We start from the raw sequence: 59,073 nt of genomic DNA, 5'->3' as shown, positions 1-59,073 counted from the left end.
AGAGTCTCCCCTATCGCTGGTTGCTAGTGAAAATTATGAGGATAGTGTGGGATCAACGTATTTTGCCACAGGTGGATGCCTCTAGAGAGTGATGCTGTTCTAAACCTCCATCAGGTCTCTCCTCAGCCTTTTACGCTCCAGAGAAAACAATCCGTTTGCCCAATCTCTCCCGGTTACTCACTCCCTCGAAAGAAGGCAACAAGTAAACCTAAATAAAACGCGAAAGTTTGCAGGCACCTTGGTTGAAGTAAAAACACAATGCTGGAGAAATTCAGAAAGGTCAAACGGTGTACTTTATATAGCAAAGATAAATATACAAAACCAATGTTTCAGGCTTGAGCCCTTCATCGAGGTATGATATCCAATGTTTTGGATTTGTGCCCTTTATCGAGGTATGATATCCAATGTTTTGGATTTGTGTCCTTCAATGAGGTATGATATCCAATGTTTTGGATTTGTGCCCTTCATCGAGGTATGATATCCAATGTTTTGGATTTGTGCCCTTCATCGAGGTATGATACCCAATGTTTTGGATTTGTGCCCTTCATCGAGGTATGATATCCAATGTTTTGGATTTGTGCCCTTCAATGAGGTATGATACCCAATGTTTTGGATTTGTGCCCTTCAATGAGGTATGATATCCAATGTTTTGGATTTGTGCCCTTCATCGAGGTATGATATCCAATGTTTTGGATTTGTGCCCTTCAATGAGGTATGATATCCAATGTTTTGGATTTGTGCCCTTCATCGAGGTATGATACCCAATGTTTTGGATTTGTGCCCTTCAATGAGGTATGACATCCAATGTTTTGGATTTGTGCCCTTCATCGAGGTATGATATCCAATGTTTTGGATTTGTGCCCTTCAATGAGGTATGATACCCAATGTTTTGGATTTGTGCCCTTCAATGAGGTATGATATCCAATGTTTTGGATTTGTGCCCTTCATCGAGGTATGATATCCAATGTTTTGGATTTGTGCCCTTCAATGAGGTATGATATCCAATGTTTTGGATTTGTGCCCTTCATCGAGGTATGATATCCAATGTTTTGGATTTGTGCCCTTCAATGAGGTATGATATCCAATGTTTTGGATTTGTGCCCTTCATCGAGGTATGATATCCAATGTTTTGGATTTGTGCCCTTCAATGAGGTATGCATAACCTGTGTTTTGGACTGAAGCCCAAAACATTGCTTATGTATCTTTACCTTTGCTATATAAGGTTCACTGTTTGACCAGTCGAGTTTCTCTCGCATTGAATTTTTATTTTAATCCAAATGAACCTCTCCTGTTCCAAAGCCTCCACATCCTTTCTCAAAAGCTGCAATGTTTAACCTCTTAAGAACACAAATAACTGTTCTCTCCCACAATGAAAAAAGTATGGTGAATCTTCTCTGCACCCCTTCCTAATATGGCAAGGATATCACTTCATCAGGAGACCAAAACTTGCCCCAGGATTTGTCCCTCCAGCACCCTAAACAATTTTAATATGACTTCCTTACTCTGTAATCAAACTCATAATCAAGGCTAGTAAAATATTTGCCTTCCTAATGACTTGCTGCTCTTGCATGTTGGCCTTCAGTGATACATATACAAGCACACCTTGGATACTGTTAACATCTGTACTACCCATTTAACAAATACTCTACTTATCTGTGATATGCAACAGGGTTTGAGGGGTTGGTAGTTGTAATGACAAGTGAGTCTAAGAGGATGGACAGAAAAGGATGGGTAAATTAATGTGGTGGGACAGATGGGCTAAAGAATGATATTGTGGTGGGTCAACACTGTAGCGGGTGGTGAATCAACAATGAACACAAGAGACACGATGATCTGACTAGTTTAATGGCATTCTTCCAGTCGTTTTAAATAGCCAAGATTTGTGCGCTCCCCATGTCATGTGACTCCAGGAAATGATGTGGCTCCCAGAAGCCTTTGTGTCATTAGTCCCTGGGAAACTCCCAGTGACTCCCGAACGCAGGGAGGCCTGTGATTCCGAAGCTCAGGTGAAGTAAGTAGTGGCGCAGGGAGGAGCAATCTAGTTGTCGACATGTTACCCCACACTGCCATTGCTTCTGTCCACTTGCCTGCTCCTGGAATACACTACACGGCTTTGGCAGCAGCTCAGCAGGAAGATGAGGAGATGTCCGCACAACACACTGCCATCTGAGGACTGAAATTGGAGGACAGGCACTTTGGTCCAGAAAATGCCTCCCTACTTTGTGATGTATCCACCAGCCAACTGAGGCCCATTGGACCTGCTGTGTGGTGACATCAGATGTTTGACGCCATACACAGTTTGGCTCACCCTTCAATTAGGATGACGTGGCAGGCAAATTCATGTGGACTTGCGCAAACAAGTCAGTGCTTGGGGAAGGATATGCATGCCGTGCCAGACCTTAAAAGTTCAGTGTCACACCAAAGCCCCACTACAGGTTTTTGCACCCTCGCAGCTCAGGTTTGATCACATCCACGTGGATATTGTCAGCCCATTGCCCCCATCCAAGGGCACTACTCACCTCTTCACAATAGTAGACAGGTTCACAAGATGGCCAGAGGTTGTTCCACTCTTTGACACCTTCACCTCAGTTTGTGCGAGAGCCCTTATCGCAAATTGGATAGTGCATTTTGGACTACCCATGCATATCTCCTCTGACAAAGGAGCTCAGTTTATGTGCGGGTTATGGTCCATAATCACACAGATGCTGGGCACACAACTACATCAGTCAATGGCCTATCATCCCCAGTTCAATGGCTTCGTGGAACATTTTCACTGTCACATGAAAATGGCTGTCATGGCACATCTTAAGGGACCAGATTGGATAGATGAACTGCTTTGGGTACTTTTAGGTATCCGTACCACACTGAAAGAGGATCTGGCTACATCCTCCACAGAATTGATTTACAAAACCCCACCTAAGAGTCCCAGGAGATTTCATTCCAGCAGCACTTGGACAGCAGGCATCTCCCACTTCGGTTCTCACATGCTTGAGAGAGAAGGAGGGTGCACTGAGTGTATGACTTCATACATTACACCCGAACTCAAAGACTGCCTTTATGTATTCCTGCACAGGGATGCACACAGGACGCCATTGCAACGGCCATATGAAGGTCCTTTCAAGGTGCTACGGAATGACAGCTCCACATTTGTTATAGACATTGGCAGTAGGCAAGAAACGGTTTTGGTAGATCGCCTTAAGCTGGCACATGCAGACCTAGATCAGCCGGTACAGGTGGCATGCCCCCAGCACAGGCGGTGCCCACTGGCCAATGCTACTCATGATAACAGGATTGGGGCATCAACTCCTCACTCTGGTTCGGGGGGGAGGTGGTTTTGTGGTGGACTGCACCACTATTTTCCTCACTGGAGCTTCAGAGTTGTGGGTCTCTGGAGGCCAGGAGTATAACAGGGAACCATGATGCTAAGGGAACTGTGTCATTTCCGGAGAACACGTGAACCTTGGATATTTAAAACAACTGTAAGAACCCCATTAAACTAGTGTCTCTTGTGTTCTTTGTTTCTTCACCATCTGCCACAGTGGTGACCTGTCACAATATTTTCAATACAAGGAGTGTTATTCTAGAGCCTGGATTAGCACAAAGAATTATGCTATGGTGGTCATTATGGAGACTCAGTCATGAGAGATACAGGGCTAGCAGCTCAATGTTCCTGGAATTCAGTATTTTAGGTGGGAAAAGAAGGGGATAAAAGAGATGGAGGAGTTGCATTACTAATCGCAGAAAATGTTACTGAGAGATTATGTACTGGAGGGCTCATCCACTGAGGCAATATGAATAGAGCTCAGAAGTAAGAAAGTGTAATCACTCTGTTGGGTTATATCATAGGCTTCCGAGTAGCCACCAAGAGATAGAGGAACAGATATGTAGACAGATTATGGAAAAATGTAAAAGAAACATGTCATAGTGGGTGTCTGGACTTACTTTGTACAAGAGGCTTGGAAATGGGCCAGAATTTCTTTGGTACATCCAAGAGGGCTTCTTGAAACAGTGCATGGATATTCCAACTCGAGAAGGGATTATTCTGGACTCTAGTTTGGCAAATGAGCCTAGACTGGTGGTCACCTTTCAATGGAACAGTGTTTTGATAACACACCTTCTTAACTTTTAAGATATTTTGAATAAAGATAAGTTTAGACCTTGCAGGAAAGTACATACTTGCAGCAGGGCAAATTATGACATTTTTAGAAAGAGCTAAGGGAGTAAATTGGGAGAGCTGTTATCAGGCAAGTCCACATCTGACATATGGGTGTTATTTAATGACCAACAGATCAATGTTTAGAGCCAGCGTGTAGCAGAAAGGAGGATAGATAATGGATGACAAGAAAGCTCTGTGTTTAATAAGAAAGAAAAATAAGGTGAATTTAAGGTTTAGAGAGTGGTCAATGCTGTTCCATTATTCATAGACACAGTGCAAGAAATCATAGGATGTTGTTTCTTATCAGTGGTTGAAAAGCTGTTGGAGAGGGAACTTTGGGATAGGATTTATGTTCATTTGGAAAAAACAAAACCTATTTTGCAACAGTCATTATGGCTTTGTGTGGGGCAGTTCATGTCTTCAAATATGATTGAGTGCTTTGAGGAGGTGACAAAGGTGGTTATGAGAGTGGGCAATGGATGTTGTTTCTGTGGATTTTTGTCAGCAATTTGACAGGACAGCCATGGTGCGCTGATCCAGAAGTAGAAGTGCACAGGATTCACGGTGAATGTCTGGAGTCACACAGGAATCAGCAGTATACACTCCAACCAACAGATAATTAGAACATAGAACACCATAGCACAGTACAGTCCATTCAGCCCTCAATGTTGTTCTAACCTACATATTCCTACCAACAAAAAAAAACTAAACTCTCTCTTCCTCATAATCTTTTTTTTTAACCAGATTTCAGGGGTATTGGAGTTTCCATACAGACCACGATGCAACCGGTCAGCACACTTTCATTATGCCTGTCTTGGAGTTTCTTATAAGTCCAGTCTCCTGGTAAGATATTTCAGGCACCCACATCTCTCTGTGTAAAAAACTCACCCCTAAACTTTCCTCTCTTCACGTTGTACAGATTGTTGGGTAATCTTGATTCTAGATTCTAATCTAGATTATAAAACTACACCCATGAAAATACCTGTTGACGCTCATGCTGCCAAACATAAAATGAGGTCTTGCACAATTTGTTTCAGGTGTGCAAAAATCTCACAATGCTTATAGAATATCATCATATTACCTTTGTTGTGCTTGGCCTTCAAAGCATTGATCACTGAGTTCCATTTGAAGAGATTTTGTTGCTAAATAAATACCGATAGAAAACAGCTTGTCAAAGAATCGCATGTCAGCGTTGGTGGAAGTAAAACGTGAAAGTCTGCAGACACCGTGGTTGCAGTAAACAGACAATGCTGGAGAAACCCACCTGGTTAAACAGCGTACTTCATATTAGCAAAGATAAAGATACATAACCAAAGTTTTGAGCTTGATTTGTTCATCAAGGTATGGAAAAAATGTAGACAGGTGCCTAAACAGAATGGAGCATGATCCCAAAGGCAGGAGCTTATAGGAGGATAAGGGAGAGAGGGCACACCAGCAAGCAAGGGAAGGAAGGATGGCTCTGTGAATGGAGAGGAAAGCAGGTGGAGAGCTGGAGGAAAGAAGATGAAGGAAAAGGGAAGGGAGTGAGAATGAAGAATAGGCTAGCAGAAGCCATCTGGTTGGAGAATCAAGTGTTGTTCCTCCAATTTATGGGTGGTCTTGGTGGTATAGTACATGAGGCCATGGACAGACGTGAGCATGGGAGTGAGGCATGGAATTGAAGTGGTTGACCACTAATGTGGACAGAGTGAAGGTGGTCAGCAAAACAATCTCACAATCTGTGCCCAGTTTCTCCAATGTAGAGAAGGCCCTGTGAGGGATATTGGAATGTTAGGAGTCCAGAGATACTGGAAGCAAGTGTCAATTAAGAATAAAGTATTATGGGTTAACTTAAGGTGAAGGGATACTGGAATGTGAGGAGTCAAGCAAATGCTCATTAGAGATGAAGTATTATGGGTGAAATCAGGGTGAAGGGATGCTGGAACAAGAGGAAGGGTTGTAAAAGTGTAATAAACTAAGGATCTTCAAAACAAGATAACAAGTAGATAGCTTTAGCAAGTCTTGGGGATTGATTAATGAGTGAAGAACAAAGACATGATACTTCCTGGCTAACAAGTTTGCAGGAAGGCACATAAACTGATAAGAAGTTAGAATCCACGTGGGCAGAATTACCTAATGCTAAACCAATCCAGGAGGCAGAAGAATGTTGGGGGGAAGGTATCTCTGTACTGAAATGAAATGTATAAAAGTTGGGTCAGCCCCAGTATGTGTGTGTATTCCCAGGGTAAGGGGAAGCACCCAATTTTGCATTGTTGTATAATAAATGTTCTTTGTTCTCAATTTTTGTCTCGAGCAAATTCTGTGAAGGTACTTCTGTTTCTCACAGCCACAAAGGGAGCACTGGATGCAATAGATAACTCCTGCAGATATGCATGAAGTGTTACTTCACTTTAAAGATGTTAAGTGAGGAGGTGTGGGTGTAGGTGTGGCACATCCTGCAGCCACGGGGGAAGATGTGGGGGGGGGGGTGGATGAGTTGACAAGGGAATCACGGAGGAAGGCGGAGAGGGGAGAAGGGTCAAGATGTGTCTGGTAGTGGGATCATGTTGTACATGGTGGAAATTACAGAGGATAATATTTTGGCTGCAGAGGCTAGTGGGATGGGAGATAAGGACAAGGGGAATCCTGAGTTTGTTAAGTCTGGGGCAGAAGGGGCCAAGGGAAATGGAGGAGATGCAGGTTAGTGCTGAGTTGATGGTAATGGAAGGGAAGCCACGTGTGTGGAAGAAGGCGGACTTTCAGCGTTGGTGGAAGCAGCGCTCTTGTAGATCTCACAACTACAATGCCTAGAGTTCCAATTCTGATATCCGGTGCTATCTGTATGGAGTTTTCTCCCTCTGACCGTGTGGGTTTCTTCCGGGGCTTCATTTTACTCCCACATCCCAGCGATGTGATGGTTGTTGAGTAAATTTGCTTATGTAAATGATCCTTACCATGAGTGACTGGTGGGAGAATCATTGAGTTAAGACACGTGTGAGACAATAGATTACAAGAAAATAATTGGGAGAATGGGATTGCTCTGAGATACGTCTTGACCAAATGACTTCCTTCCCTATCGTAAGAATATATAAAAATTGCTCTTGTGCCAATGCAGTCTTTTGCAACGCCATGTCCCTTGAAAATTCCATTCCCGAGTTTTCTTCTGAGACTTGTAGACTGTTGGAAAATGACGGTGTCTGCCCTAAAACGCTGCGGCTTGATCTCGAACCTTTTCATAATGCTTTATGGATCGCAGAATAGTATCACTCTGCTCAGCAATCTAATGTTGAAGTTATTTAAAAGCTGAATTAAAATGCTGGTTAGAAAAGGCACTTCCCTGGCTACTGGCTATCCAATCATTCTTTCTCGGGCAGCCTTTGGTGCGTAATTTCAGAATTCGTTATTATTGTCAGAGAGTACATACATGACATAACATACAACACCAAGATTTCTTTTTCCTGTGGACACAACAGAATTACCACTAATTGCTAGTGCAAAAAATATCTGTACACAGTGTAAAACATATAAACAAACAATTGTAAACATGAGTACATAGTGAACAAAAAGAAAATCAATTAATTACACAAGTAAGAGTCCTGAAATGATTGTCCTGGGCTGTATCTACTTTTTGGAGGGCTTTACAATAATGTTATTATTGGCACATCGCAGCACCGAACATCATTTTCTTCCAAGTAACGTCGGAACACTCTGTGGTTGAGTTCATGAACTCGAATGAAATAATCAAAATCTAGAGTTTTTTCACAAAGCGCCTGTATAATGCAATTGATTTAGCTATGCCCATGAATTTTTCGATGGCTATTAATTATTCCTATCATTAATATTTTATCCATCGCTGTCTGTGGTAAAACGCTTAGAGTTTCTCGTTTTAAATCCAGGCGCTGAAATATATTGTCGGCGTTTATTGAAATGTCTGTCTTTGTAACAGAGTCGTTAATAGGCTACAGCCCCGCCAGTTTCTTGGTATATTCTGCCCCGTCAACAAAAGAAAAGAATGGACTCTGTAGAATTTCTGGTGTATTTTTGTTGAATGACAACATTGTCTGACTGAATTAATGCAACCTAGATGATGGTATACCTAAAATGGATGAGGGGGGGGGGGTGGGGGGTGGCTTGGGAGGAGGGAGGGGGGGGGAGAAAAAAATCACTGTAAATGTGTGAAAAAGAAAAAGTGTATATCATGGCTATTGTGATTTATGGTGTGAAAAATAAAAAATTAAAAAAAAACAATGTTTTACAACAAAAAGAGATATAAAAACTTGGGTGTACGCTTGCAATTGTGTCAACTGATCGCCTAAAGTTTCCTTCCACTGCACTTTCTCTTCTCGCTACTCCCGTGAGGGAAAAGCAGTATTGGTGCCACAAATCTCGCACCACCAAGTTCAGGAACAGCTCCACCAACAACAAACTCAACCAGGGACTTACTTTTGCATTTTTTTAAAAAATCTGTCAGGCAATTTGTTTATATTTCTTTCTATGTGTCCAGTTTTTTTTTAACTGCTAAAGTGCAAATGGCAATTCTGCCTCTCCCGCAGGAAGGAGCCTGATGTTATGTATGCACTCTAAAATCTAACTGCCAGCTGATGGACACCACTTTCAAAAGACTTCTTTTTCTCAATTTCCTTGATTTTTTTTCCAATATGCACCGCTGAATAAACTCTCCTCCCTGTAAAAGGCTGACCGCTGGGCGTTGAGACACTCAATAGCTGGCTCTCGCCGAGGCAACGTTTTCCCCTTAATATCCTTTTTTTGAAGTGACTGGCCTGACGCAAGGGATTTCTTCAAGCCCCGGCCTCAGATTTTATTTCCTACTGGCATTCGCTGGTTTATTTAGATAAATGGTTGATTGGCATCTCAACCAAATAATCTGTGGGCCAGAAGATAGCTCTCCGATGACTTTCGCAAAGCGTCGCTTCGCCCTTTGATACATGGAGGTGATATTTGGAAAGGAGATGCAGTGAAGTCTGCAATTAAATAGAGATCATAAAAGTGCAACCCATTCAATGGGTTTCTTGCTTTTTATCAGCTGTCATAGCCAACGTGGCCATTCCTTTTAATGCTTTGAGAGCATCTCTATTGGTTACGGATTTATGGTGTACGAGGAGAGAAAGGGGAAATGATAAAGCATGGAAGAAAACAGAATCTTTCTCATGGCGGAGCAGAGCTGAAGGAACTGAATGTCCCACTCCTCTTTCCATTTTTCACATTCTATAGCTGGTTAAGTCGATAAAGAGGCGTCATTTCAAAATAGTTGCCCTGACTGGTATTATACTCGAGGAAGCAAGAGAAGCTGCGCTCTTTAACAATATACATATAAAATTCTGCAGATGTTACAGCTTTCGCAGACATGTCTCGTCTAATGCGTCTCTTCTGGCGCTCGGAAGCCAGGCTGCCACGTTGCAATGGCAGCAAAAAAGGAATCCGAACAAAATCCGTGTTCGTGGTCCCGAGGAGAAAGCCTTATTGGTTCCTTTCCAGACAATGGGCCGTAACCGTTATTTAATCTTTCGGATTGGGCATGTTCGGATTCGGGGAATCATCGCTATCAATTGTATGGTCGTGGTTTAACTGCCGCCCGATTGACCTCGTTTGAAGCAAGTGATCCAAGTGGGGCGGAGGTAGCGCACAGAAAGGTTCAAAGCCCAAGTGAACGAGAAATTTTGGAGCCCCAAGGAGGTCATTGAAGTGAGGTGCACACCCCAAAAGAGCTGGTTCTCCTCCCAGAATACGTGGCAGCCACAATCCCCAACTTCAGCAAATCACTGCGGTCTGTCAGCGATTCCAGAGAACTTGGAAGGTATCGGATTTAAGCGGCTCCTGCTCCTCCTCCGAGAGGCTCCGAAAGTCGCCTTTTGTGCAGGCCACTTTTTATTGGTCCTAAATCGCTCGACTCGACCCTTTCTTTGATTTGTAGTAGCAGTATGACATCCATGAAGCAGAAACATAAAAATCATTCTGATCGCAGTTCCCCCAGACTGCAAGATGACGTGGCAAAGAGGAGCTCGAAGGGAAGCAAGGGGGGGACAGAGTCGGCTTCGACCATTGGGAAGGTGATGAATGTTGCGCTCTTTTTAATCCTGGCTGCATCGGCTGCAGCTTTCGGCTGGTATATCCACAGTCTTTCGGAGCAGATCCAACATTTCCACCAAAGGAACGAAGAGACGTCCCTGCAAAGCAATGAACTGGCGAAGAAGATGGAAACAGTTCTTCACCAAGTAAGAGCATAATTTGTCTCCGTTTCACTCGGGCTCAACCACATTCTCTGTTGTGATCCTATGGTTGAACTTCCTCCATTAACAATTCTTTTTAATGATTTGCTTCCACCACACTCTTGAGGTGTTTAGCACGGCTCTAGTCTCCTTTGTGGCTTTTGTACGGATGTTCATTGACAAATATTTCCTATTAATTTCTTTATAACTTTGGTTCTGGTGTCATTATAACTATGGTGTCAAATTTCTGCACTTCACATCCAGTCACCTTAATGCATGAGATACGTTGGTTTTAAATCAATCTGCAGTCTCTGTGAGGTGTTTATATCAAACAGGGCAGATAGATAAAAAGCTATCCAGCTACTACCATGTCAAAGAAGGCAAATAGGTAAAAATGAAAAACTCCCCATTATGTTAAGTTTAATCTGTATTAAACCTTTGTTATTCCACACTAGAGTACAATTTTGATTGCCATATTACAAAAAGACATGAGAGAAAGTGAGATGGAAAGAATACAAGGGTGTACACATCAGGAAAGGATGGATGGAGTGGGTTCCTTGAGAAAAAGAACCTGAGAGGAAACCAAATAGAAGTCATTAACATTTTATAAAGGATCTTGATTGAAGTTGATATCAAGAGACTGGGAAAACATAACTGGAGATCATCGCTTTATTGATTCACTTGCACTTATAACAATTTAGCCAAGTGCATTCAGTGTTCAACATGTGGTGTCTTTTACATTGGGAAAATCAAACGCAGATTGGGTGAGCAGGGCCCCTATATTCAGTCCAGGGTCTCTCAGAGCAGATGGTCCACAGTAATGACCATGGGCTTCCCGTTCTTTCTAATTCTCCATCCAACTCCCCCTCTGACCTGTGGACTTCAATATTGTCACAGAGAGGCTTATCTCAATCTTGAGGAACAGTACTTAGTCTTCCATTTTGGCCATGTAACAGGCTTCTGAACATAATTTTAAATTAAACAGTGGAGGTAACTTGATTTCAGTCATCCATCCATAATATTGTCTTGGCTTGTTTGGTGTTACTTTACCCTTCTTTTTCTGTTATGTTTCTTCTTCTGGGAGTGGAGGGTATGTGCAGCCTGGCATGCTGATCATGTGCTCCTTATCTGAATTTTGCAACTCCTGTATTCTCTCCTCTCCATTCTTTTACATATGCCCTCATTCTCTTACTGCTCTCATTCATTCTTTGACCAGATAACCTTTTTTTTTACAGCTACTTGGTCACCCTAGGTTTAGCCCATGCAGCTTTACAAGCTTCTTTTGTTTCTTTCCCATTTCTGATGGTCTTCAACCTGAAACTTTATTTTTTTTCCACAGATGTGGCCTGACCTGCTGAACATGCTCAGTATTTTCTGTTTTTTTTAATTATATCTCATCATGGTAAGATTGTCTCCAAGAAATCCAATAGCGAATTCAAAATAAACCAAATAAACTGGTGAGAACATGGAGCTTGCTGTTAGGAGGTAGTTTCATTAAAAAGTATAGAAAATATGAAGGAGAGACTGGACAAACACGAAGGAGAGAATAATTCTGATTGACGTAGGTGATGAAAGAAGGTAGAGTATAAACATGGACTGGTCGAACTGCTTGTGAGTCCATATACCTTATGTGAACAAGAAAATGAATGTGAGATAAAAATATAATCGATATGTTAAGCAAGAAAATAAAGATAAGAGAACTTTGCAGATAATATCTGAAATGCTTGAATCATGGAAATTACAGATAATGGCACCTTGTCCATTCACTTGAGTTCACTCTAATTTTTATTTCACGGTCCTTTCACTGTGTACCTTGCTTCACCAAATTCCCTTCAAAATTATTTTATCATCTGTGCTGTTAAAGAACTGGATGGCTCTATTCTTCCTCATTATTAATTTGTAAAGGAAGGGAAAATCCAATTTATACTCTCAAAAAGTTAATAATTTTGAAATTTTCTGTGATCACTCTTTTATTCTGTCACTAGTGGATATATAATTCTTCTCTATCTGTTCACGAGATTCAGTACATGGAACATCTTAAAAACTTCAGTCATGAAATTCCAAATTTCTGGCAGTACCATCCTAGTTTGTGTAATGCCTCTTTATTAATTTAATTTCAAACAAATCAGATTAGTCAGCTCAAGAGTGCATTCCATCCTCATGGCAAAAAGGTCAAGAAGTTATCTCCCTTATCCAAGTCATTATTTCTTAACCAAGGAATCACACAAAACAGATGTTTTGTCAATTAACAATGTATTGTTTGTGGGATCCCACTGCATGGGTTGCTGCAAGACAACAGCAATTACAGCAGATAAAATAGAAATAATACATTGGTGATCATGTCCTTTCACATTTCCTGAAACTGTGACCCTGTAGTTCCATCTCTCTTGGAGTGTGTAATAGTACAGATTCTATCACCAATGTGTATATGTACAGATGGTAGTGTAGGATGACTGTGATTGGCTGAGAGTGTAGCCACACCTACTGGCAGGTCTTAAAGGATTGCTCCGAGCCAGACCAGGTCATTCTGGACTGGTCGACCTACTTGTGATATGCTCCAGTCTTTTAGTTAATAAAAGCCTTGGTTTGGATCAACAAGTCTTTGGTTCTTTTGACGCGCTCTACAGAGTAAGTAAGATTTTCCTGTGCCTTTTCTGATGAATGCCAGTCTTTTCAAACACCTATATTTAGCTGTTTTAATTTCTCAATTTCCTTCCTTTCTACAATGCTTTTCCAGGATTATTCCACCACATTTATCTTATTTTTCATTTTGTATATTGCTCTCTTTTTATCAACAAAATACCCTTGTTACACCGAGTAAGCAATCTTATGCTGTGCCCTTTCCAGGATTTCCACTGGACTCTCATTGTTGTTTTAATGATCAAGGAAATTCCATGTAGAAACTCTGAACTCTCTTATTATGCTCAAGTTCTTCCCAGTGTAATTTCATTGTTTCGTCTGATATTTTTCCTTACCCCACTAATGTAGTCTGAGTGTCTTATCACCCTAAAGTTTTCTAATTTTTGAATACAAAACATTTATTTTCAACTTTTGATTTCATTATGATCCTAATACCAACTATCTTCTTAGCTTCAAAATACTTACTGGTCCTGTTACATTACCTCAAATCAGGGCTGGCAGTGCACCTTACCTTGCTGAATATACAAAGCATTGATTAAAGAAACAGTCTAATATGCTAAGTATGTTTCCATGATAAATGGAGTTTAGAAATGGTGCACCAATTATAAACTAATTTAAACATTTATTAATTTGTAAATAAAGTCATTGGTCTATGTGGAATACGTCCACTGTGCACTTCCCAAATTGCACTTTTCACTTGGGTGTTTCCAGCTGTTTCATTAAAATGGAAGACCTGGGTTAAGAATTGAATTGACACTGCATGATTTAGTAGAATAAAAGAGATAGCATAAGTCAGGAGACAGATTAAAAGTCTGAAGATCACAGGAGTGGAGGAATTCTGAAGGGTGCAGTATAGATATTAGGTATAGATTAGTATTTTCAATTTTATCTAATAGTTTATACATTATCCTTTTATTTCCATAGGAATGCTGTCAGCTTTGTCGACTTCTATTCCATCCTCCAAAGATACTAGAAATCATATTCATTTTTAATAACCATTCACCTGTCCATTTTCTCAGTTCTGACTAGGGACATTGAACCTGAAAGGTTCATTTTCTTTTTCCTCATTAAAATACAGAATAAAACTGCACCAGATATATACACAGTTTAGCCTCGAACCAAGACAGCATTTTAAAAATTGATATAAACTGGTGGGTGAGCTTTTTCTGAATGATGGAAGAACAGCTAAAATCCAAGTTTATACTATTTCACATTGCTGTTACCACAGCAGATTGAGAGAGGCACAGAAGTGTTAAATGCTTGGAATGTTTTAGCACTGTTGAGGGCACCATATAAATATTGACATCCCCTTTTCCGAGATCTGTTAGATTTTATAAAGGGAGTCTGCACATTTGGTGCCAGCACACCTGTACCATGAGGCAACAAAAGCTTTAAAACATATGTCAGCAATAAAAGAAATTTAATAGAGAAGCATTTATTTTACATTTCCGTTTGTTTGTGGAATTTTATTTATTTGATGTCAGAAGGCTTTCATAAAGTGAACAAAGGCATCCAAAGTATTAACTGTTGAAGTAATTTCTATCTGCAGTTATTTGAGGTACTTGGCAGTTTGACTCAGTAGAGAGCACAGACTCCAGAGTTGAAAGGTGGTGGGTTTGCAAGCTCTGCCAAGATCTCTGTAGGCTTACAAATGGAAGTAGCATAAAGGGAAGGCAATGTTTCCAGGGATGATCTTGCATGAAATGTGCATCTTCAGTTGGGTACAAATGGTCATTTACCTCTGTTGAAAGTAGGTGTTTCTCAACAACATGCCAAAGAGCATTGACGTTTTTGGTTTGCTCCCCTGTTTGTGAGACTGTTTGTGCAACTAGTTTGATCTTTGCTTACAGAGATTCTTATTTAAAGTCCACCTTATAAAAGTTTTTTTCATCATTAAATATACAGTAATTTAATTGCCTTTTTAATGATAAAACAAAAAATGTTTTAAAAATCAAACTTTTAACCCTGAAAGTTTAGCATAAATAGTAACTTCCAGAATTCTATCATCAACAACTTGTGTTAAATTATTCTATATTTTTTATCTTTTATTGTTTTATGTGACAGAACTCAAAATTCAATTCCCATGAGCTTTCTGAAGAATTGACAGGATCCAATATATTTTGCTCTCTTGCAACAGGCACTGCATGTAATTAGCTCACTTAATCTGGTAATGAACTACTAAAACCTTAATAAGTTTTAGTACTGTACAGTGTCTTCACCTCATTCATATAAATAAACAGCCAGAATGTTTGGGACTAAGACACTTTTTTTTGCCTCTATTTTCCCCTGTGCTCCACAGTTTTAAATTCAAATGTGATTGAAGTTCGCATTCCAAATTTTATTCAAGGTTATTTGTAAAAATGTAGAAATCACAATACTTTGTAGACATAGTTCCCCTATTTCGGAGTATCATAATGTTTGGGACAATTGATTTCACAAGTCTTTATGATTACTCAGGTATGTTGGTGCAGGTATCACCTTTGGGGTCTCGAGTTGCCATATTTCAACATGAAGACTAGAGTTGTGCCCAATGAAAGTCAAATAAGCCGTTATGAGGCTGAAAACAAGAATAAAACTGGAAGAGATGTCAACCAAAACTTTGGATTTACCAAAATCAACCGTTTGGAACATCATTAAGAAGAAAACGTACTGGGGAGCGAAGTAATTGCAAAGGGAAGATCTCCACTAATGATGACAGAAGAATTCTCATCATCATGAAGAAAAATCCCTAAACACTTGTCTGACAGGATCAGAAACACTTCAGGAGGCAGGAGAAGATGTGTCAATGACTACTCTATGGTGAATGAATAGAAATACAGAAATTACACTGCAAGGTGTAAACCACAGAAACAGGATGACCAGATTAGTTTACTATTTAAAAGAGCCTGCAGAATTCTGTAAAATGGTCTTGTGGACTGATAAGTCCAAGATTAACTTGTATCAGAGTGGTGGCAAGAACAAAGTGTGGAGGCACAAAGGAACTGCCCAAGATCCAAAGCAGACTAACTTATCTGTGAAACATGATGTTAGGGCTGTCATCTTTCTTCTTTGGCTTGGCTTCACGGATGAAGATTTATGGAGGGGTAATGTCCACGTCTGCTGCAGGCTCGTTGATGACTGATGACTGACGAGTCCGATGAGGGACAGGCAGGCACGGTTGCAGCGGTTGCAAGGGAAAATTGGTGGGTTGGGGTTGGGTGTTGGGTTTTTCCTCCTTTGTCTTTTGTCAGTGAGGTGGGCTCTGTGGTCTTCTTCAAAGGAGGTTGCTGCCCACCGAACTGTGAGGCGCCAAGATGCACGGTTGGAGGCGAGATCAACCCACTGGCGGTGGTCAATGTGGCAGGCACCAAGAGATTTCTTTAAGCAGTCCTCGTACCTCTTCTTTGGTGCACCTCTGTCTCGGTGGCCAGTGGAGAGCTCGCCATAGAACACGATCTTGGGAAGGCGATGGTCCTCCATTCTGGAGACGTGACCCACCTAGCACAGTTGGATCTTCAGCAGCATGGATTCGATGCTTGCGGACTCTGCCAGCTCGATGTTGATGTTGGTGATGAAGTCATTCCAATGAATGTTGAGGATGGAGCGGAGACAGCGCTGATGGAAGCGTTCTAGGAGCCGTAGGTGATGCCAGTAGAGGACCCATGATTCGGAGCCGAACAGGAGCGTGGTTATGACAACGACTTTGTACATGCTGTGTTTCTTCAGGTGGTTGTTTTTCCAGACTCTTTTGTGTAGTCTTCCAAAGGCGCTATTTGCCTTGGCGAGTCTGTTGTCTATCTCTTTGTCGATCCTTGCATCAGATGAAATGGTGCAGCCGAGGTAGGTAAACTGGTTGACCGTTTTGAGTTCTGTGTGCCCGATGGAGATATGGGGGGGGCTGGTAGTCATGGTGGGGAGCTGGCTGATGGAGGATCTCAGTTTTCTTCAGGCTGACTTCCAGGCCAAACATTTTGGCAGTTTCCACAAAACAGGACGTCATGCGCTGGAGAGCTGGCTCTGAATGGGCAACTGGGCATATATGGCTCCCACAGGCACTGGTACACTTCATTTATGACGTAACTGCAAATGGCAGTTGTAAAATATATTCCGAGGTGTATAGAAACACGAGCAAATGCCTCCAAACTCATTGGACAACACTTCATCCTACAATAGACAATAGGAGCTGGAGTAGGCCCTTTGGCCCGTCGAGCCAGCACCGCCATTTTACAGATCATGGCTGATCACTACTATCAGTACCCCTTTCCAGCCTTATCCCCATAACCCTTAACTCCTTTGTCCACTAGAGTCTTATCTAACTCTCTTTTGAACATAATCAGCGAATCTGCCTCTACCACCCTCTGTGGCAGAGCATTCCACAGATTCACACTTCTCTGGGTAAAAAATGTTTTCTCATTTCCGTCCTAAAGGGCCTACCCTGTATTCTTAAACTATGCCCTCTAGTCCTCGTCTCCCCCATCATTGGGAACAAGTAATCCGACTTCACCTTGTCTATCCCCCTGATGATTTTGTATACCTCAATCATGTCCCCCCTCATCCTTCTAAATTCCATCGGATACAAGTCCAGTTTTTCTAGCCTTTCAGCATATGTCAACCCCGCCATCCCTGGAACTAAACTTGTAAATCTGCGCTGCACATCCTCTATAGCTAGTATGTCCTTCCTCAAAATTGGAGACCAAAACTGGACGCAATACTCCAGGTGGGGTCTCACCAGGGCCCTGTACAACTGCAGAAGGGCGTCTCTGTTCCTATACTCCAATCCTCTCTTTATGAAAGCCAACATGCCATTTGCCTTCTTCACAGCTTTCTGAACTTGCATGTTAGCCTTCAGTGACCGGTGAACAAGTACACCCAGATCCATTTCCACCTCCCCACTCCCTAGCTTGTCTCCATTTAAATAATACTCAGCTTTCCTATTATTGCCCCCAAAATGGATAACCTCACATTTGCTCACATTGAACGTCATCTTCCATTCAGCAGCCCACTCCCCCAACCTGTCCAAGTCCCTCTGCATTTTCCTGACATCCTCCTCACACCCCACACCGCCACCCAGTTTAGTGTCATCTGCAAATTTGCTCATGTTATTAATAATCCCCTCATCCAAATCATTTACATAAATTACAAACAACTGAGGACCCAATACCGATCCCTGCGGAACTCCACTCGTCACATCCTGCCATCCTGAAAAAGACCCGCTTACTCCAACCCTTTGTTTCCTATTTCTTAACCAATTTCCTATCCATGTCAGCACCTTACCTCCAATACCATGCTCCCTGATCTTGCCCACTAGTCTCCCGTGCGGTACCTTATCAAAGGCCTTCTGGAAATCCAAATACACCACATCCACTGGCTCTCCCAAGTCCACCCTCTTTGTCACATCCTCGAAAAATTCCAGGTTAGTCAAGCATGACTTACCCTTAAGGAATCCATGCTGACTAGCCCTTATACTATTATTTCTGCCTAAGTGTTCTGCTATTTCTCCTTTTATGATGGACTCCAATATCTTCCCCACCACTGACGTCAGGCTGACTGGTCTATAATTTCCCGTTTTCTCCCTCCCTTCTTAAAAATCGGCACCACATCAGCCACTCTCCAATCCTCAGGGACTTCCCCCGAATCTATGGAACTTTGGAAAATGTCGACCAGTGCCTCCACAATTTCCATAGCAACTTCTTTAAGCACCCTGGGATGCAGCCCATCAGGCCCTGGGATTTATCAGCCCTCAGTCCCAACAATTTACTCACAACCTCTTGCTTCTGGATCTGGATATCCATTAGATCCCCTACTTCCCCAGGAAAGTTCCCCAAGTCTCTTGATACCGCATGACCACTACCCCCTAACTGACCGTAACCTATATCCTCCTTGGTGAAGACAGTTGCAAAGTATTTGTTAAATTCCTCAGCCATCTCCTTGTTTCCGGTAATAATTCCACCCTTTTCCATTCTTAATGGACCAATTTTGGACCGAACCAATTTCTTCCTCTTCACATATTTAAAACAACTTTTGCTATCCTCCATTATATTATTTGCTAATTTCCTCTCATACTTCATTTTCCCCTCTCTTATGACTTTCTTAGTTACCCTCTGATGCTCTTTGAATGTTTCCCAATCCTCTAACTTCCCACTCCGCTTCGCTATCTTATACTTACTCCCTTTGGATTTGATATTGCACTTGATTTCATTAATTAGCCACGGCTGCCATTTGCATCTCCTAGAGCCTTTCCTCCACTTTGGAATAAATTTGTCCTGAATCCTGTGAAAAATGTCCAAAAATACCTGCCATTTTTCCCCAGTTGTCCTCCCAGCTAGTGTATCTTTCCATTTTATTTTGGCTAGCTCCTCCCTCATAGCTGCATAATCCCCTTTATTTAACTGCAGTACAGATGCTTCCGACTTCCTTTCTTTTTCCCTTTCTAATTGCAGCTCAAAAGTAACCATACCATGGTCACTATTGCCTAATGGCTCCCCTACATCGAGGTCACTTATTAACTCTGCGTCGCTGCACAGCACCAAGTCCAGAATCGACTTCCCCCTGGTAGGTTCCTCCACTAGCTGCTCAAAGAAAGTATCTCGTAGACATTCAATAAACTCATTCTCTTGTGTTCCTGCCCCCGTCTGATTATCCCAGTCCACCTTCATGTTGAAGTCCCCCATAACTACCGTATTGGTACCACTTTGACATGCCACTCTTAATTCCTGATTTATACTTCTACCGATATCTGAGCTACTTTTCGGAGGCCTGTAAATGACCCCCATTATGGTCCTCATGCCTTTGCAATTTCTTAATTCTATCCAAACAGACTCTACCCCACCTGTTTCAATGTCTTTCCTTTCAAACGCCTGAATTTCATTTCTTACCAACAGAGCTACCCCACCTCCTCTTCCTAACTTTCTGTCTTTTCTATAGGACGTGTACCCGGGAACATTTATTTCCCAATCCTGCCCTTCCCGCAGCCATGTCTCCGTTACTCCGACAATGTCATAATCTCCCATTGCCATTTGCGCCTCAAGCTCATCCATTTTATTCCTTACACTCCGTGCGTTCATAATAACAACCAATGACACAGCTGAAGCAACAAAGGCGTTTTTAAAAGCTAAAAACTGGAAAATTCTTGAATGGTCAAGCCCCCAAAATGAGCAGGAGCTGAAGATGGTTGCAGTAGAGGCCTGGCAGAGCATCACCTAAGGTATTCAGCTCCTAATGATGTCTATGAATCACAAATTTCAAGCAGTCATTACATGCAAGGGAAATACAACAAAGTACTAAACATGATTATTTTAATGGGCCAAATATTACAGTGCCCTGAAATGAGGGGTCTATGTGCTGTGATTTCTACATGGTCAAACCAAAATGTATGCAAATGACCTTGAATAAAATCTGGAATGTGCACTTTAATTACGTGAATTGTTTGATTATAAATTTAAAACTGTGGAGCACAGGGGCAAATAAAGGGAAAAGTTGCGTGCATGTGTGTAAGCTTCTAGTCGTATTTGTCAGGATTGGAAACTGAGTTGGGGGCAGAACAGGTGAACCTCCCCACTAAATTTAAAGAATAAAGGTTAGAAGCCATGCGGAGAAAAATGATAGTTTAGTTGAAAATTTTAATGCAAATTGAATTTCTCTTGGTGCAGTATTAACATTGAATTACTTGATGTTATGAGTTCAACTACAAATGTTTGGGTAACAAGTTGCACATCAAATCCAGTAGGTAACAAAATAAAATGTAAGATGGCTGGTGGTTATATCTACTCCAGTTCCTTCTGACGATTTTGCATTGGATAATTGCGCTGTGAGGACCAGCAAATCTATATAGAACAGCACTGCAGCATTTATTAAAGATAGATGCAGAACATTTTGCAGTATTAATAGTACTATGCTTGTTACAGTTGTGTTTTTGAAGCTTTTTTGTCAGGCTGATGTTAGCCGGTGGAAGCAATTAATCATTGGTGCGTAAGCACATGGACACTGACGACAGTGAGTGAAAAGTGTTAGGACTTTGGCAGCTTTCTTTTATTCTCGATCATTCACCAAGATGTGAGCATCGTTGTTGACGCCGACATTTATTGGTCACCCTTAATTGTTTTTCGAGGAGGTGGTAGTGGTCTGCCACCTTCTTGAACCATGTAATCCTTGTTGTGGAGGTGAATGCAGTTAGTAGTATTTCCATGTGCTTGGTGGCCTCACCCTCCTTGGTGGTAGAGATTGTAGGTGCTTTCAGAATAGTCTAAGTGTATTTTGTAGATGACAAACTGCAGCTACAGGTGGTAGAGGGAAAATAATGTATGGAATCGTAACTTGGATTTGCTTCACGGTGTGGAATACTCATTTGGGCAAGTGGAACATATTCCATCATACTTCTGACTTGTGCTTTCTACTTTTATGGATGTAACTTGCCATTTATGAGGCCATGCTTCAATGTTGCCTTGATCTTACCGCTAAAAGACCTGGATTGCTTCATTTTCTGTATTGCAATGAGAACTACTCTTCTTCCTTCACTTAGAAATGGAATGATTATGAAATACACAACTCATAATTTCCAATCATCCACATTAGCTTCATTTCAGTGTTGGTTATCTTCAAAATTATGCAACCTTTGTTTAAAGGTTTTTAAGTAAATACTGCAAGAACTTGTTGCCCTTGTATCTCTCACACAAATTACAGCAGGTAAGTTTTAGATAAGAAAGTAATAACATGTAATAGTAATAAGTTAAAATGGCAATTATTCTTAGTCTACTTTGTTCTTTTGTAATTATTTTCTTATCTCCAAACTTGCTAACTCATGTACAGAATTTATTTTATCTGTGTATTTATTTGAAGTTTTTTCAAGAGTATATTCATTAAAACATCATCCATAAACAAGAGGACATTGAATTAATATTTTGTTTTGTAGACATGGTTCATGAAGAAAAGCCATTCTGTAAATTATACGAAAGTGACATTTATTGCAGTTTGAATTAACTAAATTATCTTCAATCTCTATCCTGTTATTTCCCCATTCACCAGCATCTGTGCAACATTTTATGTATTTCAGATGGAATCTATGAAAGACACAATTAACAAACTGGCATCAGAGTTTCATGGCCATCAGCAGGAGCTGGAACAGACCAACAGTGCAGTCATAAAGGGTGAAAGCAAGGCAAATCAAATTGGTGAAACTCTACAAAAACTGCAGAATGAAATACTGCGAGATCTTTCTGATGGCATTCAAGACGTGAGAGAAGCAAGGGAAAGAGATTTTACATCTCTTGAAAAAACAGTGGAAGAAAGATTAACAGAATTAACCAAATCAATTCACGATAACATAGCTGTTTTTACAGAACTACAGAAGAAGAGTCAGAATGACATTGACGAGATTAAATCAAAGATTGATTCATTAGAAATGACTGTTGAGACAAAGAGTCAGGAAAGTACCCCTTTAGTCACCAAGTATGATCAGTTGGAAAGAACATTACATTCACAGCAGTCTGCATTTGATGCTCTCAAAGAGTCGGTCTTTAAAGCTGAAAATGTTCTCAATGGCATATCTAAAGAGATTGATCAAAGTAGGCATAATATGCAGGAAACCAAGAAGAGCTTGAATGAACAAATAAAAAACATTATTTCAGAAGCAATCGATGCTTCTGAGAATGTAGAAAAGAACCATGAAAAATTTGAATCCAGGATAATCACCACAGAGGAAAACATTATGGCATTGAATACAGCTGCAACACACTTATCTGAAAAACTAGAGTTCTACAATTTTGATTCAATGCAGGGCACAATGAGAAGTGTTGTTGAGTCTCAGGAGTCACTCAGCAAAGACATCCAAACACTGAAAGCAGATCTGGACGATCTTGGAAGACTGGAAACTGAGAAAGTGCTTAACAATCTTCAAAATGGTCTGCAAGGTCTTGAATCACGTCAAGAGCAACAGATTGAAGAAATTCAATCTGGATACAATGAAAGGCTGAAGCAATTGGAAAAAAATGTGGGTGAAATTGATAAAGAAAGTAAAAAAATTGGAGCTATGTTAAATTCAATCGAAGAAACTCTACAATCTGAGTTTCGTGAGAAATTGTCATCCTTGGAAACAACCATGGATGAATTGAGGTCTTCAATCAATGATGCTAAGAGTGAACTTGAAGTTTTAGGGACATCTGTGGATGGTCTACTGTCAGAATCTGAAAAGACTGATACTGCTGAGGATGAACTGTCGTCCCTAAAACTGTCACTGAATGAGTTGCAATCTGACGTTGATAAACTCTCAGTTTCATTAAGCAGAATACAATAACCTACATTAAAAACAATTTTAATAAAGCTCATTTCCTGGGAACATGGAAAATAATTAAAAATTGTTTTAGAAGGGTTTTATAAATGCAAAAAAAATATGAATTGCAACATCTTGACGTTAAAAGTAATATTTTTTGAAAATAACCCATTAGTACATGTTTAATTCTATACTGATAACCAGTAAAATCAAACTTTGAACAGTAATACAAACCAGAACATGTTGTCTTTTATTTCCTTTACAATCAAGGATTACAGATGCAGATTCTGAAATCGTGTATTCTGATCCTATGAAGGAAAATTATCTTCTACGTATCAATTTTTAGAAGATGCTAATATCAGAAATTCAAAGGTTGTGATATATTTGTTGATGCATTTAAGACCATAATCAATTAAGTCGCACAAGCAGCACGGCTCAAGCGGGCAGCAAGGATGGCGTTGTGGAATAGTGCAATGCCATTACAGCGGCAGCAATCAGGACCAGGGTTTGAAGCCAGCACTATCTGTAAGGAGTTGGTACATTCTCCTGTGTCTGCATGAGTTTTCTTCAGGGTTTCCTTCCACTGTTTGAAACGTACCAGGGGTTGTAGGTTAATTGGGTGCACTTGGGCATCACGGGCTCATGGGCTGAAAGAGCCTGTTACTATGCTGTATGTCTAAATTTTAAAAAAAAATAAGGTCAGGTCTTATTGAAGATGTTACATTTGCATAGACTGATGATTGCTATAGGGTCAAATTATCAAGATTGGAAATAGACGGATGTCATTTTCAGGGTAGCAAGTTGAAAATAGATGTCGCACTGGACGGTGCTCATGTATCAGCCATTTATAATCTATAGGAATGTCATAGATAAGTCAATAAAAATTATCGGCTGGATTGTGGTCATCTAACCTTCCTTCAGTCCCTAGTGATTGGCAGTGACAGTGTGAGAGGAGTGGGGTCAGGTGCTCTGACATCTGAACTCTTGTGAGAGCTCTAATGGCAAGAAATTGACAGTAAAATGTCTTTGAAAGAAGTGTGTAATTATCTACTTTAGACAATTTAGGTGAAAATCAGAATGACTTCTAAATGATGAGGGGATAATAAATCTGGGTATTTGCACTTGTCCAAAAATCACTGAACGATAAGCAGGAGATCTATCATGGAGTAAAGGAAGTAACGTTACATTGGGTTTTATTGGTAGGAAGCTGGATTATTATGCGGAGAGAAATCATTATATATTTATATAAGACTTTTGCTGGGGTTAAACCTGCAGCAAAATTATTCACTGAAAAGGGCTGATGATGGTGAGGGTTTGAATATAAAGTCTTTGTAGTTCAAGGAAATGAATTACAAGAAAAATTAATAGCATCAACAATGTTAATAAGAATTTTAAGGTATAAAGACGGCCTAAGGCACTTCACAGCAGCTTTATCATTCAGACATTAATTGTCACAATCGGAAAATATCTGAAGTACAGTGACCGCAATGTTAGGTGATTAATTTTTAAAGAAACATTAAATTATTTGTTTTAACAAGATATTTTTCAGGGCTATTCATTTAAAACAACTAAATATTAGATTAAATAGAGCAATTTTAGATGTAACACATAAACAATATATATACTATATATTGGATTTATGTTTCAAATTATTAGATAGGCAAATATCATGCCTCTATTTGACAAAGTCTGAAAACAAAGCAGTACAGATCAATATTAACTAGGAGTGCATAACTGGGTATGCATCTGCATTTACATCTGTAGTTTTTCACCTTTGGGACCCAGATTATGCTGGAGAAATTTTAAAAAAATTGGGCTTGCATACCTCCTGCTGTTTGGCTGACTTGAATGAATGAACAATGGTTAAAAAAAAATCCAAATAATGTAGAAGTTAAGGCTCAATCTTCAGCAACACTGGCCAGAGAAACTACTCCAGAAAGTACCAACCTCAGTCATCAAATTCATTTGTTCAAATTTTCTCATCAGAGTTTTAGTTAACATATTGTATGCAACAACTTAAGCTGGAAGAGCAGAAGGAGGAAGTTTTAGGTTGGTGTAGTTATAGGGAAGTGATTATCAAATTGCCTCCCAAAACTCACATTCCACCTTAAATAATCCCTTTGCCATAAATGCTCTGTGATTAATAAGAAATTACTTCAGGTGGTATGTGAGTGGAAAGAAAAAGTTTGAAAACCACTGTTTTAATCGTATCTAATTGACTCGTTATGTGCACGGCTTCATAACTCCAAAGGAAATGGGCCAATGACAGTTTTTCTCAAGCAAAATATTTCAGTAACAATTGGGTCTAGAGCAGTGGTTCTCAACCTTCCCACTCACATACCACCACAAGCAATCCCTTACCTATCACAGAGCAGTTATGGCATAGAGATTGCTTAAGGTGGAATTTGAGTTTGGGAGGCAATTTCAAAACCATTGTTTTAGGGCAATTCATTATTCTTACAGGATAATAGATGTATTACATCCAAAACTAATGTTAAAATATACCTGTGAAGTTAAGTAAATAACATAAATTAACTGATTATATAATGAAGAACATTTTAAAGAAACATCATTTATTCAGAAAAATTTATTCAAATGAATTCCAAATGTCTTCAGCCTCATGAAGGAATGTCACATTCTTCTTGCTTTCTTGAGATTTGTACATTAACATAGAGCAAAAAGCAACCAAAGCTATGCCAGACATCAGGACTACAAATAGAATAACAAAAAGCTTTGACAAAAATACAAATTACTGATAAATTCAGACAATTCTGTAACTTAGCCCATTGTTAAAAAAAAATCATCACTGACCCATAGCTGTAACCTGTTGATCTTTTGCTCCCTGATTTTCATTTAAGTTTACAGTGCAGTTAGCTATTTCTTTTCTCAAATTGCCAATTTCTTCATTTCTTTTCTGTAAGTCAGAAGAAATATGTCCAATCCTTCCAATGAGATCATTCACTTGTGGTTCAAGGGTAGAGAAATCCTTCTTTAAGTTGTAAACTTTAGGTTTAAGGTCATTGGCAAACACGACTGCTTTAAGAAGTTTAGCTCGACTGTTTTCCAAACTAAAAAGCCTGTCTGAAAGTTTATTATCTTCAGCTTTTAGTTCTATCAACTTCTTCTGCAGAAAGTCAATTTTTTCAGTATTTCCGGACACCAAATTCTTCAGTTGTGTCACTCTTTCAACACTGGTTGCAATTAAGTCTCCTATTTTGTGGATAGCGGTTTTCTCTACACTACCTACTTTGCTTTCCAGTTCATACAAAGAATCATTCAGAGAATTAATATCTGAATCCAGACCAGATATCCGGCGTATATCAGTTCTGACACCTGCAAGTTTTGTAGTGACATCATTTGATATTTGAACTGTACTCTTTTCTATCCGTTCAATAGCATTGGAAAGAGAAACAAGTTTTTCATCCAACTCGTTTCTTTTCTCGGTGATGGTGGCTGACCAAATCTTCACTTTTGTAATTTCTGTCTGGAGATTTTCAACTTGCTTTAGCAGTGAATGGTCTTTAAGTTTGTCCAGAATTTCTTGTGCACTTTCACACTATAGGTAGATAAGCAAGATGTTTCAGTGGTTGGTAATTACATTTTTAAAAAATCACTCTCATATAAACAATAATTAGACAGCATCATCTCAGAGTCATTCTAGTGTGTTAAGATAAATGGTATTAGTTATTCTGCCAATAATAGCATCTATTCTTGCCACACAAGTTCCTGTAGACAGTAATCAAATAAAATGACCAATTAATGAGTTTATTGCTGGTTAATCATGAATGTATTAGGAGAGCAAATTGCTTTCTCAAATAATAGGTCTTTAAACGTTATGAATCATAAGTACTTATAGATGGCACCCCATCTCATGACATTTTTGATAATCAGTATCTCTATTGCATTAGTTTGCAAACTAAGGTGCGAGAGCAAGCAGACTGATAAATTTAACTCAAATACTAACTGATTCAACTCAAACAGTGTGCAAATAATTAGATAACAGTACACATTTTCATCCATAGTTACCTTCGTAGATTCAGCCATATTAATTATGGCATTACCAATTCAAGAATAGTTTTGAACAGTAGGCAGAACAAGATTTAAAAGATACAATATAAATTATACATTTGTTCAATGTATGTAAATATACATTGCAGTACATAATAAGTTTTTCACAAAATTCTAAACAAACCATTTTGTATGCTTCTCCATATTTTACGTACAGTAGTTTTAAGTCACAATTAAAGCATGTTTCAGGTCATAATAACCTTGGTTACAGAATGTCAACAAATGTCATATGAAGTACCATATTTTTTCCTCTCGAACCAGGTGTGTATTCTTGGCTTTTTTCTCTATTTACGTTATAACTGGGATGGCTAATTATTTCAACACTTTCCCTGTGACTCCTACATAATGATATTGCCTCCATAACCATGCACCTGCTGCTCACGGGAGTGAAGGGCTAAACGAGCAAACATTCTGAGCATGTGTGCATGAGGATTGAGAACAGTTGGGAAGGTGGGCCAAGTAGTAGCAAATGGGACTTCATTTTGCCAAGTGTGAGGTTCTGCATTCCAGCAAGTCAAATCAAGACAGGATGTACACAGTAAACGTTAGCATCCTGGAGAGTGTTGTAGAAGAGAGGCCTAAAAGTACAGAGAAAGTGCCTTCACTGGGACATCATGATACAATTTTACAAAATGTTTGTGAGACCAATACTCTAGGCACTTTTGGATGGAAGGACATCATTAAGAGGAAAGAGGTCTACTAGGATTTTACCACGACATGAATGCTTGAGTTCTAGGGAGAGAGACTGGAGAGGATAAGTCTTTATTCCCTGGAGTGTAGGAAGCTGAGTAGAGATCTTGCATAAAATCATGAGGGACATGGATAAAATGAATGCTCACTTTTTTCCTGGATGATTCAGGAACTAGAGGGCAGAGGGTTAAGGTGAGAAAAGAAATTGTAGAGAGAACGGAAGGAAAATGTTTTCACTCTGAGGGTGGTCAGTATCTAGAATGAACAGCCAGAGGAAGCTATAGGAGTGGATACAATTTTGACATTTGAAAGACATTTTGCAGGAAAGGTTTCAAGCAGTGGTTGTCAACCTTTTTTCCACTCACTTACTACCTTAAGTAATACTAACAACAGAGCACTGGTCATTCACTGCAATAGAACTTCTCCCAGCCGTCTTGGACCTCACCATGCTGCTGGATCTGGGAGGGAATGTCGAAAGGGTGGGCCTGGACCTGTGCAACCCCTACTCACCTAAATCCAATCACACACATGCTGTTCCTTTCTGAGTAGTGGGTTATCAATTCAAACCCCACAAACTGACCGAAAGGAACCATCATTGTCCTATGGGATGGATGGCCAGAAGAAATTTAAGTCCCAAATCAATAAAGAATAAAGTCTCATGTGACAATTCAAATTCCAGATCCTCTTCCTTGGTGGGGGAGGGCAAAATAATAAAGAAACACTACTTTAGACTCTATATCAGGGACGGACAAACTTGTAAATTTTAATTCAGACAAATAGCATGGTAACAGGCCATTTTGGCCCTTGAGTCCATATTGGGGGGTGTCGGGTAATTGGGTGTTACAGACCTGTGGGCCGAAATGGCCTGTTACCATGCTGTATATCTAAATTAAAAATTAAAAAGTTGGCCACCCCTGAGGTCCATCATATTATTTCATTCAGTGCTATTAGTGACTGAATTGATACCACTTTCACCTCAGAATCAGATGCATTTTCGAAGATAGGTTGGCATGGTTGATGTAGCAGTTAGCGCAACACCTTTACAGCGTCAGCAATCAGGATGGGGGTTTGAATTCTGCGCTGTAAGGAGTTTGTACATTCTCCCCATGTCTGCATGGGTTTTCCCCGGATCTCCAGTCTCCTCCCACCATTCAAAATATATCGGGAGTGTAGATTAATTGGGTGTAAAATGGGAAGCACAAACCTATGGGCCAAAATAGCCTGTTACCGTGGTGTACATCTAAATTTTAAAAATCATGGCCCTGAGAGATGCAACTTTTCTTGGGGTGCCATCCTTGCCAATCTTGAAACTAAACTCTACCTGCTTTCTCCAGTGGAAAAATGTCTCATCCAGTTACTTCAAGGAAGAACGGGGGAATCCTGTCTCTGTGAGCTGTGTGTCAAGAATAATCCCTCAATTAAAATTGTGCACTACCACATTAATATCAGAGGGGATCCTATTATTGGAAATAATTGTATTTTCACTGACTTGCTTATTGCTAAATAAACTGAGTTGTTGGAACTATTACATTGTTACAAAAACTGAACAACTATGGAAGCGTTCACACTGTTTATTTTTCCCCCAATGGTATTGTCCCAGTTCAATTTTACAAAAAGATCAATTTGGCTTCAAAAGTACTTATTAAGAATTCCTTAAAATATTTTTATAAAATATTTTTAGTTTTTTTTCCCCCTCTATCCAAAGAATGTTCTTCCACTCTCTGAGTGCTTCCAAATGTACTGCATGTGATTTTCATTCCATACATATCAGATATAGTTGACTTGAATGGGAATTTCTGATTCATGCTCCAGGTGTAAGAGGACTACTAACCATTAAGCACATGTTGAGCAATTACCTCTGGTTTATTCTGCTTATAGGATTTTCAAATTAAAATAAACCTTACATTATATCTGCAGCTCCATAATATTTGCATACAGATTGGTTGATATTTTGCTGAAAGACTGTCTTGAACGGCCAACATATGTTGCCTCCATGGATTAAATTTACATTATATCTGATATATCTTCTGTTTAAATTCCATAAATGCATTTTAATAGAAAATGTTTTTTTTCCATTGTTATATCTGTGGTGGTATTAACATATCAATGCACATGATAGATTCTGAAGGTATGAAAAATATCTGCTGATTCAAATTTAACAAAGCATTTTTTTAAGCCATCAATATTTTCTATTAAATTTTCTATCTCAGAGGGGTGCAGGAAAACATGAAAGAATTCAGACTCTTTCCTAGTACAGAACTGAAATTCATGCTTATTTTTATACTCCAAACTGGCTCCCCATTGGAACTTGATAGATTGTTGGAGCTCAAGTTATTAGCTATAATTTGTAGTTTAATTGGCAAATGTCTAGAATTAATATTTCACTTGCAATATTTCTGCAGAATTTTGCATGTATTTTGGAGCAAGAAGAGCTAATAATCTTGATATCAAGGATTTGCAAATTTTAAAAATTAAGAGCATCGAAATCCACTGCAGACCTGCCTCTTGGGCATATATTTCACCTGTTTTGCATTCTGCCACCAGGCTCTGCTCTGGTTCAGTTCCTGATCAAGGCAAGTGACAAGGGCAATTGTGTCCATAATCCTGTGTCTATTTGTGAAGGTGATCAATTAGTTGCATATGCAAAGATAAAAACTAATATTAATTCTAGATTTCCAATGATAACATTGTTCTTATCAGTTTGTAAACATAAACAATTATACCTAGTCTTGAATTTTATTTAGCAAGATTGATTGTGTGATTTTATAAATTAACCAATTCCCATCAAAACTGAGGCCCTTGTGGTTGAGAAGCAATAAATAATTTTCTTCAAGATCAAATATAGTCATGAACAAAACTTGATTTTTTTAATAAAATCTATAATTACAAACAAATCAAAGAGCGCACTAGCAAAAGGCAAGTTTTAAAATGTCTTTATGAATGACACTTTCTAAAACAGACATCATTTATCGATGTTGTCATTCCGAGTAAATAATGATAGTTGCATCAGCCATAATAATAGATGCATAAATAAGATACATAAATATTCCTCAAGAGGATAATCTGAATGAATTTGTATTTTGACAGGTACAACAGTATGTTAATATGGAAATACTCAACAGATCAGATCACATCGGTGGGGAGAGAAACAAAATTAGTGTTTCAAGTGGAACAGACTTCATCAGAATTCCAGCATTATTTTTATTTGTATTTTCACCGACTTGCTTATTGCTAAATAAACTGAGTTGTTGGAACTATTACAAATCATTGTTACAAAAGCTGAACAACTATGGAAGTGTTCACACTGTTTATTTTTCCCCCAATGGTATTATCCCAGTTCAATTTTACAAAAAGATTGCTGGATGGAATTACTTCACAGCAATTTACTGTGTGACTATTCAGAAAATGTTTCACAGCCATCAAGAACGTCACCTTCAGTTTGTGATGCCGATATAACTAGCACAGGAGGGCAAAAAAGCAACAGACAATTTTCTTTCTCATACAGTTACAGGGAAATATTATTAATGATTGAAAAAACTTGTTTGACAACTTCCATTTGAAACTGCAGTTGATCTGTGAGAGATCATGTAAAATTTGAGTCCAGCTCAACAGCAAAGCAGCAATTTCAAGTGAAGTTAGAAATAGAATCAGATACACACCAGCTATGGCAAGGCTTGCAGGGTCATAACATCCTACAAGGAAAAGACTAACATCATAAATGACTGTGATGCTTCACTCTCCGATGAGCTTGACACTTTTCATGCTCGCTTTGAAAAGGAAAAGTCAACTGTACCAGAGAGAATCCCTGTAGAAGATGGCAATCCTGTGATAACTGTTTCAGACCCCAACGTTAGAACACCCTTCAAGAGGGTGTTTCATTGTCAAACATTTTGCATAACAAAATAAAATCAGTGTTAACTATGAAAAAAAGAGGGTGAATTCTCACAAAGCATCATGCCCTGATGGCGTACCTGACAGCGCACTAAAATTTGTGCCAACCAACTAGCTGGAGTGTTCACGGACATTTTCAATTTCTCACTGCTTCAATAAGGCATCAATCATTGCGGTGCCCGAGAAGAGCAGGATGAACAGCTTCAATAACCATCACCCAGTAACTCTCATGCCTCCGATAATGAAATTATCAGAGATTAGTCGTGGCCAGAATTAACTCGTACCTAAGAAAAACCTGGACCCACTGCATTTTGCCTATGCACATGGCTCTCCACTCAGCTCTGGATCACCTGGACAACAGCAATATCTACATCAGGCTGCTTTCATTGGTTACGGCTCAGCTTTTCAATACCATGATCCCCTCAGTAATAGTCACCAGGCTTCAAAACCTGGGCTCTGTACTTCCCTCTGCAATTTTTACTTCCTTATCAGAAAACTAGTCAGTGCAGATTGGTAACAACATCTCTTCGTTGAGAATCAACACAGGCACACCTCAAGGATGCATACTTAGCCCATTGCTCTTCTCATCCTACACCCAAGACTGAGTGGCAAGGCACAATTGATAGAGGAGTGAGATAGATCAGCTCATTGAGTGGAGTCACAACAGCAACCTTGCACTCAGCATTAGCAAAAGAAAGGAATTGATTGTGGGCTTCAGGAAGGGGAAGCCAGGAGAACAACTAGTCCTTATTGAGAGGTCAACAGTGGAGAGGGTCAATAAACATCAAATTCCTGGGTGTCAGCTTCTCTAAAGATCTGTCCTGAGACCACCGTGTCGATGCAATCATAAAAATGTCATTAGAGAAGTTTGAGGAGACTTGGTATGTCACCAAAGACTCTCCCAAATTTCTACAAGTGTACCATGGAGAGATTTCTGACTGGTTACAACACTGTCTGTAATGGAGATACCAGTGCACAGAACAGAAAAAGGCAACAGATGGTTGTAAACTTGGCCAGCGTTATCATGAGCATTAGTCTTCATTCCATTAAGGATGTTTTTAAGTGGTGGTTTCTCAAGAAATAAGCTTTTATCATCAAGGACCCTCTCCACCCAGGCCATGCCCTCTTCTCGTTGATACCACCAGGAAGGAGGTACAGAAGCCTGAAGATAAACACTCAATGTTACAAAAACAGATTCTTCCCTCCATCACCAGATGAATGATCCTATGGACACTACCTCACTTTTCTCTTTTTTGCACTAATTCCTTTTTTTAAATCTTATATTTAGGAATTGTAATTTATAGCAATTTTGTACCTGTAATGTAAAATACTGCTGCCGCAAAACAACAAATTTTGTGACACTTTTTTCATGACAATAAACCAGATTCTTATTCTTTTTCATCAAAAATGGGAATGGGAGGTGTTCAAACAAAATTGAACTAAGAATTTATCAAGTGCAATTTCATCTACGATAGATCTTTAATTTTCAATTTTCCAGTAGACAAAATTACAGATCCAAATCAGCAACTAAACCCTGAAATCTTAAATAAAACCAGAAAATGCTGGAAGTAATCAGCAATTCAAGCAGAATCTCTGGGGTAAGAACGTAAACTGATCTTTTCTCAGAACTGAGGGTTTCGAGTTGCAGAGGAAATGAGTAGGTTTGACATGGCAGCAAGGATTGAATGGTAAAGTGGAAGATAAAAGGTGGCCAAGGAAACAAAAGGTCATCTGGAAGAGGGGTAAATGCAGAATAATGATTTAAAGTTACTCACCTCACCTACCAGCCCCCATCTCACTCACCCACTTTTCTTGTGACACCAGTGATATTTCCTCTCCATTTTTAGTCGTTAGTGTCCTGACCTGAAAAGTCGACAATTCTTTTGCATGAACAGATGCTGCTCAATCCTCCCTGAGATTATTTTTTTTTTGGCTGGAGATTTAAAGATACAGGAGATTGGAAGCTGTCACCCGATCTGGGTTAAGTCTGCCCATTGTAACAGAAATCAAAATTTGAGTAGGAAGCACAGAATACCGATTTGAAAAATGTGCATTGGTTGCTTCATGGATGGGCATGTTGGGACCCAGGAGAATAGGCAAGTGTCAAGAGAATATGCCTCCTGCAGTTGCCCAGGATTGAGCTGTGGGAATGACTGCAATCTCAAATGAGTTATGAGTTAAGAGGCTCTTAACCTTTAAACTGATAGAATGTATCACTGATGCCGAATCATTTTCTTTTCAAAACAATTTTAAAAACCTTTAAAAAAAAACTATGATTTATCATTTGTATCTAACCCTCGAGGCCCTAGAACTGAACCAGCAGACCAAGTTGCAGAAATTTAATTTCAACTACTTCTGTCCACTCTTAAGCAGCCTACAGAACAGCACATACATGCATGAACTATATTAGTACTGAATCACTACACATATCCATCCAAGACACTACATAGCATCCTTTTCACACACTTTCTTAAATAGAGACAAACATGTCTGCACACACTTAGGTTAGGCAGTATCTGTGAAAAATGAGAGTCATTCATTCGAAAGATCTTCCATCATCACAATTTTCTCACTTCGCATGCCAAATCAAGTCAAAAATCTCGATGATCACATGAACTTTAATAAGTGGTTCCAAGCTAGTATGCATGTATATACGGTCTCAAGTTGATTATATGCATTTGTTGAATGGAATCTTCATTTGAACCATAACCAAACATGGGATGTTATGTAGGTCATCTTGCTGAAGATGGAAATGTCTTGCCCTTTCAGGTACCAGCAGATAAAGTCAAATTACCAGCAAATGGAACAGATGATTAAGTTTGCATCAATGGAAATTTGCTTTCCCCACTCAAAATGCAAGATTAACTTTAACTATGGAATGTTTCTGCTCAGTTCATTCTCTTCATCACTGTCAAATTTCATGTTTATTGAATTTTAAAGTCAGCGGTCAGACTGCAATACTTCTAGTTCTTTTTTGATATCCAGTATCTCAGTTATGACTTTTAGCATATTGTCCTCCAAATTAAATATTTCATTCGTCATGTCATCCATTTTCTTTTCTGCATTGAGAAGGTCTCTGGACACCTTGAGGACAGAGTGGACACCATCATCAATTATGGGAAGTACTTTTTGGCATTCCTCAAATTTTGGTTCAAGTTCAGCCTGCTTTTGCACAATCTGAATATCCTTTGATATCAGACTGTTTTGTTGTTCAGCTAGTTCCTCAATACTCTTTGTATTTTGGTTTGCTTGCTTCTCAAGTCCATCTAAATCTTCTTCCTCTTGCTGTTTGATTGCTCTTGTGTTTCCCAAAGTACTAATTTCTAATTCATCCATCTTTAACTTGAGTTCCTTCATGTTTTGTTCAACTGAGTTAATTTCCAATTTAATTTTATTGTGCATGCCCTTTGACTCAGATGTCAGGTTTGCAATCTCACTGTTTATTTCATTTAAACTTATTTTCCGGGTGTCAGAAATATTTTGAAAGTTTTCGCTGACATTCTGCATTTTTCTTGCCATTTTCTGTTCTTTATTTTGTAAATTGTTAATACTGCTGCGCAGCTCCGACATCTCTTTTTCAAAGAAGGTCATGGCCGAACTCGATGATAGGACGTTCCGCAGGACTACTTCCGATGATTCCAGCTGCATCCACAACACAAAAAAAGTCTGATTCGACTTAGTCAATCGGAAATGATTAGCAAATACACTTAGAGCTGGCCCCTTCGTGCCACTTTTTAAAGTGCAGTGCATGCATAAAGACTCTTTAACAGCAGAGAATGTTAACATGCATCAGAAGTTAGAGAGGGTAGGATTATCTTCTCTCCATACACGGGGTAAACTATAATCACTCATTTGGAACAGAGTCTTCTGAGGTCTAACCTGGTCCAGGCAAATCAGCAATGGCAAACCCTCATGTCAGCCCTGAGAGGAAAACAGGTTGAGGGGTCAACTGCAACTCACAGGTTTAGTAACAGTCATTAATATACCCTTGGCCATAAACACACACATCATTTATTGTACACATCACATTACACCCAGTGGGGTGTAAACTACTACATTTTAGGAATTTTTATTCTCAAAAGGTTTCAATTTATTCCAAATAACTAAACTATGTACCATTTGTTTTGGGTACATCTTCGATAAAATTGCACATCGATCAGAATGCACAGTTTAATTTTGTGTTGATAATGTAAAAGGACTGAACATCAGAAGTGCGTGTAGGCTGTGCCATCCTTTGAGCTGCTCTTTGTCCGACAAGATCATATTCATGTTCAGTCATGAAATCCCTTGATCTTTGAAATCTGCAGATCTATCGATCTCAGATTTGAATGCTGTCAACAACTTAGTCTTCCAAAGATTCACCATCTTTGACTAGAGAAAGTCATCTTCCTGTTTGTCCCAAATGGCCTTCACCTTATTTAAGTTTTAGGTTCCCTAGCCACGGCAACACCCTCCCTAAAAATCCTCTGAGTAGTGAGTCAACTTTTATTCTTAAACTCTCAAGAACAGCACCTCATCTGGTGAATCTCCTCTCTAATGTCAGACATGCCATTCCAGGAACTTGGACTCAATCTAGAGTAACTATTGTATTTTTTTTTTACGACAAGGAACACAAAATTCTTCAGGAATGGTTTCTGTACGTGCATCTTGCCTTAATTGCTTGCTGTATGTGTTTGCTGGCTTTTACTGACTCATGAAAATGCACATCAAGGACCCTTGAACACCAAATTTTCTAAATCTCTTAGAATTTCCATTTCAATTTCCTCCACCAAAGTGATAATCTTACAATTTTCCATCTTGTAATATTGTACTCCAAGTCATTGTCTGCTCATTTAATATGTACAATAGGATCTGGGAGCAGTGACCTCCAACATAAGACCGTTATATAGAAGGTTGCTGTCTGCAGAAAGTTTCTCATCTCTAATTTAGGGGGAAAATTGTTTATAATTATGGTTAAACAAATGTGATTGTACATTCATTTTATTTAATTGATCACTAGCAAGGTCAGCATTTAATGTCTATCCATTATTTCTCTCCCCACCCCCTATCCCCAAAAGCTGAAATTACTGAGCCTTTGCAGAGAACAGTTTAGACTTAGCAGCATGATGTGTCTGAAGTTACAGACAGCCTGGACCAAGTAGATACCAGATTTCCATTCCAGAACGGCATGAGTGAACCAGACGGTTTTAATGTCGTCTTTTATGATTCAACTCGATTCGATTTTTAAATTAAATTCCTAGACTGTGGCTTAACACGAGCTACTGGAAAGAGATCTTTAGGCCCATTCTCTTCTTTTCAAAAGGAAAATCTAGGCTTGTTGCATGAGAATGGCCAGCAGCATTGTTCTTTCATGAAAATTAAAGTAAACAAAACTGAGCAGCATTTTTGTTATGTAATAAAACTGAAGTTGAAAAACTGCACCAGACTAAGGGACGAAGCAAGCATTAGGGCTAGCAAAGTTGAACCTTTTCCTCAACAATGACTATTTTTCCCAATCATGACTATTAATCCACATAACTATTCCAACTAAAAAAATGAAGCAATTTACAAGTAATTTTATTGGAATGGTTCAAGCACAGCAGTAAAAGTTCTTTTCATGAGACACATGGTTGTGCAGTTCTTCAAGTCTATATTATTGGGACTTTGCCTACAATTTCCCCTATTGATTCCTGTAACATCAGATAAAATCTTATTACCTGTCCGCCTTGAGCAGCAGATCTTGAGATTTATAGAAAATATAAAACAATTCCCTCACATTCGAATCATTCATGAGGCAAGTTAAGATGTGTTTTCCTGATAATTTCCAAGCATCAATCATCAAAGATTATTCCAATAAACTAGTTTTGCACAAAAAAATGGAAAGCATTTCCTTCCACTGGTGGGTAACCTGACAGGAGACATTACATCACTAAGACAGTAAAAGTAGATTTCCTCCATTTTCTACAATTGGTAGCAAAATAGCCAATAGGCTTTCAATTTCATCGAGTGGAAAATAATACTCCATGTATATGCCAACATGAAAAGAAGGAACGGACTTTCTTTTTACTGACAAATTTTAACTCACTACTGGGGAAAATTTTGCCTGCTTCAGCACATTTCTGAGCTTTCACAAACCTCTGATTTCTGATGCAAATGACCAGATTCAGGTAACATGAATTGAAAAAAAATTGCCCATTAGAATTTTATTTCCTCACCTAAGACTTGTACAACCATTATCAAAGACAAGCTATGTTTTGTTGATTACTTCCTTGGCAAGGAGAGAGGAGAAATTTTCAAAGAGGATCTCTGCTGAGTTTTCATAATAACCAATTCTTAACTCATTTTTAAAAAAACTTGCAGAATTGACCATACACCATTTCACCCAAAGACGTTGCAGAAGGTCCACTGGAAATCATGAACACTAACTGCTGGCACCAAAAAAGTTACATTTTAAAAAATCTATTAGAAGCAAGCTACAGAAGACCTCAAACACTGCTGGGAAATGGCATAGTTAATGCTGAACGATGTGAATTGTAATGTTAGGTTCTCTGTTTTAATATTAAACTATGAAAATGTTAAACTGGGAGATCTGGGAAATTATATCATGAGAAGTTTTAAAAAGTATTTGGAGTTACTCATGAAGTTAAATTGGCATCGAAGAGACTAAATTGTATACAGTTCATTGGAAATTAAGTCTTAATACAACTGAGTGTTCTCTTGTACAATACTTTCTCATTTTTCATGAACTAAGAAGTCATAATACCTTAAAAAAATTACGACTGAAAGTAGTTTCTATACAACTTTGGGCAAGTTATATACCATGCATTTTGTTATTCTCAACTACACAGTAGATTTACAAATTTGAATAATCAAACTTAAGATTCAGGAAATAAAATTAAATTCCAAATAATAAATCGAGTTCCGTGCCATTAACACCACTAGAATGACCCAAGGAATGATGTTCATCAATAATATGTTCAAAATCATTTACAGGTTTATGACCACAAAAACTTAAATCAATTGTAAAAGTTTGGGTGTTTTTAAAATATTTCTGGGATGCAAAGGACATGTTAAATCCAAGTTTTTTCCAAAATATTCAAATAATTATGTTAAAACAAAATGACTCAACATAAAAATCTGTGGAAAATATTTCCTTTAATATACTACATAATCTCCTGAGATAATTACAATAGTGGCAGGACACCAAAACAAAAAACTATGCACAAAGCATGATTTACTACGCTTGGTACAACCTATACTTTAATTTGTAGGTTTCAGAATTGGATTCTTAAATTATATTCTTGATGACTACGGGGATTGTGGGCAACATTCGTTGATCAACCTCAAGCGTCCCTAAATAGCAGCAAATGATTTCTTTAGTATTTTGATAATTGTACAAAGAAGATCAAGAGCAGAATTTTGAATTGAAATCATGTAGATTCTCTTCCCTTAAAGAAAATGAACAATGGTGATTTTTTTTTTCTTTTTAGCTCACAAATATATCTTTATTCAAGTTCAAAATTTGTCAATACCCAAAAATCACAATCGTTTCATAACCAAAACTCAATCCAGTGTAGCTGAGCATCAGAACAGGCCGATGTATCTCATTTGGAATTATGAACAATTTTATCATGATGTTTACTCAACCAAGCACTTATTTTTGAACATTTTTACTACAGGTAACTTTATTATATTTACCTTTTTCAAAACTTTGCTAACTTCGTCTTGGGCAGCTAGAGATTTTGTGTGGAGCTGTTGGTACTTCTGTTCCAGATCACCAAAGTTAGTTGATTGCTGAAACAAAACGCTGCAAAAGAGAAACTTAACATTGATGATTCTGTATCTGTAACTTTGAGAAAATATTACCTCGGATTGCAGACGATCACACTTTTTAAAATTATAAGTTTCACAGTCGTACTATTTTGAAAGTGGAAACAAGTGGCACCAAATTCTAAACTCCTCTCCATCTTTTGAACATTTGCACTTTCAATGGACAAATACTTGCTGGTTGATGCCAACAGTCCTGATCATGACCCATCTAAACGACAGGAAGCTTAGGACTTTCCCCAAGTGCAAAATCAAACACGGAAATTCCGAACTGACAGAGTTCTGCATCACACAGTTCAGCAGACTCCATCACTGGTAGCTCCTCAGAGTTTAGCATTCATGTTCAATGTAGAGGGTAGGGGAAATCAACTGCCAAGGTTCATGATCCCAAAGATTTCAATGAAAGAAGAAGGTAAATAAATTATTTAACTTATTCCAGTTTTATTTGTTTATTGACTTGTTTTCAGATGACATTACTGCAGTTTTAAGTTTTCAAATTTTCAATTGTCAGTCTTTCAGAAATATTTTATAATTCTGCCTTCAGAAAAGATGAGGACAACTGATGCAGCGTTCAGGATATTTCTTTGACTAAGGCTTCTCTAGTACCTCTTTCACAAAGACGATTAAAGCCAAGTATTATCTGCCTTTTGAACGCTTCGCCTAGCTGTGCAATTGCGTCGAAGGCGGATTTGGGGGTTCTGTATTTACCCAGCTATAATCCGCCAAGGTAGGTAGCGTCAGAGGTAGATTGTTGCAAAGCTGGGCCAGTTTAAAAGGGTCGAAATAGGAAGGGAAGATGACGTTGTGATGACATCTTTTGTGTGCGACCTAAGTGTTGTTTTGGTCAGCATTTGCTGGTGATCAGATTACAGTTTTAGTTGCAAACCATAACCATATAACCATTTACATTTTTAAACACAGCAATACAAGATATATTACTCCAGCTGCAGTTGTTGCCAACGTCAATTGACTAACTCCACTCACCCTACACCGTAACATGACAATAAGGTCACTTGATAGCTCCTGATATAACCGGCTCCGTGAATTCTAGCGGACTGCAAAGACTTGAAGCTGTCACCTTTTTCCTTTCTGGTTCCTTTTGCTGATTTATGATTCTTGCAAGTTTTTACATGTATATTTGTACTTATAGAAGATATAATTCCAGTTTTAAAATCTGTTTGGTGCATTGAAGCATGTGAACTGAAATTTAAAATAAGACTAAGTTAATGGTGTGTCGATGGGAAAACACAGTTTAGCAATGCATATTATTTAGCATCTGCACTAGGGAATGTAATTCCTCTCCAAAAACGTTCCTTCTCTTAAAGGTTACGATTGTAACTTAAACTGGGTCTGGGATTTCCATGAGCACTAAACAATCAAATGACCCTTTGCAAGGTGAACACCGATAAATAATATGCGACTATACATTTTGGAAGAAACCAGAACACCCAGAGAAAGCAAATACAGGTCATGGGTAGAACATAAAAATTCTTTTCAAAACATCAGGCTCCCAGCAGGAGCAGGGACGTCAAGCTCCTGGCAATATTAATATTGTCTCTGTGTTCGCTGGTTCCTGGGGTGCTCGAGTTTCATGCCGCAGCTTTGTCTGTTAAAAGATGAATTGGCCATCACAATGTGCGTGTGCATGGGTTAGGCTTTTGGGGAATGTGATAGCTTGTAGTGAAACCTATACTGTTTTTAACAGTGCTCTGAGTAGAGGCGACATGTTATACCTGAACAAAGCAGACCCATGCCAGTGCAGCATGAGATCCCAAAATCTCTCACATCAACCATCAATTATAATCCTGTGAGTTTTAGATCTTAATTAATTTAGCAGAAAGGATCAATTTTATTTGGCTTCCTATTCAGTACATACATTATTTTTGAGGGGCCTGTTTGTGTATTGTATTATTTGAGGTTTGTATAAATTCAGAAATATTCTTTGATTCACAGTTCAATCTCACTTCTCCAAGTTCACTGGGATCAAGCAATTCTTATACCGTGCACAGAATTGAACATTTATGAATTTCACCAGGCATTGGTGCTTGAAGGGTAAATGGTTTCCTCTCAAGAAGGTTTTCAGAGAGAGATTGGTCACAAACTGATTCCTTCCGATCAGCCACGTCAGTGTCTTGCCGAAGAAACTTGCACCATCAGGGTTTTCCAGATGATAACTTCTTTCTTTCAGATCACCACAGAGTTCCATTTTGTTTCCCTTATTTCAAGTGAAACATGATGTAGCCAGCCATCTCCTCCTGCATGCACCACAAGGGCTTTGAACAGGCTGAACGAAGAACTCGCAACCTGTCTTCAAAATGGGGGTTTTCTACAAGCTTGCCAGCTTGTCATGTTCCGGTCCCAGCTACTGTCGAACTGAATTCTCTCGCGCTCTCTCTTAGAGAAAACCACACGACCCTCTCGGAGCACTCAGACTGCGGCACCAGACCTAATCTTCTTAGTTCGTTCTTCTGTTACTTTCCAAAACAACTACTCCACCGGATATCCAATCAACACCAACTCGTGAAGTCCTGAAAGGCACTCTTCAAAGTTTGTACAAAGGCACCCGGAGCCTGGGCTGTCTGGCTTGAGCAGAGCTCTGGCATTTGTTCCTACTCGACCTACACTATTAAAAAATCTGCCAAAAAATATCTCCTTTAATACAATATAAAATATAACATAATCTGTCAGAGGAAATTCATCAAGTCAGAGGGAGAACTTGCAAAGTCGACTGGAGATTGCAGTGAAAGGTCTAACTGCACTTTAGACAACTTTCAAGATATTCACAAACAAAGTTTTAAATTCAACTTCACGTGCTCTTCCTGAGTTGCTGGGATGGAGGGAAAGTTTCCAGCGGCTCCCGCCCGCAGGATTGCGACGAACAGCAATGCCACGTCTCTGCGGGACTGGCCTGAGGTTCACCTCCACTTTAATGCATTGGAAGTTCCACGGCCAGAGCGGAGTTTCGGGGGAGCCCCGCGGGTCACATTCTTCGCGCCTGCGCCCGCCCGCACCCGCCCGTTCTTACCCTGCGAGCGCCGCGCTGGCGAGCAGCGAGAGCAGGCACAGGATGGTCCTCACGTCCGCTCCCCGACTGCCTTCTCTCCAGTGCCCAGCTTCGGACTCCGGCCTCAGGTCCGCCCCAGGCTGCTCCGACACCTTCCCCCTCACATTCCGTCCCCTGACTGCGTCGCCTTGCTTGCCGCTGGCCGTGGGCTTTCTCCTCTGCTTGAGCTCACTCATCGTTGGGTGCCGGCGCCCGGAGCCCTCGTCCCTTTCCCGCAGCAGAAAGGCGCTCCAACTTCTCCTCCTTCCAGCTCCGGGCCGTCCGGGAAGGAGGAGGAGGTGGTGGGGGGGTAGGAGGGGGGATTTCCGCCTCCAATACCATTCCTCTGTCCGACAGAGTGGACAATTCACTTATTCGAACTTTGAGCACGGTTTGCGGATCTCCCGAGAGGACCAACGATGACGATACCGTGAACGTTTCAAGCGCTGCTCCATCAACCGGACACTTCAACCTCCCTGTTCTTCATGGTAAAGTCCAAAAGCCCGTGTGGATGTGCGATCTGACACCTCAAACTGGACTGGCAGGGGTGCAAGGAAAGGAAAGTAAGTGCACGGCAACGATTTGATTTCTGTGCTGTGGCGAAGATGTGAATGTGTGGAGGTCTATATTAACGGAGGAATGAGATGGAAAGCGGGGTCAGTTTTCATTCGCAATTGGTCACGTTTTAACACCGAAAGGCACGAGCTGGAAATGATTTTGTGGAAGCTTTCAGAGTCATTACAACACGGATCAGGTCAACTCCCTGCAAACCAAATTGATGTTCTGGGCTGGTCCCACCTACCTCCACCACTTGTTCCTAGTTTTCTCTTAAACCTATCCATTCTGCCTTTAAGATCCTTTATTGTCATGTATAATCATAGGCGTATCTAGGGTATGGCAGCCAGGGCATATGCCCTGGGCACCACTTGAAGGGTGGGGGGCACCCCTGTCAATGCCTCGCCCGCTCTAATATCGAACTCCCAAGGCCAACAAGGTGGAGTTAGGTCATAAATTAGATCAGCCATGAATGGTGGAGCAGGCTCGATGGGCCATTTTTGGCCTACTCCTGTTCCTACTTCCAATGTTCCTATGTAACTTCGAGGTATGGGCATCAGCCTGGGGTTCTTTAATGACATTGTCACATTTTGGTTTCTGAATCACCGTTCCTGTCGGGAGCCCGACGTCCCCCCTCCTGCCGGGAATTTCCCACAGCTGATCTTCAAAACTAGCCCAATTGTGCTTGGAAATTGCCCAACTGGCAACTTTATTTGTGGTTTTTTTAAGGGAGGGGGGTGCGCGCAATCTCAGTGCTTACCATTGGCACTATTTTACCTCTGCACGTAATAGAACAGATCATGTAACATTACCCAGAATTGCCTTCTTTCCCTGAGGGAGACAGAGTGGCCATTTGTGATGCCTGGCGCCCATTAGAGTAAGAGAGAAAGAGAAGCAAAGAGAGTCCCTTCAGAGTTGTTGAGTGCCTGTGGATTCACCTCCATCGCTCCTGCAGCCACACAGACTCCTGTTTGATTCATCGGCAACCCAAGCTCCAGATCCAAAACTCTGGTGCAATTAAGAAGCCTTTAGCAACACCCTCCCCCCACCCCCCCACGCCGAGGTCTTCAGGAGCCCTTCTTGCCCTCACCTCACTCTTGAATCCCGGTTCCGATAGGCGGTTTCCACGAGCCAGTCTCCAATAGCCCGCAGCGTGTCTGGGTCTGCCAACAGCAGCCTGTGTGGGTCCGTCAGCCACTGAGCTCCATGCTGGTCTGCCACTGTGGCCAGTATCTTGTAGGGTTGTCTCCTCTCCTCCTCCTCAATAGGGAATGTTCTTCTGGTCGCTGCTTCCTGGAGTCTGCAATCCCTTGTGGCCACTGCCGAGCACAGGAACTGCCACCTTAGTGGCACAGATCTCCTCAGTTGCAGAATTTTACAAACACTATTGGCTCCTTGAATAGGCCGCTTAAAGCCTGAACTGATCCACTGGCATGAGGACCGGGTGGTTGAACCTTTCAGAGTAGTGCTGTCTCTCCACTCTCCTGGGTCTTCACCAGCACAGTGCTGCTGTGACAATAGCCCTGGCAGCACTGCCATTTTTAGATAGAATTATCTACCCTGGGAAAAAGACTATGAACATTAAACTTATCCATGTCCCTCATGATTTTATAAACCTCTTTAAGATCACCCTACAGTCTCCTAGGCTTTTGGGAATAAAGACCAAGACTAGCTAATCTCACCCTTTTACTCAAGCTCTCTAGTCCCAGCAACCTCCTAGTGAATTTTCTCTGCACCCCTGCCAATTTAATGATGTCCATCCTTTGGCGAGGTTTATAGAACAGCACAGTGTTGAAGTGTGGCCTCACCAATGCCGTATACATAACATTCAAGTATCTCTACTCAATAACCCGTCCAAGGAATTATATATAGAGAACAAACCACAGTGGACCCAGTACCAAACCCATTTGACAAAAGACTCCATTCAGCCAAACATCCCTCAACTCCTCCCACAAAACCAATTTTGAATCCAATGGACCAGGTCTCGTTGGATCCCAGTGATCAAATCTTCCAGACTAACTTGGCAGAGGCCTTGCTAAAGTCCATATATACCACATACAACACCAGTCTTCATCTCTCCTCAAAAATCTCTACCAGATTCATAAGACATGATCTGCTATGACCTATCTCTAATCAGTACCTTCCGATCAAAGCACTCAGAATTCCATCCAACAATTTTCCAAACATTGATGTCAAGCTCACTAATGTTTATTTCCCTCATTTGCCCTTCCGGTACAATATTAGCCATCTTTCTCTCCTCCAGCACTTCACCTGAGGCCAAATATGATCTGAGATGGGCCTCTGAAATTTATGGAGCAATTTTTTCATATTATGGAATTCCCTGTCACCATAAAGATAGATAAAATAACAATAGTATCTTTAACATTGTTAGAGGGATTGAATTTAAGAGCAAGGAGGTTATGCTGCATCTGTACAAAGTACTGGTGAGACCGCATCTGGAAAGCAGACAGTTCCTGGGTTAATAACGTCCCACTTACAGAGAACTTGTACTTATGAGTGGACTACGTGCAGCTTCAGCGATTCATCATCTCGAGGAAGGAGAACACCGTCCTCCATTTTAAGTTGCACCATGTGGCCATTAACACTGTGTTGATTGTCTAACTTTGTATTTGGCTTCAATTTTTCGCTTATTCACCCTTGTAACCATGCTTCCAAAGCATAAATCCGATGCATCAAAGAAAAGGAAAGCCATCATGACTGAAAATAATAATAAAGTGATTGGAAAGAGGTGAAATGCCACCAACCATTGGAAAAGTGTTAGGCTACAGTTGGTCACCGATCAGAACAATTTTAGAGGCTGCAATGAAAGCTACAATTATTACTAAGCAATGCAGTAGTTTAATTATTGAAATGGAAAGGATATTGATCATTTGGTTAGATGATTGAAATCAGCATAATATTCTTGTTAGCCTTACTTTAGTGCGAGAAAGGGCTCGAAGCCTTTTCAATGATTTAAAAGCTGCACATGATTGTTCAATTGTTTCAAAGTGAGGGCAAATTTACATATTTTTAAAGTACAAGGTGAAGTAGCGAGTGCCGATGTCAGTGCTGTGAATGATTTTCCTGAAATGTGGAAAAAAATTATTGAGGAGGAATGTTATTTGCCAGACCAGATGTTTAATGTAGACAAGACTGGCTTATTTTGGGGGAAAAAAGCCTGAAAGGATCTATATTGCGAAAGAGGGAAAAAGTGTATTAGAGCATAAGGCAGGGGTGTCAAACTCAAATTCACGGAGGGCCAAAATTAAAAACGTGGACTAAGTCGAGGGCCGAACTAAATATTTATTGAAAATTTTCAACAACATCTGCATGTTTTCTCCTCTTTCAACATATGTAATGTTAAACTTTAGGATATAACTTTAGGAGGATAATGTTACAGGTCAGGAGTAGGTAGCTCAAGTTCACCCTTTGCTTGACCTGAGGGAAACATATTTGGTCTCTGTGGAGATGTAGTCAGCATTCACAGGCTGTGTCCATTTTGGCCCGCATCAGGACTCAGCATTTCCTGCTCACTCCTCGGGCTCTAGGCCTCTATTCACCCTCGACCCACCATCCCTCTACCTGACCAGTCCTTTACCCAACCTCTACTCACCCCTCACTCCACTCACCCTGCCTCTACCCACCCCATCCTATACAAGCCCCTCTACTGCCTCTCCCCTCAACCTGTTTCTCCCTCTACCCGTCTCTCACCCTCTAATCACCCCTCCCCTACTCGCCCTGCCCCTCCCCTTTTACCTCTTCCCTATCCACCCCTCCTTCTACTCATCCCTCCCTCTAACTGCCCCTCGCACCACCATAACTTCCCCTGCCCATTACTCCTCACCTACACCCTCTGCCCACCCCTGCTTACCCACCCACTCAGGCCCAGCACGCTGCCGATCAGCCTTTGCGGAACAGCGGGGGCTGTGCGCAGCCTGCCATGTCCGTCGCGCCGACAGGAAATCACAGGCGCTCGCCAATCCGCCGCACCGCTCAACAGGTGGGGGAAGTGACTGGTTGTACGGGGAGCCTTCCAACTGGCTTGCCGGCTGATGACATCGACAGACTTCTCGTGTTACAATTTTATTTTCCCCGTTCTCAAAGTTTGCACGGTCAACCTGCAACACTCTTGCTCCCTCCGCATCCCGTGGATCTGATGCCCGGGTGTTGTTAGGATTCCTAGCAGAAGGTTTGTGGAACTTTACCATTCTGGATTCCTTTTTGAGAATATTCTAGCCATCTTTTAAGGGGGGTGGTTTTAGGGGGGAGGAGATAGTTAGGGGGTGGGGAAGGATGTGCAATGAAGGGGGAGCATGGTGGGGGTGACATTACCAAAAAACAGCATCGGCTCTCGCTGCAGGGCGGGCCACCTCTAATACATTTTTGAAATGATCTTGCGGGCCAAATATAATTAATTTGGCCCGCGGGCCAGAGTTTGACATATGTGGCATAAGGCATCAAAGAATAGGCTTAGGGGTAACGCATCCGGAATTTCAAGCTCAAGCTTTTGCTTGTGTATCGCTCCCTATTTCTGAGGGCACATCGTCATATCATTAGACATCTCTTCATGTTATTTGGAAGGCTTGGGTGACAATTGCCATGTTTGAAGATTGCAGGGGTGCAGTGCTAATTTTTCAGGTGCTAGAGCTCACCAAAAACAGCCGCAAGGAGGTGCCAGAGCCACCCCATGAGGTGACGGAGCTGCACTCCGGTAAGCTCTGGCAACACTTCACCCCTGGAAGAATAGTTCTTGAACCAGTTTGTCCCTGCTGTTGAATGTTATTGCTCAGCCAAGAAGATTTATTTCAAGATTCTCCTTGTTCTTGACAGTGCACCTGGACATCCAAGCACTTTAGATGACCTTCACCCCAATGTAAAGGTCGTATTTTTACCCCTCCTTTAAGGCCTATTATTTATTGAGGACCTTCTCACAAGCAGTCAGGGCTACCCAAGATGATATAATGATCTTCAGGGAGTTCTGGAGAAATTATAGCATCTATGATGCCATTAAAAATATTGCTGATTCTTAGAATGAAGTGAAGTAGTCAAATATGAAAGGAGTGTGAAACAAATTGTCCCCCCAATTCATCTCTGCTTTTCAGGGATTTACAGCTGACAACATCACCGAAGGCAGGCAAGCTGTGGTTGATATTGGTAATCAACTGCAGTTAAACATAGTGAAAATGATGTCATAGAGTTACCAAACTCCATGCCGAAGAACTGACTTATGAAGACCTTATGGAACTAGAGAACAGATGACAGCTTTTGAGAAAGACTTGGACCTAAACACTCCAGAACCAAAGAAATTTTCGATGAAGAGTTACCTGAAGACTTCCGTCTCATTGAAGCAGGGATGGCAAAGTTAGAGGAACAAGATCCTGAAACAGAAGGTTCACCAAAGTTTACCGTGTAGTGACCGAGGACTTCAGCTACTACAAGGCCATTATGACGAGACAAAGAAAACTCTGTACAAACCTCCCTTGATGCCTACAGTACTTCCAAGAAATTAGCTCCAGTTGTAAACCCCCGCCCCCCTCTCCAGCAGCAGAATCAAATTCTGACTCTCCAGCACCAGTTCCATCCTCTCCAACAGTAGCCATCTTTCCATCATCTTCTCCTACATCATCCAATTATGCACTGTATTATTATGTTTAAGATGTTGTTGTGTATTTGGAAGTGTTTTACATGCATAGAAAGGTAAAACATATACTATATACGGTACGTTATATACTTAGATAAACAACTAACTAACTGATGGGTATGTACTTGTTCTGACTTAAATACAAATTCAAGTTAAAGACAGACCGAGGTAATGAAACTTGTTCCAAAACATAAATCCGACGCATCAAAGAAAAGGAAAGCCATCATGACTGAAAATAAAGTGGAAATAATAATAAAGTGATTGGAAAGAGGCAAAATGCCACTAACTATTGGAAAAGCGTTAGGCTACAGTTGGTCAACGATCAGAACAATGTACATAAGGATCCTACTAAATCACTGTCCCTTTCAAGAGAAAGTGGCCCTCTCCATGTTTCTATACTTAACACCAATATAGTTCATTACTAATCAGTAGAGAGCTCAAAAGATATATAATAATCATTATATGTTCCCTCTCAGGACCATGCACCGATTATTTTTATCCATTCATTTACTAAAAGTTCTCTGCAACTATTTTCAGTGATCTTCAGGTCACCTTGACCTATCTTGTGGGAACATGAAATGTATTTATACAGTGCTTGAGTGAATGGGAATTCATATACAGTATTTGGAGCCAACAGCTGAAATACTGCCAGGATTTGGTGGCCCAAGCAGCCCTCCTCCCCCTGCATCTTTGCCCCTGACAGACAGAATGATTCTCCTGGCATTAATCTTTCTGATGAGAATGCCAGAGTTCTTTCACGTATTTAAAGACTCTCTCCTACTCCATTTCAGCTTTTTTCTCTCTCTCCCCCCCCCCCCCCCACCCCCACATCACACAAAGTGTGCATGACTGGATTTTCTCTGCTAAGAGAACAGTCTTTAAAGCTTGAAGCTCCAATGCAGCAAGTGGTTGGAAGATGGGTTCACTTGAGCCCGGAAGATAACCAGACAGATCCTAGTTTATTGCTTAATGTTGAGAGTAAATCATCATAGTAGAGCTTCCGAAATACATTTGACAATTTATCTGATCTTTTGCAGACATTGTGAATGTGTTTTAACATTTTGTGCAAAACATGCTAGTAGAGAACCAAAAAGGAGCTAATCCAGTCACACTGCAACTTTGCTGGAGAACGATTATTGCTATTTCCTTCCTATCCACCAGAGGGCAGTACTTGTCCAATTGCAGTAATTAGCATATTCAAGAGTTTGGTGCAGGCTGGCAGCTTTTCCAAACATTGGGTCTTCTTCCTATTAGATTTCAGATTTATTGTCAAAGGACATACATGACACCACATACAACCCTGAAATTCTTTTTCCTGCAGGCCCTAACCCTTGCCCCACTAAGCTCTGAAAGGAATAGAATTAAACATCATATCTGCTCAAGCTTTATCATAATTAAAACATAGCTGGTTTGCATCTCATCTCTATTTTCACTTACTTGTTTGTTCATCTTTCATGTGCCTTTACCCAACACACTAATGACATCATGAAGAAAGTCCATCAGCACCTCTACTTACTCAGGAGTTTGCAGAGGTTTGGTATAACATCTGAAATCCTAGAAAATTTCGACTTAAGTGTGGTGTCCAGATGCATCATGGTCTGCTAAGGGGACACCAATACCCCTGAAAGTAAAGCCCTGCAAAAGGTAGTGGGCACAGCCCAGGACATTACAGGCAAAACCCTTCCCACCATCAAGAACATCTACAGGGAGAGCAGCAGCAATATAAAAGGATACACATCACCCTGTTCTGCTCTGTTCTTGCTGCTACCATCAGGAAAGAGGTATAGATGCCACAAGACTCATGCCACCAGGTTCAGGAACAAGTGCTACCCTTCCACAATCAGATTCCTGAACAAACTCAATCAGGGACTCGTTTAAGGACTCTTACATTTGCAATTTATTGATTTTTTTCTCTCTCTGTATTGCACAGTCAGTTTATTTATATTTCTTCATTTGTTGACTTGTGTACATTGAGTACAGGTTTTTTTTTGTAATTCTGCTTCATCCACAGGAAAAAGAATCTCAGGATGTTTTTGAGGTCATATATGTATTTAACAATAAATCTGAAATCTGCTTGCCCACTATCCTCAGTTTTGAGTTTATCAATTGATCTTGGCTGAACAACTTTGCAAGGAAGAAAGTTCTATCAAGAGAGGGATAAATCTGGCCATGGGAGACCAATCAGCCCAATGTTTGTGATAAGACAGTAACACTGACATCATTAATTGACACTTGGGAAAATAGTGGTCAATAAATTAAAACTAGTTTAGAGTTACTTAGTCATACATTCCCAAACATGTCCTTCAGGTCAATTTTTTTCCATGCTAACCAAGATGACATTCTGGGATAGTCCCATTTGCCTGCATTTGGTTCAACTGAATATTTATCCTTTTATATTATCTCTTTTTTTTCTCACAGCTTGTTTTGGTACATGCAAATTTATTGTTATTGGTGTATTACATGTACTTGTGTGGCTGCAGCAAGTAAATTTCAGTGCATTTGTATATTGTACTTTTATATTTGATAATAAACTCTCATATCATAAGTCACATCAAATATATTTACAAATCAGAAGTCTTCCCGGTACATTTTTTTCAGCTTTTCTCCATTCTAAACAAGAATTATCACTTTTAATTTTGTCCTGTCTTCATCCTTTCTTGCCAGCACTGACTACAAGAACCAAAATTTCACCCAAACAAATTTTTCCCTCTTCATATATCTCAACCATCCATAAAACTCATCTCCTCATGTGCTCAAAATTAGCAAAAACCAAGAAGATGATTGTGAACTTCAGAAGAAAGTCTGGGGAACATGACCCAATCCTCATCAAGTAGTGGAGAGGGTCAAGAACTTCAAATTCCTGGATGTCAACATCTCAAGAGATCTGTCCTGGAGCCTCCATGTTGATAAAATCACAAAGAAGGTTCTCCTGTGGCTAAACTTTGTGAGATATGAGGAGATTCGAAACCAAAAACTCTCAAAAACTTATACAGGTGTACCACGGAGAGCATTCTGGCTGGTTCCATCACTACCTGGTATGGAGGCGCCAACTCTCAGGACAAGAATAAACTTTAGAAGGTTGTTTACTCAGCCTTCGACATTACAGGCATCAGACTTCACTCCATCGAGTTCATCTACATGAGGTGGTATCTTAAAAAAGCAGCCTCTATCTTCTATTACAAACTAACAAAATCTTATTATTACTAACAAAGGAACAGCAATGGAAAATTCCACAGACAGTGGTAAATTCAAAATAATAGTTTTTTTTTAAACTATTAAAAACATTTCTTACTTAACTCTAAAATCACCCCACTATACATAAATGTAATTTTATAAGTGTGTGTGGTCAAATTTCAAATTATTGCTGCTTAAAACTCGATTCTGAAAAGTAATTTTTAAAGTCCAGTATTAAAACATCTTGTTGAATTTGAAGGTCTTTTAAAATTGTAGCTCAGAAGTAATTACGAAGCAAATGCGAAGCATTGAGTTCTTTAAATTGTTGCTTAAAAGCAATAACGAAGTATTTGTTAATATTCAAGTTTTTAGATTTTTCCAAACTCACAAATCTTGATGAGCCGTTTTTCAGGAAGAGATTTCTTTTTAACTCCCTTTTATCTTCTTAAAACCCATGGAGTTTCCTTTACAATGAGGCTGCACTCTTTATTTTCAAAAGAAAAGCCGGTGAAAGTGGTCTCCCTTTTGTAATCCTTATTCTGCATTCCCTTTTTACTAGGAGTAAAACATAACAGCACCTATTCTATTCAACTCTGTCTTTCACAAGGGTCCAACTCCGGTTTGTTTGACAGGCTTCTGAACTAGCTCAAAATGTCTGAATTTGTCTATATGTTTCTCAAAATCATGTGACATTGCATCATCAATTAGATCAGTCTCAATTCCTGGAAATAATATGATCATTTACTGGAATCTTTAACAGTTGCCAGCTCCAGTTTCTTGGAAACCATATGACCTTGGTATGACCTGGCTTGCAGACGTCACAACTCCAAAAGATGACCTCACTTCTGAATGTATTGTATGGGTGTGTATAACCCTGTTCCAAACCCACTACATTACCTAAGACATATTTATAGGAAATATAGCTTAAAATTAACTTGAATATTAATATTAACGCAGATCCATTATACCTCAAAGACTCCCACCACCCAGGCTATGCCCTCTTCACTCTGCTGCCATCAGGAAAAAGGTACAGGAGCCTAAAGACGAGCACTCAATGGCACAAGGACACCTTCTTCCCTGCTGCCATCAGATTCCTGAATAATCAATGAACAGACACTGCCTTACTTTTCATGCACTACTTTTTTTTTTATTTCTTGTAATGTTGTAAGATGGTTTACCATTTGATGCTGCTGCAAACACCAAATTTTATGACTTGTTCATGACAATAAATTCTGATTCTGACTGGACAGTTAATTATATCTAAAACTATAAAATTCATCAGATTTTGAAATATGCTTCTAATTTTTTGACTGCAGTCCTAGATGGTTTGTAATGGGAACGTCACTGAGATCAGATCCTTGGGCCAGTATTGCTGTACTTTTTGTTTTGCTTCATTGACCAATGTTAATGACCATCATTGCTCAAAATTGGATACATCTCATTTCTGTATTTCTGACGAAGTCATTTGAAATTCTGTAATGTTCCACTGGACAAAACATAATAGAAAGAACATGAATGAGCTCATATCATTGGTACTTAAAAGCTAAGTTTTTTTCCCCATTGTTTTTCTGTGGGCTTTAATGACAGCATGTCGCTTCTGCAATTTACATGGAGAATTCTCAGAATATCATCTCTCTGTAGGCTGAAAAAAAATGATGGATGGACTGCAATCAGAACTTCTAACAAAATTACTAACTGAATTTCTTATAAACAACATATGAATAAGTCAAAAGCAGTATGATCCAGCAGGCATATTAGGTGTAATTTTCTTAATGATGGCAGAGGGAATGGTGTCATCAGATGGACTCTTCTGTACAGCAAAACAAAATTGTCTTATATCATTGTGTAGCAAATATTTTGGTGAAAAATCAAAAAAATTGCTCAAATATTTTTTTGTTTACACTTGATGGTTTATTTTTCATTTCAATGTGAAGACACAACATTTACAAAATAAAAAGTGTTACAAAAATCATTCTATTAAAATTGCATGACAAAATTTACAAGTAACATTTGTGAGAAATTAAAATTCTTGGCTAATGTAAAAAATCCTTCTCATTAAAAATGTTTTATTTGAAGGCTTTTTATCTGAGTTGAATGTTTTAATGTTGTGATTTCAAGCTATTTTTGATTACTTCTTTGTTCACTTGATACCTGAATGAAATGCATCCTGAAGAAACTCCCAATTTTTCCTCCTTACCTTATCATTTTACAGGTTACCAACTGAATCTTGTGAAAATGGGGTGCTGTAGGGGTGGGTTTGTGGGAAAGGGGACAAAGGGAAGGGGGAGGACCAGAGATGGATAAGAAGAAAGAGAGGGAAATTATTCAGATGAGAGTCACTTGAGATTGGAAACATCATCATGCAAATTCAGCATTTTGTTCCACCTCATCCACAGCACTGTGCTCCTGATGTGGTCTCCTCGAAATCGGTGTGACCAATCATAATCTTGGTAGCCATTTCACTGAGCATCTTAGTGCAGTGACCACCCCAACTCCCTCCTCGTTGTCTGCCTCCTCAATTCCCCTTTCCATTTCCACACCAATTTATCCATTCTTGGCCTTCTCCTTTTGGCTATCCATCCCATAGGACAATGATGGTTCCTTTCAGTCAGTTTGTGGGGTTTGAATTGATACCCCACTACTCAGAAAGGAACAGCATGTGTGTGAATAGATTTAGGTGAGTAGGGGTTGCACCAGTCCAGACCCACCCTCTCCACATCCCCTCCCGGATCCAGCAGCCTGATGAGGTCCAAGACGACTGGTGGAAGTTCTGTTGCAGTGAATGGCCAGACCAAGCTTTGATGCAAGGGATTTTGCGTTTCATGGCACGTGTTTACTAGATAGCCGTTGACCCTATAAGTGGTTTGTCAGGTCTTTGATAGGTCTTGTTTTTTATCCTGCAGGGTGTCTAGCCACTCTTCGCACCAGGTGGGGGAGCCAGTTTAGTTGCCGACCACCTGACAATTTAACAGGTAGTACTGGATTACATGGTACCAGTAGCACTCAGATGAGTGACCTTCTCCACTGCCAATGCAATACAAACTAGAGGAGCAATACTTCATATTCACCTGGGTGGTCTACAACCAGTGGAATACACATTCAACTTTTGCAATTTCAGGTCATCTTCACCAAAAGTGATCCACTCTTACTCTCTTCTCACAATTTATCTCCAGTTCTCTCCTTTTCTCCCCTTTCAAATAATTACACTGAAAACTTTTGCAAAAATGATTCACACAAGTGCTTTCTTTTGAATTAGTGAAGATCAGTGGAGTCAAGATGTTTGATAATATCCCAGAATATTTAACAGCTCCTTGAAACCAATACTCAAGTCCTTCATATTAAAATATACCACAACATTTTGTGGTCTTGCTCCATTTAAAATTATTTTTCTTTTTAATATTCCCTTTCAGAGTGGATAATCTCCCATTTTACAGCATGATATTCCACCTAACAACTTCTTGCTTACTCAATTAGCCCATCGGCATCTCCTTACGGAAACATTTTGGCCTCCTCACAACTTGCTAAAGTTTTATATAATCAACAAGAATTGTTACAGTGATGAGGCTCCTTAAGTCATTAACATAAAATGTTGAGGCCACAGCAGCGATATCTGTGACAATCTACTAGTTATTGATTGTCCATCCAAAAATGAGCCATTTACCCAAGTTTCTGTTTTCATTAAATTCCTATTCCTGCCAATATCTATTACCTCAAATTCATGCACTCCGTTCAGTAATAATCGATGGACCACATGATTGAATCTTTCTGGAAATTCAAATTCACTAAATCTATTGTTTCCCCTATGTCTAACCTATTTGTAACATCCTCAAAATAACTCCAGCAAATTTATCAAACACAATTTCCCTTTCATAAAACCATGTTGACTTTGATTTATTTATGGGTTTCTAAATATCTTGCAATGATCTCCTTAATAATCAATTCAAACATTTTCCTAATAACCAATGATAGACTAATAGGCTTTCAGGTTTCTGTCTCCTTCCTTTCTTGACTATTGACATGGCATTTGTAATTAGCAATAATGATCACCTTAGCGACCACAGAAGGAAGTTACCAACTTCATGAAGGAAATTGAGTAAAAACAGCGTTAATATGTATCTATTTTGACCACAGAATATATTTATTCTTTTGTGCACCAATTAATAACGTACTTTAATGAAATTTTGTGCAGCGGTTTTTATGTAATTGAAATACTTTGGTCAATGAAAAGCTTCAAATGATCAAATACAGGTTTAAAATTCTTTTTATTGAGTTTTATCAGAAAAACAAAAAAAGCAGTATATAAATTGCAATGAACTTTGCAGATTTACAAATAATAGCATATGGTAGAGTAGCAATACTACTTAATTCTAAATCCAATAAATGATAATATATACAATATTGTAAGAAAAAATGAAAAGAGAAAAAATTGATTTTGTCAATCTTTAAGCCACCATTTGGTTTCCAGGCTTAATAATTTGCAATCATCTTGAATGCAGCTTTTAATTGAAATAGTCAAAATGTTCATGTTATTTTAACAAGTTTAGCAACAGGGCAGGTGGTGGCAATTAAACAATTCAACTTGCAGACTCGACCAAAGAGAGAGCCAATTTTCATTACAATCCCAATGATGAAGGAACTAAAGAACAGCAATTAAAATCTTAAGCTGAGGGAAACGTTCTCAAGAGGGAGCACAATGGAGCCAGAGAAATTAGTGCATTCTTAGCTTTAAACATGAGTGACATTGAATAGTTTCCTTATGCTTCGTACATTAACCTCTCTTGCTCATGTCAAATGTAGATGGTAAAAGGTCAAATAGTCAAGGAATAGAGATTGCAACATTTATTAATGATAATTCACTCAACAGTCCCATGGTTATTTCTCAGAACCTAGGTGTGAGAACTGGGACCAGACATGAAGACACCTAGGCAGCTTGCGCAGCAAATCAAATACTGTGATCTGTGTGTAGCAGCAAATATGATACACGTCTGAATGCAAATCCCAACCGAGACAGCAGCATTTCCATGGTGATAAAATGGATTATGGGATATAGAACCAGCATCATGTCAATTTGCTGTTTCTTTTACCATAAATACCTGGATTAAGGGGTATTTGATTGAGAGTGTGACAAGTACAAAATAATACATATTTCATATCAGTATTTCCTAGGATTACAGGAATATTTCATTTGTGCAAGCTATCACCAATAAGATGTCTGCATTGTAAAATTGGGCCTGATGATTCACCAAGTGGAAATAGATAGAATTGGGCCTTGATTCCACCTATTACCCAGGTCTTTAAATCTGTTTTCCTCAATTAACTTCAATGAAGTACATTAATTAAAGTTACAGCAATGTTCGTTGGAACTGAGCATCTGCATTATCTGCTTGTATCAAACTGCCAGTCCTGGGTAAAATTGAAGAAACAATTTTGCAGCAGCTTACTGTCTGACTTGAATACTAATGAAGGCATGATTGCATTGAAAGGCCGGCTTTATTTTGCGCAATGGGCGCTTGTGATCCTTGTACTCTTGGGAATACCGTCAATGTGCATCTATTTCGACACACAATATATTTATCCTTTTGTGCACCATTTAAAAAATGTGTACTTTGATGAAAATTTTGTCCATCAGTGCTTGTGGTATTGAAATAATTTGTTGGATAAAGAGCTTCAAATCACAAAATATTGGTTAAAAAGTCTTTGATTTTGTCAGTCTTTAAGCCACCATTCAGCTTCCAGGCTTAATATAAGCCTGTATTTCTGTAATTTGGTTTGGTGCAGGTTTCCATGTTTGTTGCACTGTCTAGATATATTGAAATAACTGTCAATTTTTATGAAGATCTACTAAATCAATGGACTGGAAATGGCAAATTGTAAAGAATGAAAATCTTTGACATGAATCTTGTGGAGATTCATATCAACAATAAATGTAATTTTGCCCCTGCTTAAAAGAAATTGAAAATACACCCATCCCAATCTAGATAAAATCAGTTTTCTCAGAAAGCAAATTAAAACAATACATTTGTGACAACACCCTTCACCTGCACCAAATATTATGAGTCGGCAAAGATTTGGTTGTAATACCATGCAATGATATTCTGAATTTCACCGTTTTTGTGTGTAAAATCTCACCAGCAGTCTTGCAATCAGTGATCTCTGTCGTGGAAATTGGGCCAAAGATTCACAAAGCAGAAAAAGACAAAATTCATTTTATTTTTAAAACAGGTTTTCAAATTTGATTTCCTCAATTAACTTCAAATGGATATTGGAACAAAAACTGGAATGTGAATGAAATAAACATTATTCATATTTACGTACTGAGGCAAAATACTAGTCCCAGAAGCAGAACAGTGACTTAAGGACAGATAAAAGCATTATAAAAACTTTATTACCTGTTATTGACTCACTTTCGGTCATAAAATATTTTTTTTAAATTTTGATGCACAGAATTTCATTCGAGTTCATGGCAGCATTTTGATAATTTGGAGAAATAATTAAATAAATGGTTAAAGCTCTATTAATAGTATTGGCAGTATTCTTCATTGTTTTGCTCTGCAGATCACCTTAATAATATCTTTACTTGCCATAGACAGCCCATAACAAACCCATGGATCGCCAGTGGGATTAGGTGGGCCTAGACTACTATTGGAATTTTTGATTTGGTAGGATGCTGAGTATAAACAAAAATCAGCGCCAAAACGTTTTTAGGTCAGTTGAACTAATGCAATGTGTCAGGATCATTATGCAATTAAACATGCTAAATTCAATAAAAGTTCATTTGCTTCTCCAACTTCCTACATGATACAGCAAATCTTAAATTATCTTTGGGTTCAGCTTGAAGTTGTCTATCGTAATCCCAAATTTATTTTTTTTTCCAGGAAGCAAACCTTTTGAAAAAATTTGTTGTCCTGTGCCTTTAATAGACCCACAGACCAGCAGTGTTTTGTGGACCAAAGGTTGAGG

General features: G+C 39.6%; 2 protein-coding genes and 1 long non-coding RNA gene across 4 annotated transcripts; 2 read left to right on the top strand and 1 right to left on the bottom strand.

Moving 5' to 3' along the window:
• The first annotated feature begins 9,656 nt into the window (after positions 1-9,656).
• Positions 9,657-23,471, top strand: LOC138748920 (cytoskeleton-associated protein 4-like). Its single transcript, XM_069909844.1, has 2 exons — positions 9,657-10,368; positions 22,031-23,471. The coding sequence occupies exons 1-2, from the start codon at positions 10,075-10,077 to the stop codon at positions 23,267-23,269; spliced, it is 1,533 nt and encodes a 510-aa protein (XP_069765945.1). The 5' UTR covers positions 9,657-10,074; the 3' UTR covers positions 23,270-23,471.
• Positions 23,472-25,817: 2,346 nt separating this feature from the next.
• Positions 25,818-43,048, bottom strand: LOC138747963 (inhibitor of nuclear factor kappa-B kinase-interacting protein-like). Of its 2 annotated transcripts, none has more exons than XM_069907622.1 (3): positions 42,726-43,043; positions 39,572-39,680; positions 25,818-26,801 (listed from the first exon to the last, which is right to left on the bottom strand). In XM_069907622.1, the coding sequence occupies exons 1-3, from the start codon at positions 42,938-42,940 to the stop codon at positions 26,049-26,051; spliced, it is 1,077 nt and encodes a 358-aa protein (XP_069763723.1). In that variant the 5' UTR covers positions 42,941-43,043; the 3' UTR covers positions 25,818-26,048. The 2 variants fall into 2 exon arrangements, with proteins under 2 accessions (XP_069763723.1, XP_069763724.1); XM_069907623.1 differs by lacking the exon at positions 25,818-26,801 and adding an exon at positions 30,910-35,536 and having other exon boundaries at positions 42,726-43,048.
• On the top strand, positions 27,522-31,699 carry LOC138747964 (uncharacterized). Its single transcript, XR_011347757.1, has 3 exons — positions 27,522-27,574; positions 30,406-30,576; positions 31,091-31,699. It is a non-coding gene; the product is annotated as an uncharacterized lncRNA (long non-coding RNA).
• Positions 43,049-59,073: the final 16,025 nt, after the last annotated feature.

The sequence above is a fragment of the Narcine bancroftii genome, chromosome 13 (genome assembly GCF_036971445.1).
Source record: "Narcine bancroftii isolate sNarBan1 chromosome 13, sNarBan1.hap1, whole genome shotgun sequence".
Classification (NCBI taxonomy): Eukaryota; Metazoa; Chordata; class Chondrichthyes; order Torpediniformes; family Narcinidae; genus Narcine; species Narcine bancroftii.
The sequence above is the reverse complement of the archived record's forward strand: the minus strand, read 5'-3'. Positions and strand labels throughout refer to the sequence as shown.

Bases quoted from the DNA above. Each gene is read 5' to 3' on its own strand.
- LOC138748920 (XM_069909844.1), top strand. From the start codon at position 10,075: ATGACATCCATGAAGCAGAAACATAAAAATCATTCTGATCGCAGTTCC. The intron at 10,369-22,030 runs GTAAGAGCATAA...TATGTATTTCAG, and splicing joins TGGAAACAGTTCTTCACCAA to ATGGAATCTATGAAAGACAC.
- LOC138747963 (XM_069907622.1), bottom strand. From the start codon at position 42,940: ATGAGTGAGCTCAAGCAGAGGAGAAAGCCCACGGCCAGCGGCAAGCAA. The intron at 39,681-42,725 runs GTAAGAACGGGC...TCTCTTTTGCAG, and splicing joins GCCAGCGCGGCGCTCGCAGG to CGTTTTGTTTCAGCAATCAA. The intron at 26,802-39,571 runs GTAAATATAATA...ATCTACCTATAG, and splicing joins TTAGCAAAGTTTTGAAAAAG to TGTGAAAGTGCACAAGAAAT.